This window comes from Lactuca sativa, chromosome 4 (assembly GCF_002870075.4).
Source record: "Lactuca sativa cultivar Salinas chromosome 4, Lsat_Salinas_v11, whole genome shotgun sequence".
NCBI classification, from domain to species: Eukaryota; Viridiplantae; Streptophyta; class Magnoliopsida; order Asterales; family Asteraceae; genus Lactuca; species Lactuca sativa.
In genome coordinates, this window is record NC_056626.2 from 175490781 (window position 1) to 175562869 (window position 72089).

Sequence of the window (72089 nt, forward strand, 5' to 3'; positions counted from 1 at the left end):
GGTCAAGTACATACCAAAATAGTTATGGACTTAGACACTAATTGTAACGCCCGCAAATCTGGGCTAGTCAAATTAGAGGCAATAGGGGTCGAAAACGACTTTTCGACAAAAGATTATTTAGAATAAATAATCTTAACCAAGTTGTAGAGTATGTTACAAGGTTTTCTTACATATAAAGAACGCCGAAAACCGAGTTATAACGAAAAAGTTATGACCCGTTAAAGTTTCGCGATGGAACCGGCACGATACCGGGAAGCGTAAATAGTGAATTTACGATAGAGCGAGATTTAGCCTTAGCGATCTAAACGAAAGTCGTAGAATATGTTAAACTAAGAACATCGATAAATAGAATGCCCAAATCTGACTTCGTATGAGGAAGTTATGATTTTTCTAAGATTTAGCATAGCAGTGCACAGCCCGAAATCTGAATTTTAGATCGGTCGATTTTTAGCCGACGGGATCTAAATGAAAGTTGTAGTACTCGTAAATACCAACGCGTGGATATAAAGAACGTCGATAATGGAGCTCGTATGCGAAAGTTATGGACGAAGCTTAGTCCCTACTTTTCGAGCGCGGCGAATTCGATACAGTTTCGTAAATACGAGATAGAATGAGAATTAGCCAACGAGGTCTAAATGAGAGTTGAAGATCTCATTAATAGGAACTCAACGGTAAAAAGACAGACAAAAATGGAGCTCGTATGCGAAAGTTATGGACGAAGCTTAGAGACTACTTTACTATAAAACTCCTATAAATACAAGGGTGAACTCCTCATATTTTCTTCACACCATAAGCCTCTCTTTCTCTCTCTAACTTCTCTCTAGCCTCCCTAAACCCCTCCCAAGTCTACGGAACCTCCCTAGCACGAGAAGAAAGCCCCGGAGCGCCCGACGGCTCCGAGAAGAAAAGCTTTCGGCTTGGAAACGCTACTCCAGCGAAGCCCGATTTTTAATAAAAACTCGCTGTAAGTGAGCTACGCCTATACTATATTTAATATAGATTTTATTTAATTATAGTAACATTATTAGGACCTTAAAATAATTATTTGGGCTATTATTATGAGTTATATTGAGTGTTATTTAACGCTTATATAATAGTAATAATAGCTAGACTATTAATTAGTCGTGGTTAACGTTAAAAACTAAACCCTAGTGGTATTGATACTAGGTTTTGTCGAGGAAAAATTGTTTTGAGATAACGAAGTGCTGTCTGAGTTCGGAATCACCACCTAATCAGGTGAGTGCATGGTCTCTTTCATCTTACACATAGATATGAAGTAAATGGGGGGCCCCGGTATGTTGGGTCTTTTCGTGAAGGTACGAAGGTAGGAAGGGTGACATATTGTTGGAGCTGTCAACGGAATTGGGACGGATCCATTACGCTTGTATGTATCGCAATTGAAGAGGTGTATAGCGGATGAGTCAGCAGTGGTTCTACTTGAGAACGATTAGGTGGATGCGAGCCTGTGTTACGTCGAGAGGCCAGTGGCCGTCGGAGATCGGAAGATCAAGGTTCTGAGGAACAAGGAGGTACCTCTGGTATTGGTTCAGTAGCGGCCTCGAGAGAGATCGGTAGTGTCTAGGGAAGCCGAATCGTGAGATGCGGGAGCAGCAGCCAGAACTATTTTCAGAGTGAGACTTCGAGGGCGAAGTCTAATTCTAGTGGGGGAGAATTGTAACAGCCCAAAATCTCAAGTATTGTTAAATTGCATTTTGGGGGTGTTTTAAAGGGGAGACTCGGCGAGTTGGAGCCAGACTCGCCGAGTGGGGTCGCAGCTTGGGTCGCGGGTTCGCGACTGGACTCGACGAGTCCAGGTATGGACTCGGCGAGTCGACGCTGTTCAGTGGAAAACCCTAGCCGTTCAGTATTGGGTCGTATATAAGGGTTATTATGGCGTCATTTCACGACTTTGGATCGGTTGGAAAGAACCCTAGGCGACTGGGGCGGCTAGAGCAAGTTTGAAGGTCATTGGTGACCTTGAAGGAATTGTTATGCAAGGAGGAGAAGGGTTTTAGCTAAAGGAACTGCAGGGAGTTCGAGTTCTGAAGTTTGGGGACATGGAAGGTGCATCATTCAGGTAATAATTCGGATTACATTCTCCTGTGATTGATGTGTATATAGATTTAGGGTTTATGGAACCCATTTGGAGTCTAGATGGATTGTTGTGTTGTTATTCAACGTTTATAACCTTGTATTAGGACCCTTAGAGGTCCAGAAGGTCCTATGTTTGTATATTCGGGGAAATATGTATCTCAGGAAGCAGTTTGATCGACTGCATGGCGTGGACTCGCCGAGTCGGATGATCAGACTCGGCGAGTAGCTTGAAGATTTGCTGGGACTCGCCGAGTTGTTCTTCAGACTCGGCGAGTGGAGTCGGGGTGGCCCCGCGATTCTTCCAGGAGTGACTCGTCGAGTCAAAGAGGATACTCGATGAGTAGAAGGGGAATCTTAGAGGATTGAAGGACGACCAGACTCGCCGAGTCGCCAGGGAACTCGCCGAGTCCAGTCGAGCTGACAATGGTTTGTTGATCAGAGTTGACCGATGTGATTTCTTAGGGTCAGTTAACGTGGGAGATAGAAGTATTAATAAGGGATATATGGTGTTACAGGGAGCTTGTAGCTCGGAGGATCAAGTGCAAGAGATTTCAGGAGTTACTATCTTCCAGTGTCCGCGAGGTGAGTCTTCTCACTATACTGTACCCGGAAGGGTTTGACTGTGTGACCGGAAGGTCGGATATGATATGTGATATGTATGCTATATGTGGTAAGTTATTTGTTATGTGTGCTATGTATGTTATGGGCCGGAAGGCGATATGATGTGTGATGGACCGGAAGGTTGGCGTGGGTAAGGCCGGAAGGTTTACCCAGCAGGGACGGAAGTCCCCTGAGACACATGGACCGAAAGGTCCGGGCCGGAAGGCAATATTATGTGGACCGAAGGGTCCGGGCCGGAAGGCAATGTTATGTGGACCGAGAGGTCCGGGCCGGAAGGCGTATGTGCGTAAGGTATATTGGGGAACTCACTAAGCTTCGTGCTTACGTTGTTTATGTTATGTTGTTTCAGGTTCTTACAGTAACGCGGGATGGCAACGGTTCGATTGTATGCTATATGTGGTAAGTTATTTGTTATGTGTGCTATGTATGTTATGGGCCGGAAGGCGATTATATTATGGGCCGGAAGGCGATATGATGTGTGATGGACCGGAAGGTCGGATATGATATGTGATATGTATGCTATATGTGGTAAGTTATTTGTTATGTGTGCTATGTATGTTATGGGCCGGAAGGCGATTATATTATGGGCCGGAAGGCGATATGATGTGTGATGGACCGGAAGGTCGGCGTGGGTAAGGCCGGAAGGTTTACCCAGCAGGGACGGAAGTCCCCTGAGACACATGGACCGAAAGGTCCGGGCCGGAAGGCAATATTATGTGGACCGAAGGGTCCGGGCCGGAAGGCAATGTTATGTGGACCGAGAGGTCCGGGCCGGAAGGCGTATGTGCGTAAGGTATATTGGGGAACTCACTAAGCTTCGTGCTTACGTTGTTTATGTTATGTTGTTTCAGGTTCTTACAGTAACGCGGGATGGCAACGGTTCGATTGTACACACCGAAGAAAGAGTTGTGTTTTGGAGGATCCTGGTCTCCTATTATAACGAAAATGAAACTATGTTTGTAATTCAAATGTGAATAAGATTTTAAACAAGTGTTTTAATATTAAATTGATTATTTAAATGAAAATTTTGTTTTTGGAAATCACGGCGTTACAAATTGGTATCAGAGCCTTGGTTTGAGGGATTCGGACGCGCCTACAGGTGAGTCTGGACTCAAACTGAGGAATTAAGAAAAGGTTTTCAAATAAATAGTTTTCTAAAAGTGAATAAGAGTTCAAAGAGAAAGCAAGAAAGAGTAGTGTGTACAATCAGCCAGAGCCAAACGGTGATTTCCCAAAATACCCTTACTTTTGTATTATGAAATATCTATTATGCACTTTATGAGACATTATCGCATGCTAGAGACAGGCTAGGTATTTCACATCTTAGGACTAGAGTGGCCTGATTTGTGATGCCTTAGTCTAGGGTTTGCTGTTATATGTGCGTTATGCTTTTGGTGTGTATGTGATGAGTGAGGGTATCTAGTTAGAACGCACGAGGGGTAGAGCTACGGAGTACAGTGGTACTTCTGAGGATGAGCCGAGAAGGTGGAGCTATCACAGCTAAGGAGTCCTATGTATGCTTCGATGCTCGAATGCTGCTTGCTTCGTGCTTTGTGGAGTTCTCGATGATGGGAGACAGCTACTAAGCGAGTATGACGATACTCAGGAGGTAGATGTTTGGCATCATCAGGAGCTCTTCAGCAGCTGGTAGCAAAGAAGTGGGAGGACGGCGGAATGGGCTAGAGATTAAACCTAGCCAAGATGAGTGCGCTGGTAGAGTAGAGGATTTCGCTGGAAAGCGAGCACGCGCGATGAGATGGGTGAAAGAGCAGGTTTATCAGCTATTTAGGAACTCTGGGATGGTCCGTGTGGAAAGTATGGGTAGATGTGGCAGGTAGTATGGGCCCGTACTACTGAAAGCAGAGGACCCATACTTGATACAGGGAGCATCCTAAAGGTCCTAAGGAACAGATTGAGGGGTGATGTTATGGTTCGGATACCATACATCGGGGCGGATACAGAGTGATGTTATGGTCCGGGCACCATACATCGGAACAGATTGAGATAGATGTTGTGGTCCGAGTGCTATATATTGGAGCAGATTGAGGAGTGGTGCTATGGTTCAGGTACCATACACTGAAGCATGTTGATGAGGGATGTCATGGGATGATGCTTGTGGCTATCTTGTTATCCGGTTATGACCGATGAGGTAGAGATTGGACGCTATGGGTTTCAGGCCTGTAGACCATGATTGAGTACAGAGAGGCGTTCCTCGAGGGGAAAGTCAAGTGCCTATCAGAGTATTTTGGTAAGAGTCAAAGACAGGGGAGAATTTCAGTTGAGTCGAGCAATCAGACGTCAGAGGAGAGGTCACCTTTTGGGTGGGTAGTGTTATTTATGCTCGTGTGCAAGACGCGAGAGGTCTGGTGTTTCAATTCTGGATTTGGGAGTACACCCTGCAGGTAGTTATCGATAATGACTTCCCTCAGAGCATCAGGTAGCGGGTGTACCGCGAGACCGGGATTTACCGTGAACAGACAGTCAGTTGGGGCTGAGGTAGTCGAGAACCACACCACACCTAATTGAGAATAATAGGTTGGGTTATAGTGGTAGCAGTGAAGAGTTCAGACGAGTTTTGCAGTGCGGGGAGTTGTCGTCTATGTTGAGAGTAAGTCCCTGTTCTTGGGACAAATCCGACGTTGGATACGGATTGATGAGTTGAGATGAAAGGAACGATGATGCTGCAGTGCATTCTACTAGCCAGATATGTTATCGAGCAGTGCAGGTGCTTAGTATTAGATCTGTATGGGATTTGGAACGATTAGAGGCATGCCGTGATGAGAAGTTCTTGGAGAATTAGCTAGAGGTTCAGAGTATAGGGGATTGTTCGATCCCATAAGGGGAGGGACTATCGGGTGTTGCACAGCACTTTGCTGGGGCAGGTACGATTTCGCTGGTGAAAGATAGTCGTGGGTTGATTGTATACTAATTGGTGTTGGTTCGAACCCTAGTGGGGGAGAACCGGGTGCAGTATGTAAGAAAGCAAGAATTGTCAGGAGTAGTAATAAGTGGAGTGTAGAGATGCAGTAGGAAAGCATGAGACCATAGGTGTCGTTGATCGAGTAAAAAGGGGTTACATCGGAGCTTGCGGGTCCGGTGGTGCATGCCGCAAGTGCGGAAAGGAGGGGCACTATGCACGGGATTGTTGGCAGTCAGTGCCAATTCGGGACTTGAGGAGGACAGGATGGAGCGGAGCCCCAGAGGGCTCAGGGTCGTGTTTATCTGCGTACGACAGAGGGAGACGGAGCAGTGCCGGAGGCAGCTGCGGGTATGATGTTTTCATGATGTCTTAGTCGTCTTGCATTGGTTTGGCGTATTGGTTGTGCTGGTATCTGGTATGGTTTTCGATGCGGTATTCGTTGTTTCGCGGGTCTGGCATGGTTATGGATTGGTGCTCCAGGTTTTCGCTTTGGCATACGTTATTCCCTGATGGTTGGGTATGGTTATAATTGGTGTTTTAGTGTCAGTAGTCTTGTGCGGTTTTCGATGTGGTGTTCATCCTTTGGGCAGATTGTGAGTTTGGTTATGGGTTGATGTCGAGGATTCCTTTGGTTATCGTCCGTGAGGGTGGTTAGGGGAGATGCGACACTGGGTTGATTGTCGGGTAGCATCTACAGTCGTGGAGTGGATGATGGAAGGACTAGATTCTTGCGAGTGGGTTGATCAGGGAGGAGGTGTGTTTTGCTGAGGGTTGCTTGCGCTTGTGGGAAGCAGTCAGTGGGTAAATGTTCTTTTTGTGCAGGATGGTTCTGAAAGATCGTTAATGACGATCGGGGGCAGTTAGTCAGTGCTTTAGTGGGGGAGAACTAGAAAATTCTCCGGGAGATTGATGAGTATATGAGGGTGCTTAGCTGTTGGGATTCAGCAGTGTTTGTCAGCGCAGAGTATAGGCCGACGAGAGCGAGTGTCGGGTATGCGGGGCGGGATTCAGACCTAGGGCATTCGATTGTGGAGGCCTGAGAGAAGGTCGGGATCAAACTTGAGTAAGTGACCGGGGTTATGTGATCAGAGTATTGGTATGTTTGAGATACGTGATGGGTTGTACTGCATTAATCCCCCGGGATTATGTCGTGCATGTTTCTAGAGCTGGAACTGGAAGGTTCCAGAGTTAGAACCTGAGGGTTCGCAGAGTTGGGTGTACGGACCCACAGAGATATAGCCTCGAGTGGCTAGTATGTGTTATGAGAGTCGGTCCAGTCATGCTGGAGACTCTGTTGGTATTGCTGGATCAGTGTGAGATTACGGATGGTGTATGTGCAGTGTGGTTACATTGGAAGGTCGGGCCCCGGGATTGGTGATCTTGTTTAGCTGAGGCAGTGATTTTGATGAGTGGAGGGAGTGCATGAGATTCAGAGCCCTGCAATGAGAACCAGAGCATGTGGATAGCGGTTACGCAAAAAGGGTGGTGTCGCTTGGGGCGAGCACCGTGGCACCGGTTGGAGTGGCATTATGGCCAAGAGGGTTCCTTGGAAAAAGGAAAAGAGGAAGGTGTGTAACTCCGAAGGGGTGCAAGTTCACGAAAGTGAAAGCTGCAGAGCAGAGTTATGGTTAGAGTATTTCAAGTATGGTTTCGAGCATCGTGTATGCGGCAGTGAAGTGGGAACCATCCGGGTTGGGATGACTGACGAGACTCAGAAAGGATGCAAGAGAATAGAGAATCTTGAATTCTCAGTGCGATTCTGATCAGGGTATAGGACGGATATTAGTGGTTCGTCTTGGGAGATGTTCGAGGATATCATCAGTGTATCGGGTCTTTCAACCTGCGAGTGTTGGGACTAGTTCAGTATGTGTATGTGATGGCAAGAGAGTACTTGTGAGAGTTGATCTGAGAGGGAGAATGGATCTCTCAGTCGGTCCGGAATGGGCGAAGTGGGCTTTGGATCGGGGATCCGGTGGTTCAGGGTTTCCTAGCCCTTATGGGTTGAGTGATCGTTGAGATTTGGAGCAGAGTGCATTTTGGGTAAATTCCGATTACAGAGAGTGATGAGCAGTTCAGAGTTCGTGCTTTAGTTGACAGAGCAGACTCAGCAGGTTAAAGAGAGTTAGTGATCGTCTAGAGTTAACAGGAAGGTTATGCAGGCAGACACCGTTACGAGCATGAGATTCCGGTCGGCGACTTCGTAATTCTGACGGGGTGTTTGGATTTAGGAAGAGGAGTAAATGGGGGGCCCCGGTATGTTGGGTCTTTTCGTGAAGGTACGAAGGTAGGAAGGGTGACATATTGTTGGAGCTGTCAACGGAATTGGGACGGATCCATTACGCTTGTATGTATCGCAATTGAAGAGGTGTATAGCGGATGAGTCAGCAGTGGTTCTACTTGAGAACGATTAGGTGGATGCGAGCCTGTGTTACGTCGAGAGGCCAGTGGCCGTCGGAGATCGGAAGATCAAGGTTCTGAGGAACAAGGAGGTACCTCTGGTATTGGTTCAGTAGCGGCCTCGAGAGAGATCGGTAGTGTCTAGGGAAGCCGAATCGTGAGATGCGGGAGCAGCAGCCAGAACTATTTTCAGAGTGAGACTTCGAGGGCGAAGTCTAATTCTAGTGGGGGAGAATTGTAACAGCCCAAAATCTCAAGTATTGTTAAATTGCATTTTGGGGGTGTTTTAAAGGGGAGACTCGGCGAGTTGGAGCCAGACTCGCCGAGTGGGGTCGCAGCTTGGGTCGCGGGTTCGCGACTGGACTCGACGAGTCCAGGTATGGACTCGGCGAGTCGACGCTGTTCAGTGGAAAACCCTAGCCGTTCAGTATTTGGGTCGTATATAAGGGTTATTATGGCGTCATTTCACGACTTTGGATCGGTTGGAAAGAACCCTAGGCGACTGGGGCGGCTAGAGCAAGTTTGAAGGTCATTGGTGACCTTGAAGGAATTGTTGTGCAAGGAGGAGAAGGGTTTTAGCTAAAGGAACTGCAGGGAGTTCGAGTTCTGAAGTTTGGGGACATGGAAGGTGCATCATTCAGGTAATAATTCGGATTACATTCTCCTGTGATTGATGTGTATATAGATTTAGGGTTTATGGAACCCATTTGGAGTCTAGATGGATTGTTGTGTTGTTATTCAACGTTTATAACCTTGTATTAGGACCCTTAGAGGTCCAGAAGGTCCTATGTTTGTATATTCGGGGAAATATGTATCTCAGGAAGCAGTTTGATCGACTGCATGGTGTGGACTCGCCGAGTCGGATGATCAGACTCGGCGAGTAGCTTGAAGATTTGCTGGGACTCGCCGAGTTGTTCTTCAGACTCGGCGAGTGGAGTCGGGGTGGCCCCGCGATTCTTCCAGGAGTGACTCGTCGAGTCAAAGAGGATACTCGACGAGTAGAAGGGGAATCTTAGAGGATTGAAGGACGACCAGACTCGCCGAGTCGCCAGGGAACTCGCCGAGTCCAGTCGAGCTGACAATGGTCTGTTGATCAGAGTTGACCGATGTGATTTCTTAGGGTCAGTTAACGTGGGAGATAGAAGTATTAATAAGGGATATATGGTGTTACAGGGAGCTTGTAGCTCGGAGGATCAAGTGCAAGAGATTTCAGGAGTTACTATCTTCCAGTGTCCGCGAGGTGAGTCTTCTCACTATACTGTACCCGGAAGGGTTTGACTGTGTGACCGGAAGGTCGGATATGATATGTGATATGTATGCTATATGTGGTAAGTTATTTGTTATGTGTGCTATGTATGTTATGGGCCGGAAGGCGATTATATTATGGGCCGGAAGGCGATATGATGTGTGATGGACCGGAAGGTCGGCGTGGGTAAGGCCGGAACGTTTACCCAGCAGGGACGGAAGTCCCCTGAGACACATGGACCGAAAGGTCCGGGCCGGAAGGCAATATGATGTGGACCGAAGGGTCCGGGCCGGAAGGCAATGTTATGTGGACCGAGAGGTCCGGGCCGGAAGGCGTATGTGCGTAAGGTATATTGGGGAACTCACTAAGCTTCGTGCTTACGTTGTTTATGTTATGTTGTTTCAGGTTCTTACAGTAACGCGGGATGGCAACGGTTCGATTGTACACACCGAAGAAAGAGTTGTGTTTTGGAGGATCCTGGTCTCCTATTATAACGAAAATGAAACTATGTTTGTAATTCAAATGTGAATAAGATTTTAAACAAGTGTTTTAATATTAAATTGATTATTTAAATGAAAATTTTGTTTTTGGAAATCACGGCGTTACAGTGTCATTGGCAACAATGGACTTCATGTTGTTTCCTTAGGATGATCCTTAGGAATGAATGAATGAGAAATAGTTGATTCTTAGGGTAGATCCTTAAGAATAAAGAAGATAATGGGGATGGGTAATTGGGTTGATTGTTTGATTGTTTAAACATAATAATTATATTATTGTGGGTTGAAAACCCTATGTACTCACCAGGTTTCCCAACCTGACCCACTCAGTTTATTTATATCACAGGTGTTGATATGAAGTGACATTACACTGAGAGATTTAAAGAGATGTAGATCACTAGTGTAAATAATTGTAAGTTCTGTTTATGCTTATGTTTCTGTATTAACGATGACATCCTAAACGTTTTAAAATGAAATAAATACGTTTCTTCGAAAATGTTTTAATAACGTATTTACCATGTTTTTCTGGGAACAAATTCCGCAACATTTTTATAAAATGAAGTACTCTGATTTTTATAAAGCATAAACAACATCGGTCTTTTCTGGCCGTGAAAATGGGGATGTCACACTAATCCAACAATTACATGTTCATGGTGATGCCTTTTGGTCTCTCGAATGCACCAACAGTGTTCATGGATCTCATGAACCAGGTTTACTGACCGATGTTGGATTGGTCAGTTATTGTGTTTATTGATGATATCTTGGACTATTCTAAGACGAATGATCAACATGAGGATCATATGCAAGAGGTTCTGGAGACTTTGAAGAGGGAGAGGCTATATTCCAAATTCTCTAAGTGCAAGTTCTGGTTGCGCAAAGTGCAGTTTCTGGGGCACCTTGTCAAACATAAGGGTATATCGGTTGCTTCGGCCAAGATCGAGGCCATGATGCAGTAGGAGGTTCTGAGGTCTCCATCCGAGATTCAGAGCTTCCTTAGTTTAGCTAGGTATTATTGGAGGTTTATCGAGAATTTCTCAAGGATCGCAGTTTCGCTAACTAGATTGACAAAGAAGTCTGCTACTTTCTATTGGGGGCCTAAGCAGCAGACGACATTCGATACTTTGAGGCAGAAGTTATGTGAGGCACCAATTTTCACCCTGCCAGAGGGGGTGGATGACTTCGTGATATATTGTGATGCATCGATTTCCATTTTGGGGGCAATTTTGATACAGAGGGTTTATGTGATATCTTATGCTTCATGGAAGTTGAAGCCTCATAAAGGCGAATAATCCCACTCATGATTTGGATTTGGGAGTGGTGGTGTTTTCCCTCAAAATTTGATGTCATTACTTGTATGGGGTTTGTTGTATCATCTACACGAACCAAAAAAGTTTGTGTTATTTGATGTTTATCACACTGGGAAGGCCAATGTTGTCGCCAATGCTCTTAGCCACAAGGCGGATGGTACTCCGATCCAAGATGTATGTTTGTGGATGAGGGTGATTACCCCATGCTTGGAGCAGATTCATGAGGCTCAGGGAGAGGCTATGAAAGAGGAGCACTATAAGAGTGAGCGTATTGTAAGCCATGTGTCCTCTTTAGATTATGAAAGCAGGGGTTATTGACCCTTCATCGGAGAGTTTGGGTTCCGTATTTAGGGGGTACACAGCAAATTTTGATGGAGGAGGCACATAAGTCAAGGTTATCTATTCATCCAGGTGCGAAAAATATGTATAAAGATCCCCTACTTTATTATTGATGGACCAACATGAAGCAGGATGTCGTCTGCTATATGGAGTGGTGCTTGACTTGCAGGAAAGTCGAGGTTGAGCATCAGCAACCTAACGGAAAAATGCAGTTGGTGGGTGTTTCCGTTTGGAATTAGGAAGATATTTGTGGTTGTCGAGGCCAACATAAATAATAACCCTAAATATTACACACTAAAATAGTGTATAGTGGTAAAGGGATCGAATTCACAGAGATTGGTTCAATTTATAACTCTATGAAAAATCTCTTTGTAAAAATACTTGTAAAATGACAATAAAAATAAAATGGGGGGTTTTGGTGTTTTGAAATACTTGAAACAAACTAGAATTAACTATGATTTAAATAGAAAAATGCAACAAAAATAAGAGTTTGATGTAAAATCAATAAGGGAGAGATGGTTGACTTAAAGTTTCCTCACTTTGACTTTTGATGAACATATCATTAGAATCCAATGGTGCAATACTTTGATTTAAATCCTTAATTTGGCTATAGTAATCCAAGGAGCTTGAGATTACCTAGACTTTTCTTAATTGTTGAAATGGCTAGAGAAGCTTATAACAATTTCCTTAGTCAAAGTCACTAATTCCAAGTAGCATGTAATTAGTGAAAGTCAACTAGCATTAAGAGCCAAAAAGTCACCAAATCCAAGAGGGGTCAAATGCTTTCACCACCATGTTGGAGGAAATGTTTTTATGATTGTGTGAAGCAAAAACAACACAAAAATCATTTGTTGCTTGCTAATTTGAGGATCCTTTACTTAATCAAGAAATTAGCCAACTAATCACCACAAACACATTTAAACTCATGAACTAAAACATACAAGTAATGATAAGATATTAAAACACAAAACATTCCCATAAAGATTCAAGAACATGTTCATGGATTCTTCAACATTCAACAAAAGTTCAAAGGATTAACCAAAAGTCAACCAAGATTAGTTTAGCCAAGCATGGCTAAACTCAAAGAAACAAAGTTAGAGAAAATTGTACCAAACATTAAGCAAGAATCAAGAGGTAAAAATATGATGTTCTTTAAGTGTTCTTGGCCTTCCAAAGTCTTCAAAACTCTAGAGAGAATCTCCAAAAATCGGATGACCAAGAGTCTCCAAAAGATGGGCACCAACCTTCCTCAAATAGCTCAAAAGAAGAATTTCTGAAACTGCCCCTGCAGGAGGTTGCGCGACCCGCGTGCTGTTGCGCGGGTGGGTTGCGTGGGTGGTCCCTGGATGTAACATCTTTGAGGTTTTGGGCCTCCATAGCTTAGCCCACTTAGCCCAGATCGAATCCAATCACCTCCTAGCCCATTTTCTTCAAGTTTTTCTTCATTTTAAGCCCAATTTGACCTCTCCAAATCCTCCAAAGCTCGTGCACTCTCCCGATTAACAATCTACGCACGCTTGAATAAACTCCCGCATCTTGCAAATTTAAAGTTTATTTCTCTCCAAGCCTTCAAATAACCATCAAGCTCGCTCCATGCATCATCTCCACAATCACCAAGCCTAACATCATTTTTGTCTACCAAATATCATCGCTTCCCATACGTCCCGAACACTCCCGCTCCGCTAGACCCGAAAACCTGCAATTATGCTCATAAGATTCGAAAGTACCCGAAATAGTCATAAAATAACAAAAGGGAAAATATGCATGGAAATTATCTAAATTATGAATGAAATATGCTAAAATAAACTATAAAAAGAAGTAAACAAAACTAACTATCATATATTACGATGGATTTATTACAAAGCTACCATAGATCGCACAAGGCATAGATTCGATTTGGGTCATTGTGAGTCGATTGACCAAGAGTGCACATTTCATTCCTATTCAGGAGAGACTCTCCACAAAGTAGTTGGAGGATGTGTATATCTAGAAGGTTGTGGCACAACATGGGGTTCCAATTTCGGTGATTTTTTATCGGAATGTCCGCTTCACTTCCACGTTATAGAAGAGATTTCATGAGGAGTTGGGTACACGAATGCAGTTTAGCATGAATATTCATCCATAATGGTCAGAGTGATCGGACTATCTAGAATTTGAAGGACAAGATTCAGGCATGTGTGCTGGACTTCGGTGGGAGTTGGGATACATATCTACCTTTGGCCGTGTTTTCTTACAACAATAGTTATCATGCCAGTATTAATCGACCTTGTTTTGATACGCTCTATAGGAGGAAGTGTCGCACCCTGATTTGCTAGGGCGAGGTCGGTCAGCGTGTAATGGGTAGCACATAGGTGGTGCTACGAACTACCGAGTTGATCCAACAGGTGCGCGAGAGGTTGCAGACCATGTAGAGCTGATAGAAAAGTTGTGCTGATAGGTGACAATTAGATTTGGAGTTTCAGGTCGGGGATATGATATTCCTGAAGGTTTCACCTTGGAAAGGTATCATCTGATTCAGGAAGAGGGGAAAGTTGGGACCCATGTATAATCTCGGTCTTACATAAAAGTGCCTGGGACCACATACTAGTCTTCCATGCAAGTATTAAAAAGTCAACTAGCATCCTACATACAAATGCTAGGATTCAGATCTTGGTCTTACATACATTTGCCAAGGACTAGATCCTGGTCTTTCATATAATTAGCATGGGCTAAATCCTGGTCTTTCCGACATATGCCCGGGGCCATATCCTGGTTTTCCATGCAAGTATCACAAGGAAACCTAGCATCTTACATACTATAGTAAGAAAACTCACCTCGCTATCACAGTCGAACAATCACATCTCGAAAGTCCACAGACCGGTGCTACAACCCACCTATCAAAATATCCAAGGTCAAACATTCATCCACAATAAAAAAAACTAGCAATTTGCCCAAAAGTCAACAAAGTCAAAAATTCAATGCTGAAAGTCAACATCAACTAACTTCCACGTTGTGGCTAGTCCATGGCCACATCATGGTAACGAACTCAATCTCGATCCAAAACTCTAGTTACAATCAACTTAGTCACAAATAATCTGATCCCCACATCGTGGCAGATATGTCACCACGTTGTGACAAAACAGTCGCATAACCTTGATCCACCACGTCATGGCACCTAAATAGCCACGTCGTGGGTACTAGCTGAAGACAACTTATTTGAATAAGATCTTAATCCGTTAAGCACTTAGTTTAAACTTTCCATGAGGCTTCTAGGGACCCTAGTGCTTCATAAAAATCTTAACTTTATAGACATGCATGACACATGCATGTCCTCCACTAAACTAGGTCATCATGAACAGAAATGACCTTAAATTCCAAGCAAAATCCACAAATCTCAATCAAAACCTAGATCTGCAAGATATATGGTTCAATGAACCTAGATAAGCCATAAAGTTGCAAACTTTATCTCATTGGACCATTCAAAACTCATTAAAGGATCCAAATAAGTAAAACTACCCCATATCTACTAATAATGAACCAAAAAGGTTGGATCTTGAAACCGACGACCTCAAAGACGGGGAGGAGCTGTTTGCTTGATTCTTGCACAAAAAATTATTCTCTTTCACTCCAAGTCCACCAAGAACACCAAAATGAGCCAAAACATCCAAAGAAGCCTAGGGTTTCGAGTTTAGAAGGTTTGGGGCTGAAGAGGATGCTCTTGTCCTTGGGAGATGGTGCTTAAATATGGGAGAAGCCCTAAAATTATGGGCACAAGCTGAAACTGTTGCCACGTTGTAGCCCTTTTCTTGCCACGTCCAAGGGCTCATCAGAAGGACATACTTATTTAAGCCATGCCACATCGTAGTGTAGAGTTTTTCCCAAAAACTTCATCTTTGATCTTGGTAAGTCTTTAGTTAAAGCATTTTGACAAACAGATGTTACAAAAAAAAGTATGTGGTTCTTTATGATAGTCAAAGTGCTATTCACCTTGCTAAGAATTCTCACAAAAGAACAAATAATATTGATGTGAGGTATCATTGGATTGGAGATGCTATTGAAGATAACTTGTTTGAACTTGAGAAAGTTCATACTGATGATAATGATTCTGATATGTTAACTAAAGCTTTAGTAAGTGAGAAGTTTAAGATATGTTGTTCGGTTGCTGGGATAGAGAACTCTTCATCATAGGCCAAAAAGAGGGAGAATTGTTGGGTTTTTTATGCCCTGAAGTTATATAGGAAGAAAATTTTCACAACCACCAAATAAAGAGTAAGAAGCAAAAGGAGAGTTTCTTTTTTCAATTCCCGTTTTTGAAGATATACCTGCAGCGTTTCATAATTTACTGGAGATCCAATGGTCCGTTTTCTTTGATTTTCGGCTAGCGGCTTCCTAACATCGAGGCCTTCAAATCCAACAGTTGAATTGTCAAGATCAGCTCCAATGGCTCGGGAATCATCGCTTTAGTTTGCTACTGGAAATCATCAACACTTTTTGGTGATCTTCATCCTTTCTCTTTTGCTGATTTGATTCCATATATTTGATGTGATTTAGTTCCAAGTATATGATGGTTATTGTACACCTCTAGTATATCTAGAGAAGAATTTATATTCCTAAAATATTGGTGATAGTGGATTTGAAGAGGTTTTAGTAGTCCAGCAGTTTTACTATCATTTTCTTAGAGGTTTCCACACCAAAATTCTAATGTCTTGTATTGGTTGATAATTACTGTTCTAGACCTGTGTGAGATCGGTATCCTGAGAGATAGGGAGATGCTATGCTAGTGACCTGTTAGGTCGGTATCCTGGTTAGGAGGATGATATGCTACGCGATCTGTTTGATCTGCCTGTTGCCTGTGAATTGCTATATGATTGTATGTATATGTGCACATGGTTGTTTGGACTGGAGTTGGGTTGAGGCAGGTCCAGCTGCGTGCTGTAGGCCAAGATACCCAGGGCGGACCGGTTGTCCCGAAGACCCAGCAAGCGGTCCGGATAGGCTGTAGGCCCCGAAAGGGCGGACCAGACGTGCCGAAGGCTCAAAGAGTGGACCAGATAGACTGAAGGCCCGGCGCGGGCGGACCAGTCATACTGTAGACTCAGAGAGTGGACCAGGTGGATTGAAGGCCCGGGACCGGGCGGACCAATCACACTTTAGACTCGATGGATGTGGATAGACTCAGAGGATAGACCAGGTGGACTGTAGGCCGGTGCGGCAGACCAGTCACACAGTAGTCCCGAAGTGCATGGCTGTTCTGTGATCGGATATGTTATGGCATGTTATGCGTGTATGGTATTTGTGGTTGGTATTTTGGGGATATCTCACTAAGCTTTCAGGCTTACAGTTGTGGTTTCATGTTTTTCAGGTTCTTCAGGAGATCGTGGCAAGGCGAAGGTGTGATCATATCGCTCCTCATGATTTTGTAGTGTGTGATTCTGGGAACACGTTAAAGTTTTGTATTGAAAACCCTTTTTGTAATGAATTAATGGAATCGAGATGTTTTTGAAAAATTTAAAATTGCTTGTATTTTCGGTCGTTACAAGTTGGTATCAGAGCCTTGGTTTGAGTGAATTGGAGAAACATTCGTGTGACTCCAGTCTCAAATCGAGGAGAGTTTTCAAAAGAGTATTTAAAAATGGTTTTCAAAATGAGTAAAGGAGGACGCGGAGGTACGATCAGCCGGAGCCAGTAAGTAACCCCAAAATACCATGCATGTTATTTGTTTTTGAGCCTTGATAGAACAGCATGCTAGTGTTAGGCTAGGGATCTTCAGGATTTCATGATATGTTGCCTGATTTGTGATGCCTGTAGCCTAGGGTCCCTTATGGGAGATTCTTAGTGTTTCTCTAGTGGTGAGGGTTGATCGTTGTTATGCATGTTCTCTAGGGTTTTGTGGTAGTACTTCATACAAATGTGGGTAGGTGTGGAAGGTAGTATGGGCCCGTACTACTGAAAGCACAGGACCCATACGCGTATCAGGGAAACCATGATCTCTAGGGTGGGTTGAGAGGGAGAGTTGGATCCTAGGATGTGGGAAGAGTCTGAGATTTTTTGTGGTGTTTCTTTTCAGTATGGAGATTCCGAGCCATGATGAGAGTGGATCCGGGTCAGGATCGGGAGCTGGAGAGAGAGTTCCGGGCGAATCGGTGCCGCCCGATGTTATCGGTCAGATGAGCACGAGCGAGTTAGACGCGAGGATTCGTGAGATCCTGCGTGACGAGATTGCTGAGTTGTTCCGGGCTGAGTTGCCAGAGTTGTTTGGGTCGATTAAGACCGCCATGGTTGAGTATTTTGATGAGCGTTATGCGGCTCTCACTGAGACGGCTGCCGCGGCGGCTACAGCAGCTGTAGCCGCAGCAGGGGGAGGAGCTAGTCAGGGTTTTCAGTATCGGGACTTCGATAAGACGAAGCCTCCCACATTCGACGGAGTTCAGGACCCGATTGTTGCTATGAGGTGGTTGTCAGACGTGGAGGGGTGTTTCTTCACATGTTCATGCCCCGCTGATCATAGGGTGAGGTGTGCTCTGAACCTGTTGACGCTCAGGGCGAAGGATTGGTGGAGATTGACCACGGGGTCACTTTCGGATGCGCAGAGGGCTGCGGTTTCGTGGGATCAGTTGAGAGAAAGGTTCAGTACTCGTTATGTTCCACAAGTTGAGAGGGAAAGACTGGCTCAGGAGTTCCTTGAGATGAAGCAGGATTCGGAGTCGGTGGTTGAGATTACCAGGATGTTCACTGAGAGGGCGATGTTTTGCCCAGAGTTCGCTTCGGAGTAGGCCCAGATGTCCCGATATCTGAGCATGCTCAAGAGGGATATCAGACAGTTTGTGTATGCACAGAGGTGCGAGACCTTGTTGGAGTTGTAGGAGGCCGCTAGGCGGCGTGAGTTAGAGATTGAGTTGCAGGTGCGTAAGTTGAGGCAGGCTCCGGTGCAGTCGCAACCGGCGCCAAAGCGGTCCAAGACCGTTGATGTTAGAGTGGGGGATTTGAGCAGCCACACTTGTGGGAAGTGTGGGAAGGGTCACACCGGGGTTTGTAGGACCGGTGGTGCATGCTGCAAGTGCGGAAGGGATGGGCACTATGCGAGGGATTGTCGGCAGTCAGTGCCAGTTCGGGATTTGAGGATCTGCTATCATTGTCATCAGGTTGGACATTTGAGGGCCAACTGTCCACAGTTTGCTGCAGGATCGGTGCAGGCTCCAGCACCGGCCACTTTGAGGATCATAGGTGGAGGTCAGGGTGGAGCAGAGCCCCCGAGGGCTCAGGGTCGTGCTTATCAGCTTGTTGCAGAGGAGGTCAGGGCAGTGCCAGAGACAGCTGCGGGTATGTTCCTTTCTTGATGTCTTGTTATCTTGAGATTTTGTGGTGTATTGGTTTGTGCTGGTATCTTTGTGTGGATTTCGATGCGGTATTTATTGTTTTGCGGGTTGTGGTTTGAGTTATGAATTTGTGTTTCGAGTTTTCGTCTTGGTATCCGTTGTTCCCTGAGGGTTTGGTATGATTATAGTTTGGTGTTTTGGTGTTGTCGTTGGTTAGCATTCGTAAGGGTTATTAGTGGAGATGCGGCATTAGGTTGAATGTCGGGTAGCATCTACATTCGTGGAATGGATAATTAGAGATCAGATTCTTTTGAGCGGTTTGATCAGTGAGGAGATGTGTTTTGCTGAGGGTTGTTTATGCTTGTGGGAAGCAGTCAGTGTGTAAGTGTTCTCTTTGTGCTGGGTTGTTCTGGAAGGTCATTGATGGCGACCGGTGGTTGCTGGTCAGTGCTTTAAGTGGGGAAGAATTGGAAAATTCTCCGGGAGATTGATGAGTATTTGAGGGTGCTTAGCTGTTGGGATTCAGCAAGTGTTCTGTCAGCCCAGAGTGTAGGCTGATAGGAGTAAGTGTCGAGCATGTGGGGCAGGATACAGACCTAGGGCATTTGATTGTGGAGGGCCTGGGAGCAGGCCGGGATCAAGTATGTATGATGGAGTTAGAGTTCGGAACCCCTCGAGGGCTAGAACGGTATGCATGGGAGATTTTCTGGGAGGATAGCCCGGAATGTTGAATGCTAGTTGAGCGGTCCGGATAGACTGAGGGCCGGTAGGCGTACCAGTCAGGCCGAAGGCTCGGAGGACGGTCCAGTCAAACTGTAGGCACTGAGAGCGGTCCAGATTGGCTGAAGGTTCTGAGAGAGTGGTCCAGATGGGCTGAAGGCCTGGTGAGGCGGTCCAGTCATGCTGAAGACTCTGCAGGTATTGTTGGATCAGTTTGAGGATATGGATTGTGTTCGTTGCAGTGCGTTTGCATTAGAAGGTTTGGCCCCGGGTAGTGAGCTTGATTAGTGGAGTTAGTGCATGGGCTTGAGAGTCCCTGCGACGAGAGTCAGAGTATGTGTGTTGGATGGATAGCGGATACGCTAAAGGGTGGTGTAGCATTGGGCGAGCACCGTGGCACTTGTTGAAGTGGCTATATGGCCAAGTGGATTCCTTGGAAAAGGAAGTGAGAGAAGTGTGTAACTCCGAGAGGGAGTGCAAGTTCGCAGAAGTGAAAGCGGCAGAGCAGAGTTATGAATAGGGTAATTCGAGTATGGTTATTGAGCAGCGTGTTTGAGGCAGTGGAATAAAAGCTCATCCAGTTTGGGATGTTTGCTGAGATCGCGGAGGGAATTCCGTAGATATAGAGCCAAGAGACTCGGAAGGGATGCAGGGAGAGAGTCTTGGGCTCTCAGTGTGGTTCTGATCAGGGTATTGGGTGTGTATTAGTGGTTCATCCTGGGGGATGTTGGAGGATATCATCAGTGTATCGGGTTTTCCAAACCTGAGGGTGCTAGAGCTAGTTCAGCATGTGTATGCAATTGCAAGAGGAGAACTCGTGGGAGTTGCTCTGAGAAAGAGAAGGAGTCTTTCCGTCGTCACGGAATGGATAGAGTGAGATTCGGATCGGGGATTCGATGGTTCATGGTTTTCTAGCCTTATGAGTCGAGTGATGGTTGTGATTTGGAGCAGTGTTGCATTATGAGTAGTACTCAATGATTAAGTGAAGTTATCAGAGGGTGAATCCGGTGCCCGATTTGAGACGGTGGTCAGGATACCGTGAGAAAGGGAAAGTGCGTTTGAGTTTCGTTTGGGTATGCCTTGAGGGACCTGGTCTGGTTGAGGCCAGGTGGCGCGTTGCGGGTGTATCTTGGAAGTTGAGTTGCTGTAGGCTTCGAGGGCGAAGCCTAATGCAAGTGGGGGAGAATTGTAACATCCCGGAATAGCAAGAGTAGAGTTGAAGGGGCTAAAAGTGTTATTTGGGAAGAAGTGACTCGGAGAGTCCATGGATGGACTCGGCGAGTAGAGTCGCGACTGGGTCGCGTGTTAAGTAGCCGACTCGGCGAGTTAGTGAGATGGACTCGGCGAGTAGGCGCTGAGTGGAGAAAACCCTAATCCTCGGGGTTGAGCCCTATTTAAAGAACATTATACCCTTCCCCCGGCCTCTTTATTCCCCTTTGAAGTCCAGAAACCCTAGAAAGTGCGATCGAAGAAGATTGGAGTGTATTTGGAGCATTTGAGGAGTTTGTTGAAGGAATTTTGTGAGATTGAAGGCTTGGGGCAAGGGGCTTTGCTTGGAATCGAATTTTATAGCAGTTGGGGCGTCCATTGGAGGTAATATCTCGTTCTTGGACTGATTGTATGTTGTTTTTTCATTTTGGGGTTTGTGGGATCTTGTCTATGGATGTAATTGGAAGTCTAGAGGTTAGATCTGAGGTTGCTACCTCAGATCTGGAATGCAGAAGAATCAGAGAGCATGAAAGTCCCTATGTTGGAGTGTTTAGTGAAGCTTGCATGTCCCAAACCCTAGTTATAAGTGAATAAGGCCTAGATCTCTTTGGATTCACGTAAAGTTTGCCACTTTACATGATGGATGAGTTGTATGAGGCTAGATCTATGTTTTGGATCAATCGCATGGCCTGGAATGCTTCTTAATGGATTCAGATCAGTGGTACTCGGCGAGTCACATAGGTGAACTCGACGAGTTGCTTGAAGATGAGCTGGGACTCGACGAGTTGGAAGAACAACTCGGCGAGTCGGATGAAGATAGCCTGGAACTCAGCGAGTTGTATGAACAACTCGGTGAGTAGGTTGATGATAGCCTTAGACTCGGCGAGTCTGTTCTTGGACTCGGCGAGTCTTGTCGAAGAGTCCAATATTTTTCTGGTCGAGTCGAGAATCGGCGAGTCAAGGGATGACTCGGTGAGTTGTATGCGAGTGGACTCAGAGTTGTTGAACTCGACGAGTCTCGGGGTGAATCGGCGAGTTAGGTCGCGGATTGAGTGAAGTTCTGATTATGGGAACTCGGCGAGTCATAGGGTTGACTCGGCGAGTAGGGTCAGTCAGGAGTTGACTTTGACCTTGTCTTTGACCAAGGGTTGACCAGTGGTTTCCAGGGGCATTTTGGTAATTGTTGATTGTTGTTTTGAGTTCAGTGCATTGGCGGTTGTCCAGTGGTGGAGATCGAATCAGTGATCGGGGCAGTTCGGGTTGTCTGTTCAGTCGGCAGTTTCGAGGTGAGTTATCCTCACTATTTCAACAGGGTGTAAGGCACCAAGGTCGGCCCTTATCGGATTGAGATCCGGGTAGTTGTTGTTATGTTGTTGCTACGTTATGTTTGCATCCTGAGAGCTAGGATGGTCTATAGAGACCTATGTGAGATCGGTATCCTGAGAGATAGGGAGATGCTATGCTAGTGACCTGTTAGGTCGGTATCCTGGTTAGGAGGATGATATGCTACGCGATCTGTTTGATCTGCCTGTTGCCTGTGAATTGCTATATGATTGTATGTATATGTGCACATGGTTGTTTGGACTGGAGTTGGGTTGAGGCAGGTCCAGCTGCGTGCTGTAGGCCAAGATACCCAGGGCGGACCGGTTGTCCCGAAGGCCCAGCGAGCGGTCCGGATAGGCTGTAGGCCCCGAAAGGGCGGACCAGACGTGCCGAAGGCTCAGAGAGTGGACCAGATAGACTGAAGGCCCGGCGCGGGCGGACCAGTCATACTGTAGACTCAGAGAGTGGACCAGGTGGATTGAAGGCCCGGGACCGGGCGGACCAATCACACTTTAGACTCGATGGATGTAGATAGACTCAGAGGGTAGACCAGGTGGACTGTAGGCCGGTGCGGCGGACCAGTCACACAGTAGACCCGAAGTGCATGGCTGTTCTGTGATCGGATATGTTATGGCATGTTATGCGTGTATGGTATTTATGGTTGGTATTTTGGGGATATCTCACTAAGCTTTCGGGCTTACAGTTGTGGTTTCATGTTTTTCAGGTTCTTCAGGAGATCGTGGCAAGGCGAAGGCGTGATCGTACCGCTCCTCATGATTTTGTAGTGTGTGATTCTGGGAACACGTTAAATGTTTTGTATTGAAAACCCTTTTTGTAATGAATTAATGGAATCGAGATGTTTTTGAAAAATTTAAAATTGCTTGTATTTTCGGTCGTTACAATTCAAGACCGGAAAATTTTAGGAAAATTGTCAGAGAAGTCTCAATATTTTCGAAAAGGTTTCGTTTTAGTCTCAAATTTTATTTTTTAAACAGAAAAGTCACAATTATTTTGATTTTATACAATAATTTGTAATTTCATGTTACGGAGGAGGGAGTCATTCCCTCCCAACCCACTAAACCTACTGTCACATCATTTTTTTTCTTTTATTTTTTTTCATATTTACCAACCCACAATACACGGAAATCCTATCTTTTTGAACCCACTCAACCGATTCAATTAAAAAAAAAAATACAAAACAATCAAGGTAAAATTTTAATTGACAATAGAGTTGACGCCGGTATCACTCCCGTTTCAACGGGCTGTTTAATCGGTTTCACTAACCCACATCATCATCTCTCTCTACTTTCTCTCTCTCATTTTCTCTTGTACTATCTGTTTTAAAATATGTACCTTAGTTGTTTTGTATTTTTTTTAGTTGTGTGGGTTGAGAAAGATAAGATTTCCGTATGTTGTAGGTTGGAAAAGATGAAAAAATAAACAAAAATTGATGTAACAGTGGTTTCAGTGGGTTCGGAGGGAATGATTCCCTCATCTCTTAAAAGAAAAAAAAAACTTTTGTTAATTTGAGCCAAAATGAAATAATCAATAATTTTATGTTTAAAAAAATTAAGACTAAAATGAAACTTCTCCGAAGATATTTAGACTTTTAAGACAATTTCCTAAAAAAAATTAGTCATTCCATCAATGTTATTTACACTTGTGGGTCTGTGCATGCGGTTTTCAATGACATTCATGTTGGTACCACTCGAGCACCCAAGTCCTTGAATGGAAGGGATCCTGCTTCATATCCAAGGATCGAAGCCCAACTATTCGTTTCTCTATCTAATGGACAAATACGGAAGAGACATGAAAGCATCATAAAGACCTAAACATAAAATTTTTACCATCGAAAACTATTTGTAAAATATGTAATAAATACATGGGACCCATTATAATGGACCTCTAATAAGTACGTGGGACTCTTATAAACGGACTCTTAAATAGTTATATGATGTAATCATAACATATTATCATTATGAAGGTTATATATATCATCCCCGGATAATAATCCATGGAGTCAGAATCAACCACAGGAATACATTGTCTTAGAGGGGCGGATATGTATACTAAAATAAACAAAATGATGAAGATACAACCAGCAGGAGGCTGGCCTAAGTACCATAGTTACTACCTAAAGAAAAAGACATCAAACATACATCAAAGGAACTATATCTATATGAAGCACCAGTATACAAAACGTCAATCTTCTCAAAAAATGGTAGCAGCTGTCACCGGAAAATTCTTCCAAGATGTAAAGTTACCTCAGCAAAAAACCCAGGACGATGGTGTTCTTTTCCCAGCGGTGTTATCCCCAAACCATAACACTGATCCTACTGCAGTTGAACTCCATGATTTTGAAGAAGCGATTAGAGCTCAGAAGGTATGGCTGGAGTCTCTTCTCCAGAAAACCGGTGCTATTCTCTTCCGAGGCTTCCCTGTCGCCTCACCTTCTGACTTCGATCAAGTTGTCAAAGCTTTCTCCTACGTTGAGTTTCCCTACTTCGGTGGCATAGCCCCTCGGACGAAGGTCGTTGGCCGTGTTTACACCGCAAATGAATCTCCTCCCCATATGGGAATTCCTTTCCATCACGAGATGTCTTACGTAAATTTCTCGATTATATGAATCTTGTTTTTCATGATAACAGTTGGCGAACCTAACTGGCTAGCTTAATTGGCACTTTATGTTAATTCAGCATCATTGCGTTCGAGACTACGATTTCATTCAGCTCAAAGCTTTCGCACTTCTTTACTAAACTTTTTAGCAAAAGATTTTTTTTTTTAATTACAACTCAGTGCTCACATGTTCATGCATTTACAGGCTCCTGATTTCCCCACGAAGGTATTTTTCTATTGTGATGAAGAACCAGGAAAAGGGGGAGAAACTCCGATAGTTTTGAGTCATATCATATACGAAAAGATGAAAGAGAAGCACCCTGAATTTGTTGCACAACTAGAGAAGCATGGATTGTCGTATACAGACGTAATCAACGATGAAGACGATCCATCATCTTTCACCGGTCGTAACTGGAAGTCAAAATTCAACACCGATGACAAGAGTATTGCTGAGGAAAGGTATGTTTATTTTCTTCACAAATTACATTACATACAATTAACGTACACCAACTTTATTCAAAAAGATGCATGGCTCAAGAGATTCCTCCATTGACAGGGCAGCAAAGCTTGGGCTAAAGCTGGAATGGATTGGGAATGCTGTTAAACTTACATCAACTCCACTGCCAGCCATCAGGTTTGACAAAGAGAGTCGCCGGAAAACATGGTTCAACACTATTGCAGTTACTTATAGTGACCCTGCGGGCAAAACGTTTAGTAGCGCGGGGGGTAAAACCGTGCAGATCGGTAATGGCGACCCTGTGCCTGATCATGCTGTGGAAGACTACTTCAAGATTGTGGAAGAAGAGTGTGTTACCATACCATGGAAGAAAGGCGATATTCTGCTTATTAATAATTTGATGGTTCTACATGGCCGGAGACCACTACTAAAGCCGCCACGTCGTGTTCTGGCTTCCCTTTGCAAGTGATCAGAAAAGTTGAGTGGTGCCTCTTTGAAGCATTAGCATTTCACTGAAGGCAATGTGTCAAAAAGATGCAGTTTATGATAAAGAGTGATAAATAAACGGAAATGCAAACAATAAAACAAGATTATTTCCCTATACGCATAAGTACTTTTTGTAATATGTAATAACAAGAATGTCTTTTTTTACATGGGTGTTAGGTTTGTGTTTTACATTTAGAGAAATATCAAATGGGTTTGTTTTTAGCATAATGTCACACTTACAAAAACTCTACTGTTTAGTTTGGTCGAATGATAAGAATACGACTCAAAACGGATATAGTTTTTGGTACGAGTAAAAATTTATGGCTCGTGTAGAAATAGAGGCGCACAAATTAATCCTACTAGACATGAATAAAAAGATAGATCTTAGCATCCCAAAAAAAAAAATTACCGGTACCAAAATACAATACAGGCTGAGATACATCTCAAAAAAAAAAAAAGTACCTAACCGAAACCGATGCAAAACAATATATTGTTCTGAAATAGTTTCGAGATGGGTTTAAAAATAACCAGAAATTTTTATATACAAATTATTTTTATGTTAATCACACGTTACCTAATTTTTTCATTTCTTACTTTTATTAAATTTTTAATGCATCATTTTAGATAGATCTTAATATATCATTTATGTTAATCACATTTGTTATGGAAATTTTCAGAAAAATTTCAATATTTTGGTTTGATTTATGAAAAAAATCCAAGTTTTATGAAAGTCTCATTATTTAGGTCGGTTTATGAAAAAAAATCCCACTTTTTTTACTTAAACTATTTTATCTTTTCGCAAAAATTTAAAAGTTTTTGGTTTAAAGTATGAATATGAATAAAAGTCATTAATCCACCTAAAACTAAGGATCGGTCTTCTATAACCAATTTTTGGCAAAAAAAAATGATTTTAGCATCAATTTGAATTCATCATTGTCCATGTACTTCAATTCCAACATTTATAACTATTATAAGATATTCAATTTATGTACATACCATTTTATTACAATCTACTTAAAAGTAGGTTAAATGAAAACGAATTTTTATGTTTTTATAAGAAATTATTAACGGATGACAAAAAAATAAATAAATACAATAGTAGGTTTTGTGAAATTATATGAATTCTAGGGAAAATCATTAGTTTTATCCTTCAATCTTAAACGTCTATGAACAATTCCTTCGTGGATCAATTACTGCAAAAGTCAATAAATTTATATTTCGGAGCTCAAAAGCACCAAGACCGTAAGCAATGCATTGTTTGTTTTTCTATGGATTCACTTCTAATCTTCTATAATCACAACTTCACTTTAAAGATTCATGTGTAAAACAAAAAAAAGACCATATAAACATAACAGTAGGTTTCCCTTTGATTTATTCTTAGATCAATTGTAATAATATGTTCAACACATAATTTAAATATGTTATAATACTTGTAGCATTAATTTTTGTGAGAAAGAGATTATATAGACAATGAAGAGTTCAAAATAATGTTTACGTCATTGTTTGTGGCAAATAATTGGTTATAGAAAACTTTGATCCTTAGATTTATAGAGCTTAATGACGTTTATTTCTGTTCAAAATTTGAACCAAGAAATTTCAAGATTTTTAGTGAAAGGATAAAATAGTTAAAGTAAAAAATAAAATAATACTTTTTCATAAACTGACCCAAATAATAAGATTTTTCTGGATGTAACCGGGTAAAATATAATTTATAATTGATTTTTTTTGTAAACAAAATAAAATTTGTGATTTTTACATAAACTACACCAAAATTTTGAGACTTTCTGGAGATTTCGCTATTTAGTTGTGGAAAACTAGAAACCGAAACAAAAAATGTAAAATGTTGGTATCCAGACTGAAAAGACACACACAATCAATATAAGAAAAATCCTAAATAGCTACACAAAGTTACTACATAATCAAAATTTATAGCTATTCTACTACGGAATATGGTACAAAATGGGTGGTCATAGCTATTTGTTTACAAAAATAGCTACATAATTGCATTTTGTAGCTAAATCTTGGTTAGCTCCAAAAAGTCGCTATGGAATCAAAATTTATAGCTATTCTTCTACAAAATATGCTACGTAATTAGTGGTTGTAGACCAAGGAGCTTATAGTCAAGCAATATCAAAAGTTGATGGATATGTGCCCCTCAACCAAAGGTTGAGCGTTCAAGTATCGCTATTTTGATATGGAAATGGCAACATATATACATTGCATTGCATCATTAAATACTGAAAAACATAAGCATGCAGCTCAGTGAGTTCCCAAAATACCTCATACCATACATATCAAACATTCAACGGGCCATGCCCCAAAACCATCAGGGCCAACCCAGCTTCGGGTTCCGCTCGGAACATATCTGTTTGTACCATGTGATGGGCCACGTCCAACTAACTCATCAGGCCTTGCCCAACATACATACATCACATACACACATGCAAGGTTACACAGACAACTAGCATACATATAACCATATTCCGTTGGTGGAAATTGGTGTCTTCGACCCGCTAAACACTGGGAGGTGACTCACCACAAACTACTGAAAAAATAGATAAATACTCGGGCTGCTAATCCGGGAAATCTCTGCACTAAATATAATCAAATAACATCCTACCTAAAAATTAAGGCATAGACTATATCCAAGAGTCTAAGTCTTTAATCCCCAATCCTAGGCTAAAAGACCATTTTACCCTTCCCTTTTTGGGCCTAATAATAGAGTCCCAAACCCAATCATACTAAAGCCTAATAGTGGCCCAATTCCTAAAGGGCACCGAAAGCCCCATAGGGGCCCAAATAGAAAAGTCCTGAAAGACTATCAATGTCCCAGATTCAGAAAACTAGTCGCCCAACAAGGCCTAAGACCCAACATCGTGTCTCACATCATTGCCAATCCTTAGTCACGTAGTGAGAGTCACTTGTTCTGATTCAATGACTTGCTCTTGACTCAAACAACTTAGCATGGGACGAGTCACGACCTCATGTCTCACGTCGTGAGAACGATCTGAAGCCTAAACCAACGTTTCAACGTTCTTAATCCGTTCAACCTTCAATTTCAACACTTACAAAAGCTTAAAGGGACCCTAATGGTTTGTAAAAACGCTTGCTTTATAAACATGCATGCACCATGCATGTCCCTACACCATTTTTGGTCAGAAGTAGAAATATACTCTCAAATTCTCATGTGAGCCTCTAATACTTCACCAACTTCCAGATCTGAAAGATATATCACTCAAAAGACCATTTGAATCCTTAAAGTTGCTAACTTTCTGGATCGTCTTCACTCCCACTAGCTACAACTTAATGAAATGGGCCTATAATCCTAGATCTAGCCATGAAAAAAGATAAAGTTTGAGTCTTGGCACTTACAAAGGGTCCAACAAAGAAAGAGCTGATGATAATGATGCTTCCTTGCAACGTCCACCATAATGATACTTCTTTCTCTTCTTTTCCTCTTATTCAAGTAAGCAAAACACCAAGAATGATCAAGGATTTCAAGAGGGTCGAAATCAAGGTTTCCAGGAGTCATACAGGGTGAAAGAGGCTGGGGATGTGCAACCCTAACCTCTCATTCCTTAAATTCCTGAAATATTAAGGTTTTGAGTCATTTGTTTGTCCTCACGTTGTGAGACTTATGCCTCACATCGTGAGACTAAAAAAATGCGGTCAACTGCTCAAGTAATACTCACGACGACCACCATATCTCACGGCGTGACCCACTCCAAAAGCTATAAATTCGAGGAATTATATACCTTAAGGTTGTGGATGTAACACCATAAATTTTCAAATAAAATTTTCATTTAAAATTGCATAGTTCTCATAACACATTTCATAAAATCTCATTTATTTAATTTACTAATCACAACTCCATAACTGTTTGATTGAAATCCAGGATCTTTAAAACATAACTCCTTCACTGGTGTGTACAATCAAGTCAGTGCCTTCCCACGATCTTGAGAAAAACCTGAAACACATAACATATAACACGGTAAGCACAAAGCTTAGTGAGTTCCCCAAAATACCACACACACACAGCTTATTAGCCAATCGAGGCTATAGCACTGCAAGACCCCCTGGTAAATGTGTCTCAGTGGGATCCTCCGGTCCCACGGTTTCTTGGACCCTCCGGTCCGATCTGTAAAGCTCCACATAACATAAATCATAAAAACATAATGCACAACATACAACGTAAGGAAGGATAATATGATACTCAATGTAAGCATATAAGACCCTCCGGTCACACATAAGTACTACTCTAGGTAAAGTATAGTGGGAAGACTCACCTTGCTAGCAGCAAGCACATTTTCCTCGAACTCGAATCTCGAACTAGCCACTGCCTAACACATAGGGTAAACATCTCTAACTAATACTCGATTCTCGACTCTACCTAACCGAAAGTTATTCTTTTCTCTCTAATTCTCGGATTGGGTAAAAGACCATTTTACCGAGGTCTCCATTACTAATGTTGACCAACTCTAAAGTCAATAGAAGTCAAACTCAAGTCAACAGTCCATGTTTGACCCGACTCGTCGAGTGCACTCTTGTGACTCGTCGAGTCCCCTTGTTTCCTTAGAAGTCTCAAGAAAGTCTAGCTCAACTCGTCGAGTTGACCCCCAACTTGTCGATTTATCGCACAATTAGACCCATCGGGACCAACCCTCACCAACTCGTTGAGTCAGGCCATGGACTCGGCGAGTCCCTTCAGACTTATATCTCATTCAGGCGTTTACAAGGCAGAGAACCTTCCCAAACTCTAGATCTACACTCCTAAGTCTCATCAATCACGTAAAGTCACGGGCTTTACATTCATGCATGGCATTTTGAGCTTAAAATGCCAAAACACACCCCAAATAGGGTTTTTCACTCAAGATCACTATGATGGTTGGATAAAGCAGGGAGTTTTGGACTCTAAGGACCTCACATGGTCCAGATCTGAAGTTCAACCCTCACAATGAGCATGAAACACTCAAGGCCCTCTTATTTGGGTGGAAAAACCCTAGATTCACAAAATCATGAGATCTATACAAAATGATGAGAAAGGTGCAAGCTTTATACCTTTCCTAGAAGCTTTGAAGTGAAACAACCTCAGATCTAGCAACACCCTCATGTCCCTCGGCTTGGAAATCTTCTCTTCTCTTCACAAGATGCACCAAGCAATCATAAATAGCAAGGCTCTCTCTCTCTCTCTCTCTATATATATATATATATATATATATATATATATATATAAGCTCAAAGGTTGTTTAGGGTTTGCTCTCAAGGGAAGGTAGCCACAAATGAGGCTATAAGTTCCTTTAAATAAGCTCCAACCCCAGGAAATTAGGGTTTCTCTGCCCAACACCTACTCGGTGAGTCAGCTCTCTGACTCGTCGAGTCCACTCATTTATTCCACATGGCCAACCCGACCCGACTCGGCGAGTCGGACTCACAATTCATCGAGTCACTCCATACATATCAAGGTTAACCACACACATTAATGCATCTAAAGGTCCGGATGTTACAATTCTCCCCCACTTGAATAAGATTTCGCCCTCGAAATCTCTTCTCAACGTCACATAGATCGAACCCAACAACCCGAAAAGTACCACCGAAGGATCTCATACCACACCATTATTTTCCTTCATAGACACCTAAAACCAAATTGGAACTCCCAAACCCGGAAGAGGACATACTATCCTACCGCTACGATATCCCTTATGACTCACCAGAATCTGAAAACTCTAGTGGCCTGTCTCACTGCTAGGTCACCCTCTCAAGCTATCACCATGTTATTCGCTCCTCGAATAATGGACCCTGAAAACTCATTTCCCCTCTATTCTCTCGTAGCAATTGATAGAGACAAGTCAAAGCCCAATAACTTTTCACCGATCACTCACACTAGACATACTAAGCACTCCATATCATACTCCCAGGAGTGAAAGGGTCACATTACACCAGGGAACCATCCAATGTACTGCAATCGAAATCCCATCCGAACAAAGAACTCTCAGCACCCCGCCCTCAAACACAAGAAAATGATCATGCTTGCTCAAAAGCATCCTATAACATCTAATAATCATAAGCCTCAGCTCCTTCTCAGATTTCCCTTTCAACACTGAGCACCAGGTCAACTCTCACCCCCACAGTTGAACCTCCGAAGGTTTCCCTTTGCATGTCCCAAAAAAATCTCACTGACTTCTTTCACACAACAACTCTCTCATCCCAGTGTGACACACAAGTCACAAAGTTCGCTTTACCTTAAGCGAATACGAAAATTGTCTCACCCTCGACCTCTGTCGTCTACTTCCTAGTCCTATGCATCCCGCAGTCCTTACCATACAAGCGAACTGACCCACCCAGGTCAAAGACATCAGATGACACACAATACCCCTCAAAATGAAGCCCATCTCTGAATCCAAAATCTCATTCACCTACTCAATACACCACCAAAACCAAGCTCAAACTCAAGAGTTTGGTCCAACATAGAGTTGGGACTGCTCGTCCCAATGAGGCACTCAATCCATGACCCATGACCTGCAACCCACGCGTACATTACTCCTCCAATTCCTCTCGATTGCGATAACCACAACTTAACTTAGAATATGACGATCCCCGATAGGCATGGAGACCACAGTCTCGCCCCTGATCCGACCACCAGGTTCCCGAAACTCAAAGAATAAGGCTACCATGCCTAAAACACTTCTGCGCCATGCTCTGACATAGCGAATACTACTGCTCCCATAGTACCATAACATTCCCTCACACTATCTTGTGAAGGTTACGGCTCCCCGCAGGCTTACGACACTCTCTCACTAACTCATGAATACTACGGCTCCTCGTAGTATCACAACACTCTCTCGCTGACTAGTGAACACTACAGCTCCCGGTAGTATAACAACACTCTCTCTCACTGACTTGCCATGGGCTCACTCCATGGTTTTCCCCAGATAATCCGAAGTGATTAATCCAACTCGGATCCACTCACTCTCTTATCCCCTTTAATCTCATCCCCGAATCATCACCCCACTGAGTTCACTATCGAATACTCCACGACTAACATAGATAGGTACATACACCCACCCTGGTTAAGCATCACCACTCCTGGCGACAACCGTCATAACCAACACTTTTATTGTTGCAATTTACACTCTAGAATACCTTTGCTTGACGACTGTTAGCTGAAGGGTCCCCACTGGGACCGTCGTCACTTGGTACTCCACTTTCCATCTCTTGACTCAAGTCTCAAAATAATCTTAAATTTTTAGGGCCTCATACTCAAATACCTCGGTACGCCATCACAGAACCTCACAATGCATTGTCTTAACCACTTATCCATAATCCATGGAATCACACTCGGATACCGCAATGTATCCTACCAAAATCTCACAATATCTCGACTCCACCACCGATCTTCGTCTCGCACAATTCGCAACTTCGAAATACTCTGACCCTCAACTTGGAACACAGAGGAGTCACTAATGACTCGGAACATATTGATGGAAATCTAAAACTCCTTCCTCTATTGCTCAAAACCTGTGCAGGAATACTCATACCGATCCTGAAGTTGGTTGCTACAAACAACTGCTATCCTTCCCGAATTGCAGATAACCATCCTTACATCGAACTGATACTTTGCCAAGCGACTCCAAACCTGAACAATCCATCCGCCTTGAAACCAAACATTTGCAATCTGGAAAAGTTATTGACCTTAATAGATTTCCCTGGTCGGCGGCCACCTGTCAAGGATACATCCATCATTTCATGAACATGTATATCATGCATTACCCCGCTCTGCACTTCGCCTTGATCACTAATAACCATGGTCTCACGCATTCGTACTGCAGGTCTCGATATCCAGTTCTCTAACCGTTGCTGAGTAAATATTTGTTCCTTCAATAAAATACCTGGATCTTCCCCTATTCAGGGTTCGAACCATCATCGCAGGCATACCGACAATCTACTCCTTAGACTGTTTCACCAGGTATATTACACTTGACCCCTGAAATGAACCGCGCAATCATTCAATGATCTTCCCGATGGAATCCAAGCAACTCCAAATATCTCACATTTCAGACAAAACCTCAGAATCCTCCCAAATGTGACTACTTATAGTCATCTTGAATGCCTTATACCAACACACCGTCGGATACTCCGACTGTCCTGACACAGTACTGACTCTCAATCTGGAAGTAATGCGCAATAACACACCTCGTTTCTAATTCCTCAAGTATTCTCCCAACGTCATTCCAATCTCATAATGACACACTACCAGACATCTCAACTGTCACGTAGTCATCACAACTCTCAATTTGAAAATTAATGAACCATCATACTCCTCATTTTTGACTTTCCAACCATCGTCCGATCATGAGAATTCTCATGAGATCAGAGACCTCACTCCCATACTCAATATTCATCACAGACAATGAGTGCCACCGCCCCAATATACTCATGTGGTTCACCTGACATTACTGCTAACATATGCCCTACTATCCTCAAATATGGTATATCCTTGTCCTTGACCATCTCAGTCCCCAATCATGACCCTCTCATGCTATAATATTACCTTGCGGTAGACATACTACCCAGATACCCAGTTGAAAGATCGTAACCAATGCTACCCCACAGGGTTTAACCCCAAGCTCAGAAACCGGAAGCTCAATATCTCTTCTGCTTCTCATAGAAAATAGCACAACTCTGGTCACAAAAAGTGACAGCTACACTATCGGCCGCATACTCAACTCAGGCCGTAATCCTCCATAAAGCACCATCTCCACTCATCCCTGAGTCTTGCGACTCCAACTGCCATCTCACCAAAAATCCCTCAGAAATTAACTCAATTTCTTCTTGCGGTATGCTCCATTGAAACTCGTTCAACATGCCCCATGGCCCCACACTCTATCACATCTGATTTCAACCTAATCAACAACTGGATAACTGGTAAAACCAGAAGCACTAGTCGCCTCAAATCATGGTACTCAAACCCTGCGACCATCTCTTGATCTGGTATGAATCATGGTACCCAAACCATGTTATCTCTTCTCAATCTACTACTTAAAACCTCTAGAATTCTCCCTGTTTTGAGTATGGGTCCTCTGCTTTCAGTGGTACGAGCCTATACTACCTGCCACATCTACCCATACTTTCCACATGGATCGTTCCAGATTTTCTAAATAGTTGCTCAACCTCCTCAATCACCAATCCCATCATGCGTGTTCGCTCCACAGCGAAACACTCTCCTCTATTAGCGTACTCGTCTAACTAAGCTCACTCACTAGGCTCTTCCTAGGTTCTCACACTTCTCTGCCATTAGCTGCTGAAGAAATCCTTATGATTCCAACCATTTACCTCCTAAATATCATCATATTCACTTAGTAGCTAACTCCCATCATCGAGAGTTCCACAAAGCACGGAGCAAGCAGGATTCAGGCATCAAATAATCGTGACCAGCACGTAAAACCACTCTAGGTTACAACTCTATTTGCTTTGTTCACACTCAATAGGTGTCACCGAACTCAAGCAACTCTATCTCACGTGGGTATCTAACTACTCTCTCAGTAGGCTCCTCCAGTTCTCATCTAGGTATCTCTCCTAAATCATTCCTCTACTTGTAACACCCCGTTTATTTATTAGATAAATAAGTAAATTAATGAACAAATAGTAGCCGTAAATTGAAAGATTTTATGGAGTGAGGGACTAAAAAGGGTATTATGGTTGAAGTTTGATCCTTGGGCCTGAATTGAAAGGAAATTAGAATGGTAAGGGCTAAAAGGGTAAAATATGGATTAGTTTTGAAGGAAAAGGGGAAGGAGGGAACAAATATGTCAATACGGCAAATTTTCTTATGGGATCGGTTTATATAAGATCCGTTACCCCCGCAAACCCCAAACCTAATCTGGGTAGCCTCCATCTCATGCTGCAGCCACCACCATCAAGCTCGACCGCCACCATCTCAACTGACCTTCGATACCTCCCCCTTTACCAGAACGCTACAGTTAGAAGAATAAACCAGTGGTTGTCGCATCACCATCTCTTTTGTGGTGGGCGGTTGCTGCAAAATCGAGCAGCCATCGAGTCACTACTGTCGTTGCTATCACTCCCGGTGAGAAGAGAGGTCGGGTAAGGGAATCAGAGCTGGGTGTTGCAGGATGCCGTTACTGCTTTCGTTTCACAGAAAAGAAGTACCTCCTGCAACTCTTTCCCTTTTTCCTTCATGTGCAAAATGACGACGACCACCCAGCTGCCACTTGTTGTCGCCGTTGTGCGTTCCATAGCTCATTCCGTCACCCTCCTTCGTCGTTTTCCTCCTCTAAGACCGAAGTTGGTGTGTGTCCGTATCTTAGCCCCTGTCGCCGTATGTGTGCGTGTTCAGGCTTTAGCATGATTGTGTGTTTGTGTTTCGGCTAGCTGGGAGCTGATGAGAACCACCATGGCAGCCAACCATGGTGGCTGCTGCCATTTTCGTTTCTGTCATCCCCGACCACCGCTAGCCGCCGATGGGGGGTGGCTGTTTATGTTTAGTTCTCATAGGTGTGTGTTCAATATGGTGTAATTATGTATGTGTAGTGGCATGATGTTGTAGGGGCGATGCTAGACCAGAAAATCCATGAACAAACCCACCACCACCACTATGAGGTGGTGGCTGCCACCATCTGCCGCCGCCGGCCACCATAGGGTGGTTATGTGTGTGCATGTGTGTTATTATTAGTGTGTGTGTGTATTATCTAGTTGTACATTTTAATGGTGCTAAAATAATAATAGAAATCTCAAACCACCACCGTAGGGTGGTGGCTGCCGTATCCTGCCGCCACCGACTGCCGTGTCGGGTGGTGGTGTGCTTACCTTGTTGAGTTTGATTTGTTTGGGGTGTTTGAAACCCTAATGGGACCAATGAAGCTTAATGAAACTAAAAGCCCAAACAGATGACTAATGGGCCTAGTGAAACCTTAATGGGCCTAATGAACCTTAATTGATCAAAAGATATATCAATTGGGCCTATTGGGCTAAAATGGGGGTGAAAACCCTAATTAGGGTTTAGAAAACCCTAATATTTGATTTATGGGCTTGGAATTATCGAGATCCACATTTAAGCCATTGGAATGGAATTGTATATTAAGCCTAATGACACCATATGACTTATGTAGTAGAGTGATGGACTTAATGGATTAAGTCCTTAATGGGTTAAGTGAGAAACACTTAACCCTAGTTGTCATTTTATGTGAAACCCTAATTTTGGGAATTTGATCAAGACCACACTTGAATTATTCGCTAAACTTAATATATTAATTAATAACTATTTGAAATTAACCTAATGCTATGTGGGACTTAATTGATTAAGTCCTTAATGGGTTAAGTAGGGACACTTAACCCTAATCATCATTTCTTGTAAGAAACACTAATTTTTAAGTGGGCCTTGAGTTGGGCCTTTCCATTGGGCTTTGGAAATTGGATTATTAATGGGCCATTCAAGAATAATCTTATAGACTAGAATATGTTGATGCGCTTAGGGTAAGGCCCATATGAAGGTTTGGGCCCAATTTGGAAAATTAGGCCATAGATGGGGGCCTTCATGATTATGCGATATTGGGCCATTAGAATGTCGAATGTTGGACTGGACTAAATGGTTGGGCCTTATGGTAAGACCTTATAAAGGTTTGGGCTCAATTCGGAAAATTAGGCCATGTGTTGGGCTTTGACCCATAGCTGACTTTTAGGCCTTTGGTTTGGGCCTTAGGCTTGAATCAAGCCAAGATAAGGGTAATGCAGTCTTTTACTCCAACATGGATTTATGGACATGTGTTGGGACCTAATTATTAATTGGGTGATGTTTTGATATTGACAGTTCGGGAATCTGTCAACCAGCAGCTGGGATTGTGTCTACGGGACTTCAGCAGTGTGAGGTGAGTTACCTTCCAGTAGCGGTGGGTCTACGGCTACAATGCCAGCCCACCAGTAGAAGTTGTATGTTAGATGATTGTCTTTGTGATATTCATCTAGGTTTGCTGCTACCTGATATCTTTTATGTTCTAGCATGATATGATGTTATGTGATAGTGATGGTAGGGCGTGAAATAGTCACCGGTTACCGGTGGATAGGACCGAAGGGGTAGTTTAGTACCCAGCCATGCTAGCCATATTATGATATATGTGATATGATATTATGCAGTAGTAGTAGGGGGTGAAATAGTCCCCGGTTACCGGTCGATAGGATCGAAGGGGGTAGGCCAATACCTAGATATGCTAGGCAGTATGTGATTTATGTTTATATGCTAGGTTTTTATGTGGTAGTGGTAGGGGTGAAATAGTACCCAGTTACCAGTTGAAAGATATCGAAGGGGAGGCCATCTCCCGATCACCGGTAGAGAGGACCGAAGGGGTAGACCATAACCTAGATATGCTAGTCAAGGTCACCGGTCGAGAGGACCGAAGGGGTAGGTCGAGCACCCAAATATGCCTGGCAGTATGTATATCATGTGTTTGTATGATTTGTGGTACGATGGGGGAAATCACTAAGCTTCGTGCTTATGGTTTTCAGTTTTGATTTCAGGTACTTCGTTTTCAAAGGAAAGGAGCCGGCTTGACCGCAGCGCATCACACTATGGTTTTCCGCACATGAGATCTTTGGGATTACACTCTTATATTGTTTTATGATAACATGTTTTAATTATTTCTACTTTGGTTTTGACATGACATGATATTATGGATGTTTTATTATAATGTTGGTTTTATAATAACGTATTTAAAAATGAAATTTTTGGCCTGTATTTTCGGGATGTTACACTACTCAAAGCTCTACATCTGAAATATTCCTGCTGGATACTCTTACTCCACACATACTCAAAGCACATTATAGATAGCAAAATCCCTAGGCTAAGGCATGACAATAGAGAGAGTAGAATGATTTATTAATTTATTACTTGGTTTCTAAATTAATTAGAAAAAAATAAATGATATATATATATATATATATATATATATATATATATATATATATATATATATATATTAAAAATGTCTCACCTTAGGAACAGTAAAGTTCCTAAGGAGTTGGAAAAAGTGGTCCCTTATGTATGAGTGTGTTTTCAATTCATTCTCATTTGTTATTTGTTTTTGTAAGGGGTCAATTTATGCCATTATATAGTTTCTTTGTTTACACGTGTTCTTTTTAATTTGGTTCACCGTTTTTTTGGCCAATCATCTTTGGATTTCTGTTACATCTCTGATAGAAACACCGCCTCAAATGCTTGGATACCTTTACTCCTCTCAAAGGACTCTTTCGTCTTCCCCTTCTTGCAACAGTCTCAAAAAACGCCATCAATCAACAAACCCCTTCCAGGATTGCTTCCAAAATTGCACGACTATCTGATTTGGTGACATTCAATGTCAAAGGAACTCGTTCCCACCTCCAATTGCTTCGCTTTACTCTACCGACATCGACCTAGGTGCAGAGGAAGACCAACAAACGGAGTCATTTGACCATACGATGTATCACTTCGATATCACTTACATGTGTTTCTTGTGTGACAGATGCAGAAGCGACAGGTACGTAAGCAAGGCGGAGGGTTGAGTGGCCCCAGTACTCCGGCGACGAGAGAGGCCGCCCTTTTGGAAGCACTGATGGCAACTTAATGGCGATCGTTCACCACTACCACTAATCTCATTCCTCCATTGTTCCTTACAGTGTTCGCTTTTTTCTCTCCCAATGAATTTTGTTCCTTACAAGCATCCCTTTTGATCCTCCAACTTTTATCTCTCCGTCAATTCCACACTATCTGGGTTTATTTCCGGATCCGACTTCATTTTTTTGTTCATTTCTGAGTTCTTCGGGTTTATCCTTCCGCCTTGTCGTCGGGTGAGGGTTTACCGATTAATTTCACCGTCCGTTTTCATTTCGATTTTCTCCATAGGGGTAACGTTTCACTTAAGGATTTATTTTACCTTTCTTGAAATCGCAATCGGAACTTCAACGACTATTGGTCACCAGATATATAATAATCTACTTCTGTTCTGATGGGTCTATTTGTGTTTTTTTTCTTGATTGGTTTTGATTTCTCTCTGTTTGAATAGCTTTTAGACCGTCAACAAGAACAACTGAAGTCTCTACCGGTGGAGCTTTGTGAATCATGAAGAGACGACGTCGAAGTTATCAACGTTTCTCAATTCATGTGGCTAAAAACCCTGAAGGTAGCTTCAGTTGAGGACACGATTCATATAAGAGCATCATCTTCCTTTTTATGACTTTCAAATTCTAGTTATTATCCTTATGGCACAATATTTGTTCTTAAGTCTGCTTTTTTTAGGGCTGTTTGAATCTCCGATTGTGAATGACTTTATTTGAAGATCACCGAGCTTAGGATTGCATTTTTTTGATAGGGTGATACAGGTATTGGATCAGTTTGGAATCGTATGCTAAGTTTGATTAGATGTTGAAACATTTGCCCTCCAACTGTTTGTTAAAAGTTTTTACTGAATTCTCATATTTTTTATGTGGTCTGTAACCGATACTAATCATCTATTGGTTTATGAGATTTGATCAAACAAAGAAATCAAAGAATGAAACATTGGTTTTTGTTTTTGAATCCCAGGTACACCTTTGGCAAACATTACTTTTTGGAGCGAGCTTCTGACTGACACTATTATGGTTAGTAGTATAATATTGTATATCAAAGTTGATTAATTGTGTGTATACTAGATTTGTGATTTTCTTTTTGGTTATTCACTTATTTGTATAAATAAGATTTAAGGGCCTTACGAGGCTAAGTGTATTCTTTCATGGAAATTGAAATGATGATAAATAAGTTGTCTTTCACTAGGTTTAATCGGGAAGAATCAATCTTACACTGGGGATCGTATTGTCGGTCTTGATTTTGTGCTATGTGCGATAAATGGTCTGGTATGATTAAAGTGATGATCATCAATGAGCAGGTAACAATTTAGTTTTTTTTTTTTTTTTTTTTTTTTTTTTTTTTTTTTTTTGGAGAAAATCAACATACGGTTTTGTGGAATACTTTCCACGGGTATAGTTTTAGTATATATACTTATTGCATTATAATTTTGGATTTTAAATGTTTTAACCTTTTTAATTCTTTTTTCAAACGTATAATCAGAGGCTAAGTGTATTCTTTCATCACAATTCTAACATTTTCAATTATTATTCTTAAAAAATTTTCTTGGGAGCTTGATATGTTTAAGTAGTTTGAGTTGTCTTGACCGTTGGAGATATTTTAATATAGTTTTTTTTTTTTTACTTTCACTGTTGAAGTACTATCTTCATATTTTTATCAATATGGTCATAACGTGAGGATCTTTTTAATTATAAAAATTTATTATTATTATGTTTCTTTTAGAGTGACTTGAGCAGGTGAGACAACTTGAGAGAATTTGTTTTGTTGAGCTTAACAATCACTCAATAAAGTCTTACCAAGTTAAAGTTGTTTGAAGAAGTTTGCCTTTTTTTTCAAATCAATATTTTCATAGAAAATATTCACAGGGAAATGAATGTCTCTATTTGATATTCAGAAAGTCATTGAAGCTTTATTTAAATTTTCTCAATCATAGTTTCTTGGAAACATTTTTTTATTGATGGACCTGTAGAGATAGGTATAATCATAAGATTTACATACCCATAGTTACAATTAGATAGATATTTATCTATTAGTTTATGTTCTTTGACATTACATCTTTTGAAAAAATTTGATTCCCGCTTTTAGAATATTAGCCTGTATATGTTAATGGGTTACAATTTCTAGTGAAGATTAATTAATTTTGTATATATATTCATAAAAAGAACCTCCTTGAGTCATTAGGCGTAACACGTATTATGGTAATTATGATATACAAAAGCCGAAAATACCCTTTTTCTCTTGATACTTCTCCAATCTTTTGAGATCCATGTTACCAAATACCCTTTTCTATAGTTGCTTTATTTTTAATTGAAGATCATAAATGAACTTTATAAGCAACGTTCTTTGATTCACAATGCTCTACTTAACTGCTTATGCTTTCCGATGTCAGGTTATCAATTATCTACTTGATCCAATAGGGCAAAATCTGCATGAGAAGATTGACAGGTTTCTCCATTAACTTGACATAATTACATATTGCATCATCATCATGTTATTGGTATTATATCATGTTATAGGGGCAATATTGTAACACCCCGATTCTCAGGTATGGCTTAAATAAGATTTATTGGGTTAAGCTCTACTCGACGAGTTGGTTGACCTACTCGTCGAGTAGCAGCGGGGTGGGATCGCGTGTTAAGTGACCTACTCGACGAGTCCATGCTGGGACTCGGCGAGTAGGAGTTGGCAGTGGAAACCCTAAATCCCGGGGTTTGCACCTCTATTTAAAGGAGCCTTAGCCTCCTTTGGCCTCTTTACAGTCTTTGAGAGCCCCTTAAAACCCTAATTCATGTGTGTGTTCCTTGGTGTGGTGTTTGAAGCTTGGAAAAGAGGATATTGGAGGAAGAAAGCTAAGAGTGCAAAGGAAATTGAAGCAAGGAAGGAGTGCGAAGCAGGATTTACGTCAGCTAGCATCCTTTGGAGGTATCAAAGTGCCATTCTTACTTCCCTTTTTCCCTTTTGTTGAGTTTCTAGGGAGTTTTTTTTATGGATTTTTAAGTTGGTATGATGAGCTATGGGCTAGATCTGAAGTTGTAACTTCAGATCTAGGCCCTCCTTCGATTCTAGAAGCATAAAGTCACAGTCTTGGTTGTGATTAGGGTCCCTCTTGAGCATGAAGTTCCACTATAAACTTAGAATAGACATTTAGAGCCTTTATAGTCATGCATGCACGTAAAGTTTGCAACTTTACGTGATAAGCATGCCCTAGAAGCTTGGATCTATGTGTTGGAGCTGTTGCGTGGCTCAAAATATGTCTGTATGGAGGAAAAGGACTGAATGGACTAGGCGAGTCGCATGAAGATGGCTGTGAACTCGACGAGTTGGATGAACAACTCAGCAAGTCCGATGAAGATCGCCATAAGACTTGACAAGTTGAAGAACAACTCGGCGAGTTAGATGAGTTTTCTCTGGGATATGTATGAGCGTGTATCTGTCGAGTTGCAAGGAGGGAACTCGACGGGTGACCTTAAGTTTGATCGAGAATCAAAGGAAATCGACGAGTCACTTCGATGACTCGGCGAGTTGGAATGTACTTCAAGGAAATCGGCGAGTAGCCAAGGGTACTCGGCGAGTTAAGGTCAACATGGACTGTTGACCTTGACTGAGGACTTTGACTTTGACCAGGGGTTGACTAGTGGGTTATGGAGTACCTTATAAGGGTAAGGACTTATGAGTATAATGTACTATGATGATAGGTGGTGGAACCTGTGTCAAGTGATCCGAGAGTTGGATTTTACCTTTCGTGTCGACATCTGTGAGGTGAGTTGTCCCCATTATATCGATAGGGTCTACGGCACCTCGGCCGGCCCTTTAGTTGTTATTGTTATGGTATGCTACATGTGGTTATGATCTGTTAGATCGGAATAAGGGTAGACGATATGTTATGCTCTTATGATCCGTAGGGATTGGTATGTTAGTGACGTGCTAGGTCAGTACTCTAGTTACAGGAGAATTCTATGATTGATGATCAGTGTGACAGATATGTTTGATGTTTGTATATGCTTGTATATGACAGCATGCACACATGGTTATTTGCTGGTGGTTGGGTTGAGGCGGTCCTGCTTTGTGTTGAAGGCCAATATACCCTATGAGCGGTCCGGGGAGACTGTAGGCTCACATGGGGGGACCAGTCATGCCGAAGGCTCGCGATAGATTCAGACAGACTATAGGCCCGGTAGGGCGGTCCAGTCAGGTCAATGGCCCAGTATGCATGATGATTGAATGATTATTACTGATATGGTATTGTCAGTGTGGTATTGGTATTTTGGGGGTAGCTCACTAAGCCCTCGGGCTTACAGTTTTCAGTTTATTGTTTCAAGTACTTCAGGAGATCATGGAAAGGTGAAGGCGTGACCGTGCCGCTCCTCATCCTTATGTTATGATTTTTGGGACACTCTGATGGAACAGTTATTTGATATTTTGATATGTTAAAACATCATGCTAGTGCTAGGATAGGGATCTTTAGGAATCGCATGATAGCTTTGCCTGGTTATATGATGCCTATTAGCCTAGGGTATCTTGTATATGGAATTGACATCATAACTGTAGATGTTTGGTGTATGCATCACGACTGTGTATAATCAAGATCTTATAGCCTGAGAATGTCCGATTCGACCTTAGTGTAGGATTAGATATTCTAAAGTCTATGGGGTCCAGCGTTATGTGCAGCTAGCGTGCATCGTCGCTGCAGGGGATGATGGAAGTTTCATGGATGTGTGAGTTGTGATAAGTGGTGAGACTAGATGCGAGATATTTGGTATTCCCCTAGAAGTGAGGGTTGGGGCGCATTTCTATGTTGATGATATTGTTAGGGCGTTGTGGTGATACTTGAGACAAATATGGGTAAGTGTGGAAGGTAGTATGGGCCCGTACTACTGAAAGCACAGGACCCATATGCGTAGCAAGCAAATCATACCCCTTGGGGTTTTTGGGGTTTTGGTTTCCCGACAATATATTAGTTATCTGATGACTTGTATATATATTCCTGTATGGTGGTGACGAGACATGTTGCCTCGGGATCCGGATCAGGATCAGGATCAGGATCAGGATCGGGGTCGGGAGGTGGAGGGTTGGAGGTGCCGGTAGCACCTGAGCCCGTGGTTCAGATAGGGACCGAGGAGTTGGATGCTAGGATCAGAGAGATTATACACGACGAGATTGCTGCTGCGTTTCAAGCGTAACTGCCAGAGATGTTTGGGTCGATTAAGACCGCGATGGTTGAGTATTTTGATGAGCGATATGCAGCTCTAGCAGAGACAGCTGCCGCTGCAGCCGCTTCAGCTATAACTGTGGCAGGGGTTGGAGGAAGAGCCGACATTGTTTTCCAATACCGGGATTTCGATAATACGAAGCCCCCAACGTTTGATGGTACACATGATGCGATTAGGGCTATGAGGTGGTTATCTGACGTGGAGGGCTGTTTCTTCACATGCTCATGTCCTGCTGACCAAAAGGTCAGGTGTGCCCTGAACCTGCTGAGGCTTGGGGCAAAGGACTCATGGAGGCTGACGACTGGGTTGTATACTAATGATCAGCGGGCTGTTGTTACTTGGGAGCATTTCAGAGATATGTTCCGCACCCGCTACGTTCCACTCGTTGAGCGGGGGCGGCTTGCGCAGGAGTTTTTGACATTGAGGCAGGATGGGGAGTCTGTGATGGAGATTACCCGTATGTTCACGGAGAGGGCTATGTTCTGCCCAGAGTTTGCTTTAGAGCAGTCTCATATGACTCGTTATCTGAGTATGCTCAAGACTGATATTCGACAGTTTGTGTCTACACATCGATGTGATACCCTCCTGGACCTTCAGGAAGCCATGCGGTGGCGTGAGTTAGAGATAGAGCTGCTGCTGAAGGAGCAGCGTCGAGCACCGACACAATTTCAGCCGGCGCTTAAGCGGTCTAAGACCGCTGATACACGGTCTGAAGGTCATCAGAGCCGCACTTGTGGAAAGTGTGGCAAGGCTCATTCGGGGGTTTGTCGAGTAGGAGGTGGGTGCCACAAATATGGCAAGGAGGGGCACTATGCCAGGGACTGCCGTCAGTCCGCCCATCCAGCAGATATGAGGATTTTTTACCATTGTCTTGAGGTTGGTCATGTAAAGACCAACTATCCGCAACTCGCCGCCAAGCCAACGCAAGATTCCGTGCCAGCTGCTATGAGGATTGGAGATGGGAGGCCAGTCATGGTGGAACATCCGAAGGCTTAGGGTCACGCCTTCCAACTCACGGCCGAGGAGGCCAATTCAGCATCGGATGTGGTTGCTGGTACGTTTTCTATTCTCTGTCTCAGTTATTGTATTCGTGTTATGCTTAATGATTGTACCTGTGATTAGGTACGTTTTTAGTGAATTCTTTGCCCACTTTGGTATTATTTGACTCGGGGGCGAGTCGATCGTTTGTATCTCAGACCTTCTCTATGTCACACCCCAAAACCGAGAACGGCGGAATACGTTCTGGGTGGAGGACGTCATGTATAGTATCATAACAATTGCATAATAGTAAAAACAAGCGACAACAATCATTGTATTAGTATAGTAAATTTAATTACAAGCGTGTTCTGTATAGTTTTGATAGACACCAAAAGTATAACAAAATAAAAGATGGGTCTTGTATACGCTCCATCTTCTCAAAAGTTGCACCAGTACCTGTCTATCTTTGACCTGAGGATACAAGTTATTTTTAAAACGAGTATCAGCATAAAGCTGGTGAGTTCATAAGAATTTAGTGTCGATGCTTGTATAATAGTGTTTACAATTATGAAATATGAAAGTTGTAATTAATATTTAAGAATAGTAGAAATCCCTAGAAAATCCTATACTTTCCAAAATTGGGTATTTGTAAGTTAAATCTTTCGAGTGTGTAAAAGTATTTCCATTGAAACCTTCAATTAATAAAATATGGTAATAAATTTCATTCAAGTAACGTAAATAAGGAAAAGTATTGCCGGTTGGGTGTAGTAGTGCTGCAAACTTCAATTAGTAATATATGTTTATTTACTTTGGGAAGTTAGCTTAGACTTTAAGTCTTAGTGTGTTAATTTGAATATGGATGTGATTTCTCATGTAACCAAACTGAATGATAATAGCAGTTCCGATGACCTTCCCGGTCATACGTAGTGTAGCGATGTAGTGCCAACCCTAGGCCTAGTCGGCTCGGACTGTAGTTAACAGTCGGGATGTAATAGCGTCCGTCCTGTATAGATCTATACATGTAGTGTTGCTTTCCTTCCGGGAAGCTCTGGTTACATGGTATTTGCGCCATAGAGTGCCGTATAGAGGAATTGTGTGTTATGTTCTGGATTAGTGTATTCTCTGGTATTATAGTATAGTAACTTTTAGTATAGTGTATAGAGTATTCTCTTTATCATGCATTAATTTGTAGTAGTAGTATTTATAGTGGGTATCCTAGTATTAGAGGTAACGAGTAGTAGTCTCAACTATACCTATTATAGTTAAATAGTGTGTGGGAATTGCAAGCCTTTGTTTCACAAAGGTATTGATTAAGATGAAGACTTTCATATCTAACACAAATATATATGATATATAACTAAGAATTCAACGACAGTTGGACGAATAACAGTATACCCTAAGACCACAATCAAACAAGAACAGGAAATAAGGCGAGTTATCGGTCCTAAGTCCTTCAAGTCTTACTTATATAAATATATTGGTGTAGATATAGTTTAAAAGAAAAGTAATTTAAAAGTAGTTTGAAAATAATTTGATGACAATTTAACATAGAAAATGCGTTTAATGGTTATATAAAACAGTTTTATTGACAAATAGCTAAAAGTATAGAAAATCCTTTTTGGGTTGCAAGTTATAAATCACATATGATTTGATACTAAAACTTGTTGCATTTAACTTTTATCCCCCCCTAAAACATGTAAAAACATTTAAAAAGGTTAATTAAGGGGTATGAACTCACCTGAAGCGAGTGGATCGGATAGGAGTCTCGGTTGAGTGTTTGGTGTCAAGTGAGGACTTGAACACACTTTATAAACCTAGTGACATATGAAGACATATGTTTTCATATAATTAGTGGATGAAACACTAATTTAACACATATAGACATCCTAATGTGAAGGAAAACGCTTTGGTTAAGTGTTAGGAGGCTACTGGGTTGCAATGAAAGAGTATAAGAACTCACCATGGAGTTTACTCTTCTAAAACTCACCTTGAGTGAGTTTACGGCTGAGGGACCATTTCCTCCATGAGTTTACGGCCGTAAAATCATGGAAGGAGTGGTTTTGAGTGCTTAAAGGGTTCATACACTACTAGGGGTAGTTATAGGGCTTAATCTGAGGCTTAAGGGGTGTTTAGGGTTAAAGGAGGGTACTCCCTTGGAGTTTGCGGTCCTAGGACCACTCCTTGGGAGTTTACGGCCATAAACCCCATGGTTTGCGGTAGTAAACTCTTGGACAGCCCTTAAACTTCGTTTTTGAGGTCCTTTGCTCATTCCTAACAATTTCTAAGTGAAGGTATAAGGCCAAAATGGGGTTTAAGGCTTGATTTGCATGGGTTGAGGGAGTTTATAGCCTAAGAATGTTCTTGGGCCGTAAACCCTCATTCAAGCCCCTAAACTTGGTGTTTAATGTCTAAAATACTTCAAGGCTAAGTTCTAAGCTAATTTCTAAGCCTAAGGAGGAGATTTGGGGCATATTTGGCTCACGTTTAGGGGTTTACGGCCTAAGAGTGTTCTTTGGCCATAAACTCCTTATCCTTGGCCTTCTTGGATGATTTTCAAGCCATATCAACATGCAATGATATTTAGAACAAGCTAGGATGAGAGAACTTACGATTTGGAAGCGGAAACTTGCGTTTTTGGAGAAAATCGGCCTTAAGGAGAGAGAGTAGAGAGAGAGTGTGTCTAGGGTGGTAAAAGGTCCAAAAGAATGTCCACTCACCCTTATATAGGGCTTGAGTGTTGTACCCGGTATACAACTACCTGATACTTATGTTAAACGAGGTTTAAAGTTTTACCCGATTAAACAGTCGTAACCCGGCTTACGTTGTAAACTAGATTTTTCCCAAACAAAATTAAAGATATTACACGTGTTTTATTTATTTCAATAAATATGAATATAAAATAAAACATTATTTTATTTGTTTAACCCCAAAAATTTATTGGAATAATAATAATAATAATAATTTTATTAACGGAAAGTGGGTAACAACAATGGAATAAATTTCGGGTTGTCACATCATCCCCCCGTTAGAGGAAATTTCGTCCCGAAATTTAGAATTTAGGTAACTGAATTATTACAATACAACTAAGCAAAGAGATGGGCATACTTGAGTTTCATTTGATCCTCGCGCTCCCAAGTGAACTCCGGTCCTCGTTTGGCGTTCCAGCGAACCTTCACAATTGGGATGCGGCTTTATTTCGTTCGTTTGACTTCTCGGTCCATAATCTCGGCAGGCTCTTCCTCGAAGTTGAGGCCCTTGTTGACCTTGATCTTGTCGAGTGGGATTACGAGAGTCTCGTCAGATTGGCAGTTCTTCAGGTTTGAGACATGGAAGGTAGGATGTATGTTACTGAGCTCGCGGGGTAGGTTGAGTTTGTTAGCTAAGAGGCCGACTCTTGCGAGAATCTCGAAAGGCCCTATGTACCTTGGGTTCAGCTTTCCATGCTTTCCAAAGTGTATTGTGCCCTTCCAGGGTGAGACTTTCAAAAGGACTTGGTCTCCCACCTGGAATTCCAAAGGTTTTCTTCGTTTATCTACGTAGCTTTTCTGTCGATCCCTAGCGGCTTTTAATCGTTCGCGAATTTGTACAATCTTCTCAGTCGTTTCTCGAATGACATCCGAACCCGTGAGAGTGCTGTCAGGAAATCATCCTTTAGCTAACTGAGTGTCACCCACCTCAGCCCAGCACAGAGGGGATCTGCACTTCCGGCCGTAGAGGGCTTCGAACGGGTCTGCCTTGATGCTCGTGTGATAACTGTTATTGTAAGAAAACTCTACAAGGGGTAAGTGGGTATCCCATTCCATACCAAAGTCGATCACACAGGCCCGCAACATGTCCTCCAGGGTTTGGATAGTCCTTTCACTTTGCCCATCGGTCTGCGGATGGTAGGCTGTACTCATGTCCAACCTCGTCGCTAAGGCGCTTTTTAGCGATTGCCAAAACCTCGAAGTGAACCTACTATCTCTATTGGAGATTATATATATAGGGACACCATGCAGTCGTACGATTTCCTTAATGTATGTTCTTGTGAGTTTCTCCATCTTATCTGTCTCTTTGATGGGTAGGAAGTGCGCAGACTTGGTCAATCTGTCCACGATGACCCATATGGTATCAAGCCCACATGTTGTCTAGGTAGCTTGGTTATGAAATCCATAGTGATCCACTTCCACTTCCACTCCGGTATCTCCGGTTGCTGGAGAAGACCTGATGTCTTCTGGTATTCGACCTTGACCTTCGCGCAAGTAAGACATTTACTCACGAAGGTAGCAATCTCTGCTTTCACGTTAGGCCACCAGTATAACTTTTTGAGATCCAGATACATCTTATCTGAACCTGGGTGAACGGAATATCGAGTGTTGTGTGCTTCCTTCATGACCAAGTCCCTGAAACCACCGTGACACGGCGTCCAGATTCGGTTCATGAGGTATAGGGCTCCGTCACCCTTGACCTCCAAGTTCTTATCCATTCCACGTAAGTATTCTCCCGCCACATTCTCAGGCTTCTAAGCCTCGAGCTGAGCTTCCTTAATTTGTGTGGATAGATGCGAATGGATAGTCATTGTTAACGACTTGACTCTTCGACCATAATAATTTTTCCTACTTAGGGCGTCTGCTACTACATTGGCTTTTCTCGGGTGATAACGAATCTCGTAGTCATAATCGTTGAGTAGCTCGACCCACCGTCGTTGTCTCATATTGAGCTCCTTCTGGTTCAGTATGTGTTGGAGGCTTTTGTGGTCAGTGTATATTGTGCTCTTCATTCCATACAGGTAATGTCTCCAGATCTTTAGAGCGAATACAGCTGCCCCTAACTCGAGGTCGTGAGTGGTGTAGTTAACCTCATGTGTCTTTAGCTGCCTTGAGGCATAGGCGATGACCTTACCTCGTTGCATCAAGACACAACCGAGCCCTTGGTTCGATGCATCGCAATATACTACAAAATCTTCTGTCCCTTCGGGAAGGGATAGTACCGGTGCAGTGCATAGGGTTCGCTTCAAGGTCTGGAATGCCTTCTCTTGTTTCTCTTCCCAGAAAAATGTCACACCTTTCTGTGTCAATGTGGTGAGATGTTTCGCAATCCGAGAGAAGTTCTGAATGAATCTGTGGTAGTAGCCAGCGAGGCCTAGAAATTGACGGATTTCTGTGGGCGTCTTCGGTGCTGACCAGTTCTCGATAGCTTTTATCTTGGATGGGTCCACGTGGATTCCTTCCTCACTAACCACGTGTCCTAAGAATTCAACTCTTCGGATCCAAAATTCGTACTTAGAGAACTTCGTGTATAACTTCTCTGATCATAGGGTTTCTAGGACCCGTCGTAGATGATCACTATGTTCTTCCTCACTCCGAGAGTAGACAAGTATGTCATCAATAAAGACGATGACGAACTGATCTAAGTAAGGACGACACACCCTATTCCTCAAGTCCATGAACACCACAGGTGCGTTAGTCAATCCGAAGGGCCTCACTACGAACTCGTAGTGTCTGTAACGAGTTCGGAAGGTTGTTTTTGGAACATCCTCCTCAAGCACTCATAGCTGGTGATACCCGGACCTAAGATCAATCTTGGAAAAATAACTCGCTCCTTGCAGTTGGTCGAAAAGGTCGTCTATATGGGGAAGAGGGTAGCGATTTTTGACCGTGAGTTTGTTGAGCTCCCTGTAATCGATGCACATACAGAATGATCTGTCCTCCTTCTTCACGAAAAAGAACGGAGCTCCCTAGGGTGAGAAGCTCGGTCTTATAAAGCCCTTGCTGAGCAGCTCGTTAAGTTGACCGGACAGTTCTTGCATCTCTGTAGGCGGCAAACGATAGGGCGATTTAGCTACAGGGGTAGCTCCTGGGACTAGGTCGATTCTGAACTCAACCTGACGTTTGGGAGGTAAACTTGGGAGCTGCTCTGGAAAGACGTCGGGGAAATCGCATACAACAAGGATGTCTTTGAGATCTCTCGTTTTCTGGCTCGTGTCGACGACGTGTGCATGGAATGAGCGATATTCCTTACGCAAGTACTTATGGTCTTGAATACTTGAGATGATACGAAGGCTCGTACTGGGTTTGTCTCCATAGATAAACAGGGTTTCGCTATTTGGTAGATTTAGGTGGATGGCTTTGTCGAAGCATAGGATATCAGCGCGATGGAGACTCAACCAGTCCATGCCAACAATGAAATTGAAACTCGTGATCGAAACTGGTATGACATCGATTGGGAATGAATGATCATCTAACGTGAGGGTACAACCTATGTAAATTTCGTTAGAGCTTTCTTTCTTTCCGTTAGCCATTTCTACTAAAAATGTTTCTTTTAGTGGTTGTGGGGATTGCTTAAGTAAGTGTTTAAAGTTTTGGTTTATGAAGCTTCTTTCTGAACCACTATCGAATAAGACACAAGCATAAGAGTTGTTGAGAAGGAACGTACCCGTGACTACTGCGGGGTCCGTCACTGCTTCATTGTGGCCAATAGCGAGTAGTCTTCCTGTTCCTCCCGTATTCCCGGCCTTCGGACAGTTTTTCTTGAAATGACCTACCTCTCCACAGCCATAGTAGGCCTGGCTCACTCTTGAGCTGGGGACTTGAGAGATAGGTTTGGGTTGGGATCTGCAAAACCGAACGGTATGGCCCTTCCGATCGCATTTGGTGCAGTGCAATACACTGCAGGGGCCGTTGTGATGGAAGGGGCACTTGGGACACTTGGGCAGGTTTTCGACATAGGTTTTTGCTGGTACCAGGGTAGCAGGAGTGGTGACAGCATGGACAGCCATGATTTGTTGGTCTTTGGAGGAGGTTTGAGTTTTCTTTCCCTTCTTCTGATCCCAATGCTTCCTCATTTTGTCAGTTGATTTGGGTGGTGCAGTGGCAGTTGTGGTTGCTGTTGCTGGAGTGGAAGTTGTTTCATGATCGATCAACCTGTGGGCCAACTCCTTGGCGCTGTCAAAGGTTGCAAGATGTGAAGATAGAACGTTTCCTTGATACGGGGGAACTAAACCCCAGATGTATCGTTCGATTTTCTTGCTCTCAGAAGGGATCATGTTAGGGAACATAGCTACCAGGTCGCAGAACCTGGCCGTATAAGCCACTATGTCTGTCCCCTTCATCTTGAGGTTCCAGAGTTCCTCTTCAAGCTTCTGTACCTCATCTCTAGGGAAGTACTCCTTTCTCAGTAGGTCCTTTAGTGTGTCCCAGCCCATGGCATTGGCTGTTACTAAAGAGAGTGAATTGACATGACCATTCCACCATGTCAACGCCCTTTCAGTGAAGGTGGCAGCAGCGAACTTGATTTTGCTTTCTTCGGGGCATGAGCACATTTCGAAAACAGCTTCGGCTCTTTCGATCCATTGGGACAGAGCAAGAATTCCTCCGGTCCCATTGAAAAATGTTGGTTTACAGTTCATGAAACCTTTATAAGTACACCCCTATACACGTGGATGGATTTCACTATGTCTGGAGTTGGTGCCCATTCTGGCTCCACTAACATCGCCAGAATTCATTTGGGCCATGGCTGCTGTGACAGCCGCGGTCACAGCTGTCTGAAACAGCACCGGATCGAACTGCGGAGGAGGAGGTGGTGGAGGTGGAGTTTGAGTCACTGGTCTGCCTCTGTTCGGCCGCTTGCGAGGAGGCATCTTTTACTGAAAGTTCATAGAGATGTTGACAATAGTAATAGTCTATTGCAAGTATGACAAGAGGGTTTTATCAACATAGCTCAATAATCAGAGAGAGGGTCATTGCAATAGAGTAGTTAACTGCCAATTTTTACTGGTATTAATGATGTAATATAAGTTCGGGAATAGTGACCTAACAGTAGGTCTTACATCAAACCATAAGGGAAAATGTTGGCAGTCTAGAGGCCTAAATTAGAGTACTTTCAAAGTTAGGAATGTTTACAGACAAGTGCTTTACCAAGCCTAGAAAGGAAAAACACTAGTCCTAAAACAAACGAGTGAGATGTTTTGACATCTTCTACGGGCGACGGGTACCCATTGGGCAAACCCTCAGATCAGCTAGTTGGCACATAACCTCCTGAAGATGTCGTTCATGAGCCCTCTGACGTGCTCAGAGTTCCGTAACTTCGGCTCGGGATGCAGCTAGTTGTTGCTACAAAGCCTCATTGGTCCTCCTCGTCCTATCCATAGCTTCTTCCAGTTGGCGAATGTGAACAGTGTTGAGGTTAGAGTTGGCATCAACTTCCACAACTCCGCCAATAGCTGCCTGACCTTGCTCGATGTTCCTAGAAATCCTTTGGACCATGATGGGCAAAACTCGGTCCGCTGATCCTCCTTTGGTTATGTTGTAAAAGCTTCGGTCTCCTTTGAAAGGTAAGGGCTAACCCTACTCATCGCTCCATCGGTTCAAGGTTATTGCCCACATGGGAGTGGGACCTTGAAATTTTGGATGGGGGTTGGGGTTTTGAGCTACAAGGGGTAGGTTGTTGACTTCTGGCTCCGAGTCGGAGTCATCCGAGAAGCCTTCAACACCGTGATCATCCAATAGGATCGGGTGATCATCTTCTGATTCCTATTCGAGACATCCTCCATTGCCTTGGTTCGGATAATACGGATCGCCGGGAAGGTGGAAGCCAGCCATGCTATCTACGCAAGAAAGGGGGAAGGAAAGGTTAATAGACGTACTAATCTAGGATACTTATAAGATGATCGTTATTAGTCGACCCAATACTTGCATAATGCATACCAATTACATGTAACCGAAGCAAGATAGTCCTTCGAATAAGCGACCCTAACTCCAGATCCCCAATCAAACAAGAACAGGAAATGAAGCAAAGGTCATAGATTCTAAGTCTATAGCGCCCTAGTCACATCTAACCGTGGTGTATCCATTTAGCAACTATTGCCCTACTAGTAACGACCCTTTTAGTTATCACATATGTAGTTAGTAGAAGGCAGAATACTCCTATAGTATTCTTGTTCTAACATTCTTGTGGTAGTGTTGGTAAGTTTTAGACTTGTTGCAAGACCACAATCACTCTTAGGCACATGCTATTCACTCCTGGAAAAATGTAGTTGATCAGGCTACATTCACCCAGATTTGACTATATGTCTCTAAGTCCAATTGTGCTGTTCAACAATCATAATACTTTTGTTCTGTTCTAGTATGGTACTGACTCTTTATGTTTGTGAATGTATATATATATATATATATATATATATATATATATATACTTAATTAAATATTTCAGTATTTAAAAGTATATATTCTTGGTCAGAGTGTTTTAGTCCCGAAGTGCTTATAGTTCGTATATCTTTTATGGGTTGATATACTTGATTCACTATAAAGAATGCTCTGATACCAATCTGTCACACCCCAAAACCGAGAACGGCGAAATACGTTCTGGGGTGGAGGACGTCATGTATAATATCATAACAATTGCATAATAGTAAAAACAAGCGACAACAACCATATGATTTGATACTAAAACTTGTGGCATTTAACTTGTATCCCCCCCTAAAACATGTAAAAATATTTAAAAAGGTTAATTAAGGGGTATGAACTCACCTGAAGCGAGTGGATCGGATAGGAGTCTCGGTTGAGTGTTTGGTGTCAAGTGAGTACTAGAACACACTTTATAAACCAAGTGACATATGAAGACATATGTTTTCATATAATTAGTGGATGAAACACTAATTTAACACAAATAAACATCCTAATGTGAAGGAAAACGCTTTGGTTAAGTGTTAAGAGGCTATTGGGTTGCAATGAAAGAGTATAAGACCTCACCATGGAGTTTACTCTTCTAAAACTCACGTTGAGTGAGTTTATGGCTGAGAGACCATTTCCTCCATGAGTTTACGGTCGTAAACTCATGGAAGGAGTTGGTATGAGTGCTTAATGGGTTCATACACTACTAAGGGTAGTTCTAGGGCTTAATCCGAGGCTTAAGGGGTGTTTAGGGTTAAAGGAGGGTACTCCCTTGGAGTTTGCGGTCCTTGGAACACTCCTTGGGAGTTTACGGCCGTAAACCCCATGGTTTATGGTAGTAAACTCTTGGACAGCCCTTAAACTTCGTTTTTGAGGTCCTTTGCTCATTCCTAACAATTTCTAAGTGAAGGTATAAGGCCAAAATGGGGTTTAAAGCTTGATTTGCATGGGTTGAGGGAGTTTACGGCATAAGAATGTTCTTGGGCCGTAAACCCTCATTCAAGCCCCTAAACTTGGTGTTTAATGTCTAAAATACTTCAAGGCTAAGTTCTAAGCTAATTTCTAAGCCTAAGGAGGAGATTTGGGGCATATTTGGCTCACTTTTAGGGGTTTACGGCCTAAGAGTATTCTTAGGCCGTAAAATCCTTATCCTTGGACTTCTTGGATTATTTTCAAGCCATATCAACATGCAATGATTTTTAGAACTAGCTAGGATGAGAGAACTTACGATTTGGAAGCGGAAACTTGCGGGTTTTGGAGAAAATCGGCCTTGATGAGAGAGAGTAGAGAGAGAAAGTGTGTCTAGGTTGGTAAAAGGTCCAAAAGAATGTCCACTCACCCTTATATAGGGCTTGAGTGTTGTACCCGGTATACAACTACCTGATACTTATGTTAAACGAGGTTTAAAGTTTTGCCCGATTAAACGGTCGTAACACGGCTTACGTTGTAAACTAGATTTTTCCCAAACAAAATTAAAGATATTACACGTGTTTTATTTATTTCAATAAATATGAATATAAAATAAAACATTATTTTATTTGTTTAACCCCAAAAATTTATTGGAATAATAATAATAATAAAAATTATTTTATTAGCGGAAAGTGGGTTACAACGATGGAATAAATTTCGGGTTGTCACACTCTAGAGGGTTCAGTGTGCCGATAGATGATCTTGAGTGTCTGTTGTGAGTTTCGATCACCAACGAGCACGGGGTCTCTTCTTCTTCGGTCTTCCGGGGATGCGAGTTGGAGATTTTTGGGGTGTCCTTCCCGATAGATTTGATTCCTATTCCCGTGAGGGTTGTATGCGTGATTATAGGGATGGATTGGCTTAACCGTTTTGGCGCCATGATCGAATGTGAGGGGCAGCGGGTGGTGGTTCGAACCCCAAGTAGGGGAGAACATGTAGTATATGGCGAGGGAACCAGGTTAGGATCAGGGTTTTGTTCCGTTACCAGGGCTCGGCAGGATATTCAACACGGGTGTGTCGTTTTTTGGCATATGTTGTGGATACGCGGGTTAGAGAGCAACTCTCAGTTTCTGAGGTCCTGGTGGTGAGGGAGTCTGCTGATGAGTTTCCTAAGGAGTTACCTGGAGTGCCTCCGGAGAGGCAGGTTGAGTTCAGGATTGACCTAGTGCCAGGTGCGGCCCCTATCGCTAAGGCGCTGTACCGACTGGCAACGCCAGAGATGCTGGAGTTGTTATCTCAGTTGCAGGAACTGCTGGGTAAGCAGTTTATTCATCCGAGAAGTTCACATTGGGGGGCACCGATCCTTTTCAACAGGAAGAAGGAGGGTTCGCACAGGATGTGCATTGACTATAGGGAGCTGAACAAGTTAACAGTGAAGAACCGTTATCTGCTTCCAAGGATAGAGCGATCTTTTCGATCAGCTGCAGGGTGCATCTTGGTTTTCCAAGATTAATTTGAGATCAGGATATCACCAGGCCAGGGTGAGGGAGGAAGACGTGGAGAAGACCATGTTTCAGAATTGTTATGGTCATTTCGAGTTCGTGGTGATGCCATTTTGACTCACCAACGCGCCAACAGTGTTCATGGATCTGATGAACCGGGTATGCAGACCGATGCTTAATCGCTCGGTCATTGTGTTTATAGATGATATCTTGGTGTACTCCAAGACTCGAGAGCTGTATTAGGAGTATCTCAGGGAGCTGTTGGAAGTTCTGAGGCGAGAACGGTTGTATGCCAAGTTCTTGAAATGCGAGTTTTGGTTACGGGAGGTCCAGTTCCTCGGACACCTCGTCAACTAGGAGCGGATTCTGGTCGATCCGGCCAAGGTGGAGGCGGTTATGCAGTGGGAGACCCCGAAATCTCCCTCTGACATCAGGAGTTTCTTGGGTTTAGCAGGCTATTATTGGAGATTCATTCGTGATTTCTCCAAGATTTCTGTACCCCTCACTCGTCTAACGAGGAAGGGGGTGGATTTTCGGTGGGGCCCTGAGTAGCAGAGGGCGTTTGAGACCCTCCGGCAGTGTTTATGCGAGGCGCCGGTGTTTACACTCCCTGAGGGAGTGGAGGATTTTGTGGTATTTTGTGATGAATCCATCACTGGCTTAGGGACAGTCCTCATGCAGAGAGGACGGATGGTAGCCTACGCATCGCGGCAGCTGAAGCCGCATGAGACGAGGTACTCCACGCACGATCTTGAGTTGGGAGCAGTGGTTTTCGCTCTCAAGATTTGGAGGCACTATTTGTATGGGGTCCGTTGCACTATATACACGGATCACAAGAGTTTGAGACACATCATGGATCAGCCGAACCTGAACATGAGGCAGCGCAGTTGGCTGGATGTGGTCAAAGACTATTATTGCGAGATCCTTTACCATCCTACTAAAGCGAATGTGGTTACGGATGCTCTGAGCTGCAAGTAAGCTGGGTCCTAGACCCCAGCCACGTGTATGAGGATAGCGGTGGATTCCCCACTGGTGGGTTTGATCAGGGATGCTCAGATTGAGGGCATGAGACCAGAGAACTGGAAGTTGGAGAGGATTAAGGGCGAAAGCGCCCGGTTTTTTCAGGATAGTCGCGGATTGTTGACCCGTTACGGTCGGGTTTGGGTTCCGATGTCCGGAGGGGTCCGACATACAGTGATGGAGGAGGCTCATAAGTCTCATTTTTCGATTCACCCGGGAGCCACCAAGATGTACCATGATTTGAGTTCGAGTTATTGGTGGCCTGACATGAAGCAAGATATAGCTTGGTTTGTTGAGAGGTGCTTGATCTGTAAGACGGTCAAGGCCGAGCATCAGAGGCTGCATGGTAAGTTGCAGTCTCTGGAGACTCCCATGTGGAAATAGGAATGGATCATGATGGATTTCATCATGAAGTTGCGGAAGACAGCAAGGGGGTTCGATGCTATATGGGTCATCGTGGATCGAATGACCATGAGTGCCCATTTGCTAGCCATATGGGAGAGTTCGTCGGCAGAGAAATTGGCCGACCTGTACGTCAGAGACGTTGTCTCTCGTCATGGAGTTCCGGTTTCTATCATTTTCGATCGAGATGTCAGGTTTACTTTCCGTTTTAGGCAGAAGTTTCATGAGGAACTGGGTACACGACTACATTTTAGTACGACGTTCCATCCGCAGACTGATGGGCAGAGTGAGCGGACCATTTAGACCCTCGAGGATATGTTGAGGGCGTGCTTTATTGATTTCGGTGGGAGTTGGGATTCCCACCTACCGCTTGCACAGTTCGCCTACAACAACAACTATCATTCCAGTATTGGTGCCCCGCCATTCGAGCTGTTGTATGGACGGAAGTGTAGGACCGTGGTCTGCTGGGGCGAGGTTGGACACAGAGTGATGGGTCGGACAGAGGTAGTTCTGCAAACTACCGAGATGATACAACAAATTAGACAGCGACTGCAGACCACTCAGAGTCGGCAGAAAAGTTATGCCGACCAACGCCGATCTGAGCTGGAATTTCAAGTGGTTGACATGGTCCTCCTGAAGGTCTCACCCTGCAAGAAGGGTGTGATCCACTTCAGGAAGAGGGGAAAATTGGGTCCCTGTTACATTGGTCCATTCAGGATTATTGCCAGGGTTCGTAGGGTGGCTTACAGGCTAGAGCTTTCGGAGGTGCTTAGTCGGATCCACAGAACATTTCATGTTTCATAAATGTGAAAATGCATTATGGACCAGGAGGCAGTGGTATCGTTGGATGACATTCAGGTCGACGAGCGCCTGAACTATGTGGAGGGGCCTGTGGCTATTTTGGAAAGGAAGAAGAAGATTCTGTGGAACAAGGAAATACCTTTAGTAAAGGTACAGTGGGAACATCCGAAGGGATCTGAGTGGACATGGGAGCCGGAGGCGGAGATGCGCGAGCATTACCCGACATTGTTTACTCCAGCGGACTTCGAGGACGAAGTCTAGTTCAAGTGGGGGAGAGTTGTAGTGCCCCGATTCTCAAGTATTGCGTAAATAAGATTTATTGGGTTAAGCTCTACTCGACGAGTTGGTTGACCTACTCGTCGAGTAGCAGCGGGGCGAGATTGCGTGTTAAGTGACCTACTTGATGAGTCCATGCTGGGACTTGGCGAGTAGGAGCTGGCAGTGGAAACCCTAAATCCTAGGGTTTGCACCTCTATTTAAAGGAGCCTTATCCTCCTTTGGCCTCTGTATAGTCTTTTATAGCCTTTTAAAACCCTATGTTTTTGTGTGTGTGTGCCTTAGTGTGGTGTTTGAAGCTTGGAAAAGAGGATATTGGAGGAAGAAAGCTAAGAGTGCAAAGGAAATTGAAGCAAGAAAGGAGTGGGAAGCAGGATTTACCTCAGCTAGCATCCTTTGGAGGTATCAAAGTGCCATTCTTACTTCCCTTTTTCCCTTTTGTTGAGTTTCTAGGGCTTGTTATGGATTTTTCAAGTTGGTATGATGAGCTATGGGATAGATATGAAGTTATAACTTCAGATCTGGACCCTCCTTGGATTCTAGAAGAACAAAGTCACATTCTTCGTTGTGATTAAGGTCCCTCTTGAGCATGAAGTTCCCTTAAGAACATAGCATAGACATTTAGAGTCTTTATAGTCATGCATGCACGTAAAGTTTGCAACTTTACGTGATAAGCATGCCCTAGAAGCTTGGATCTATGAGTTGGAGCCGTTGCATGGCTCAAAATATGTATGTATGGAGGAAAAGGACTGAATAGACTCGGAGAGTCGCAAAGTGACTTGACGAGTCACATGAAGATGGCCATGAACTCGACGAGTTGGATGAACAACTCGGCGAGTCCGATGAAGATCGCCATAAGACTCGACGAGTTGAAGAACAAATTGGCGAGTCGAATGAGTTTTCTCTGGGATATGTATGAGCGTGTATCCGTCGAGTTTCAAGGAGGGAACTCGACGGGTGACCTTGAGTTTGATCGAGAATCAAAGGAACTCGACGAGTCACTCCGATGACTCGGCGAATTGGAACGTACTTCAGGGAACTCGGCGAGTAGCCAAGGGTACTCGGTGAGTTAAGGTCAACATGAACTGTTGACCTTGACTGAGGACTTTGACTTTGACCAGGGGTTGACTAATGGGTTATGGAGTACCTTATAAGGTTAAGGACTTATGAGTATAATGTACTATGATGATGGGTGGTGCAACCTGTGTCAAGTGATCCGAGAGTTGGGGTTTACCTTTCGTGTCGACATCTATGAGGTGAGTTATCCCCATTATATCGATAGGGTCTACGGCACCAAGGCCGGCCCTTTAGTTGTTATTGTTATGGTATGCTACATGTGGTTATGATCTGTTAGATCGGAATAAGGTTAGACAGTATGTTATGCTCTTATGATCCGTAGGGATTGGTATGTTAGTGACGTGCTAGGTCGGTACTCTAGTTATAGGAGAATTCTATGATTGATTATCAGTGTGACAGATATGTTTGATGTTTGTATATGCCTGTATATGATAGTATGCGCACATGGTTATTTGCTGGTGGTTGGGTTGAGGCGGTCCTACTTTGTGCTGACGGCCAATATACCCTATGAGCTGTCCGAGGAGACTGTAGGCCCACATGGTGGACCCGTCATGCCGAAGGCTTAGGATAGATTCATACAGATTATAGGCCTGATAGGGCGGTAGGCCCGGTAGGGCGATCCATTCAGGCCGATGGCCAAGTATGCATGATGATTGATTGATTATTACTGATATGGCATTGTCAGTGTGGTATTTAGTAAACAATGCTATTTGGTTTTTATTTATGATTGTAAAAGTTTAAATTTGGCGTAAAATTTATGGATGTTTCAAATACTGGAATATATTATATAAATAAAATAAATATTATATGTATTCATCTTAGTAAATCACATCATTTAAAAGATTTTGTTAATACATTAAAAGTTATATGGTTGTGTGTTTGGCGCCCTACTCACTTTTTGGACTACGCATATTAACTGTTTGATAAAATCTCTTAACAAACAAATACAACTTAAAGTGTTTTTGGTAAAAATCATAGCTTTTTAAGTGAATTCACAACAACTGGTATCAATCCTCAACTACAGACACCAAGTTGGCTGCTGTTGTTGGAAACTTCAGAAGTATTTTGTATAATTACCTCATTCATGGGTACATAAACGAGTTAATGGTTTATGGTTGTTTGTAAGTAGGACCATGGTGTTGTTGGGCGGTAGTTCTAGGGCACCTCTGACTTTGGAGAATAATTTTTTTTAGTTTGTAATTAATTTTGGGATGAAAGGAATTAATTGAAACTACAGGGACTAAAGGTGACATTGTTCAACAGTAGAGCATTGGGCATTCTGGAACCTCCCTAAAGGGGGGATACGAATTCTAGGGTGTTCCTAGGACTTCCTTGGGCTCTAACGGTGTCTTGGATGCCTTAGGGTGGAAGTTAAGGGATTAGGATTATCTTGGATACACCTGCCTTATTCAATACCTTCCTAACACATATGTAAACCCTGCTAAAGGTTAAATTTCGGCTAACCCTTGATTCTAAGTTCCTTAGGCCAAAATTTTGATCTACCCTTCTCTTTAAAGTATTCCTTGGTTGCTTGGTTTCTTTGTGAACTATTAGAGGCGTGACACTTGTGGCACTTGCTGCCAAAGCAAGCTTTTCAGATTGTTATTACAATACAACAATCAAGGTATGTATTTTAATCTTTATCATGTGAATTTCTATTATGATGCATAAAACCTAGGGTTTCTTCTTCGTTGTTTAAGTTTGCATGTTCAGTTAGAGAGAACCTATATCCAAAACAATTAGGGTTTCATGCACAGATAGGATTGTATGTTTTGCTCAAAACCTAGTAGTGGTATCAGGGCTTGGTTTTAGTTTTCTATTGAATATGATGCAATTATGAATTGTTCAAAGGAGAAGGGAACATAATCGACATTCTGTTCAATGAACTCGTCGAGTTTGGTCCACCAAGTCATCGAGTTGGTGCGTCAAATCGGATTTCAGATTTTCTTGCCTAACTTGATTTACTAGGTTTATATTTGGTAGTTATATTTTAATAATTCTTCCAGAATCTGTTTTAGGTAATATAAAATAATTCAATAAAAGCCTAAATGTTAGGAGATAATTATAGATTAGATAATGATGATTTATTTGATTGTAATTGTCCTTATAGATATGTTTAATGATTTAATTAATTGATTAATTAAATGATAATTATTATATCCATAATTGGCTACCAGATAATTATTAATTGCATTAAATAAATAATATTTTTTGGTTGTTTGAAATTTTAAAATTAAAATTTAGCTTTGGAAATTTAAAATGAGAAACCTTGAAATATATCATTTTGGATTTTATAAATCCATAGGTGGTTTAAATTTAAATAAATTAAAAGTTTAAACCCTTAGTATTATCATATGCTTAAAATACACCATATACTATATGTAAGATTAAGAGTTTAATATATATATATATATATATATATATATATATATATATGTGTGTGTGTGTGTGTGTGTATAGAAGAAAAGTCAGTCTTACCATTAGTAAACCTCATTCATGAAGCTAGTCTATAATGGGAGTTTAAGGAAGTAGCCTATAAAGTGACCACCATTAGGTATCCACTCTTACGCACTGCTCTCTTGACTAGGGGAGGGTCGTTAGCTGAACGGGTTTGATAGGACTCTAAACTCTCATTAAAAGTATAATGAATTATAAAGTAACTAAACCATTTTCTAAAAATCTCATTCTTAGTTACTTAAGGAAAAATATGAATTTGATGCTAACCCATGAAATTGCACATTGCACCTTATTGGTCGTTAGTGGAGCGTGTGTGGTTAACCGACACACTAATTTGGACTAATATTATTGGCAATGGGTATCTCGTAATTTATCATTGATTAATAGAGCGTGTGTGGTTAACTGCCTCATTAATTGGGTGATAAATGACATCGAGAGTACCAAGCTAACTTGCATGGCTATTCACATCTCGTTTGTGATCCTCAGCATCGAGTAAACGAAGTGAGAGCATAATCAAGATTAAACATGCCATTGAATAGTTCAACGAATCTTCAAATATCTAGGAGTTTCATTAGATTGAAACTGGTAAATGCTTACCTACCTAAAATAGATTCGAATTTGATTATGACATCCCTCTTCATCTAAAATATGGATCCTAGCCTTAATTTGAATTGTTGGGTTAAGTTCAAACATCAATGATCTTCCTCGTCCTTCCGGAAATGTTTTTCCTTCTAATGATGATCTTCCACATGTTGATCAAGGTGAATAATGTTCCCTTATTCAAGCAATGGTGGAACTGGAAATCATGCTTCTCCAACTCTTCCTCTACCTCCTCCAGTGATTCTCCCTAACCAACGTTTTCTTCAACTTGAAAAGTTCAAAGTTACTCAAGACCTAATGGCATGTAAACATGATGATGGAGATTCTGTCTGTGTACATGTTTTGAAAATGAAGTTCCACAATGACAGATTGGGAGTGTAAGGTGTCGTTTTCCCAAGGGAGCTGGCCATCGATTCCTGAGTCATATAGTTAGTTCATTAAGAACTCTATATGACTAACAACGACGTGACCCTAATTGATCTAACATATATGTTGATTTGTGTTGAAGTACAAATGATTAAGAGCACAAGTCAATAAAATATGGTTGAGAATTATGTCTCCCAAATTTCCATGGATAATGGCAACATTGGTAGTCCAGAAAAGGTTTCTCTTCCAAACAGAAAGGGATCAGCCAAGGTCAAACCTTTTGAACATATGGTAAAGAGAAAGGCTAATTATGAGATAGTCCCATGTGCTATTCCTGAGGTGTCCATATATTTCTATTGCTAATTGAAGGGACATTGATGCAAAGCTGCCCAAACTACCTGAAAGATCATAGAGATAGTGAAGTCAAGATGTGTGACTCTACTTCAGGTACATCCACTATCTAATTCTATTAAGTTCCTATTCATAGAGTCTTAATACATGATGTGATGATCACATTTTTATGTTGTGCAGGATCTAAGATAAAAAAGGAAGCTTAAGAAGAATGAGTTCAATCTGATGGTGAGAGATGGATTTCGATCGTATGGTTCGAGGATCAGATTTTTGAGCTGCTGCTTAGGAGTTATGATAAATTAATAGATTTCTTAGGAAATGTATAGAAACATAGTTTTTATATTTGCATTGTAAGGAAAAATATTTTTCTACGTTTTAGCAATAAAGTAAATTTTTGTTACTTTATATTTCCTTGTAATGGCATTTATGAAAATTGGTGATGATATTTCTATTATTAGCAATGTTAAATATGGATTTGATACTTAGTTATGTCGTTTGTGGAAATGTCATAATCAACCAAGTGAAAAGAAATTCTCATCACCCAAGTTTTAGTTGGATAGAAACTTCGAGTCATACAATTTGAATCGTGTAGTGTATGAGAACCTTGATCATTAGAAGATCATGATTAATTCGTTGATCACATGTTTAAGTCAATCAAGTGAACGACTAATGGATCTAGTACATATTGATTTGGACTATTCAGATCCACCACAAAGGACATAAGTCTATTCATCATGATTTACTAAAGATTCAGTAAATATGGTCATGCTTTTAAGATTAAGTGTAATTCTGATTCTTTAAAAAGTTTCAAAGATTGACAGAATGAATATGGAGAATCTATTAGTCAAAAAGATAAAGGGTCTCCAATCTGAAAGGAAAAAAGAGTAGTTTAGTATCATGTCTTATGATCATCTTCATGATTGTGGAACCATGTCACAATTTATCCTCTAAAGACATCTTAGTGCAATTGTTTTGACTAAGAAGATGAATCTGATATTGTTGAAACGATTTGATCAAGAGATGAGTCGTACTTCGTTTCCAATCAAGTTTTCAAGTCACACTCTACTAACTTCAAAGCATATCATGAACCATATTTCAAACTAAGTAGGTTTATAACACGTCATGGTATATGGAGTTGAAAAGCTTTCTTACTCTAGCACATTTGAAATTGATAGTTGTGATGTTTTTGTTAAAACAAAGATAAACTAACACCAATTAATAGAAATGTTATCTTGACAAGAATCCACACTAACTTTTTGTAACACCCTAAATCAGGTACGTCTTGAAACCCTAAAGAATTAGATTATTGGGCATGCTGTATTCTATGAATTATGGGCTACTTTATCTATTATGGGCCATGGATATATTAGTTGAGCTTAATGGGACCAAGAGGCCCATTAGTAATTGTGGACTCGGATTTTGGGCCAAATAGCAAGGGAAGGATAATTGGGCCTTATGGATGGGTTTGGAGTTTGGGTTTTCCTTTGTCCGATCTAAGGTCCTAACATTGGCTATTATTATTATTCAGCTCGAAAGATTTCGGACTGTTAAGAGAGCAACTTTTGTATTCAACAATCAGATGTGAGTTTTCTCACCATACCCATAGGTCTAAGGCAACAAGGCCAACCCATTATGTGTCCATGGTATACGTGTTAGCCATTATGTGATTTTATATGATGTGTAAATATGTGTTTTGTATGAAGACCCGGGGGGGGGGGGGGGGGGGGGAGCCCATGACATTGGATGTAAGACCATGTGGGGTAGCCTATGGCCGTCCTAGGTAAAGACCATATGGGGTAGCCAATGGCATTAGATGTAAGACCATGTGAGGGAGCCCATGGTCGTCCTAGGTAAAGACCATGTGGGGTAGCCCATGGCAGTTCTAGGTGAATACCATGGCATTGGATGTAAGACCATGTGGGGTAGCCCATGGCAGTCCTAGGTAAAGACCATGTGGGGTAGCCCATGACACTATTACATGTTTTATGTATGCTTGGCTTATGTGATATGTGTGTAGCTTTAATTAGCCAACATGATATGTGTATATGTAGTGTGTGGTATGCTTAGGGGAACTCACTAAGAGTTTCGCTTATAGTTTGTTGATTTTTTCAGGTATATCTGAGCCCAAGGGCAAGGGCATGTCGTGATGGCGTGGCGTGCAATCTATCTCTCTCTTTCACTGTTAGGGTTTGGGGACACTCTGATGATTTGATTAAGTTGTATTGAATTGTTTATTTGAAAACAATTATGTTGGGATTTCATGGTTTATGCAATTATGTTTTATTAATTAAAAGTGAAAATTTTCTTTAACAATTTGGGTCGTTACGAGTTGGTATCAGAGCCTTCGTTTGAGGGATTCAGGCACACTCTCGGGTGTTTCAGGACTCCAACTAAGGAAATGGTAAAATTGTTTTCAAAAGTAACTTAAAAGGGTTTTTCAAAAGGAAGTGAAAGATGACAGTGTAACGCGTGTGATCAGCCGAGCCAAGTAATTAGTTCCCCAATATGTTAGCCATGTTATACTGATATTTGAGCCTTGTTGATTTTATGGAACTTGCTATGTGTATGCTTTTAAAATTGTATACGGTTAGGAGCTTATAGCCTCAGAATGATTGATTTGGCCTTATTTCATGTTCCTTGTTTGGTTGTGGTTCTAGGGTTGAGTCTCTTATTCGAAAGCCTATGTGATCTTTTTCTGTGTACAATGTGCATGCATAAGGGAAACCTGTCATGATTGGTTTGATTGATATGAGTAGAGTGAATCCTAGGACAGCCTGAGGCTAATGTACCCGGTAATTATAGGATATGGTTTGATTGTGGGACGAATTGAAGTTATCAGGTAGAGTAGTGGGGAAAGGTACATGTAGGTGTGGAAGGTAGTATCAGGCTCGTACTACTGGAAGCACATGACCTGTACTCGAAGCACTGTTATATCTGACGACTTCAAGGAGGACCGATGTGGGAAGATCCGTTATATGGAATTCTTGATCATTATAATTTATGATATTTCAGTACAGCATGGTGGTGACACGTTTTGGAGCAGGAGGATCAGGATTGGGGTCTGGGTCTGGATCCGGGGCAGATCAGGAGACACTACTGATGTCATCGATGAGAGGCTGCACGAGCTCATTACAGCCGAGGTTACCAGGGGCATCCTTGACGCGAACCCAGTCATTTTTGGGATGGTCAAAGAGCGCATTATGGAGATTATGGAAGAGAGACTCAGATCTTTTAGGGATGAGTTGGCGGCGGCTCAGGTTGGGACCCAAAATCCCTCATTCCGGGAGATCAAGGCGTGTAGGGCGTCGGAGTTCTTCGGGGTCAGGGACCCCATTGTCATCCGACACTGGGTAGCAGACATCGAGAATGCCCAACGCACGAGTTCTTACTCGAATGCGGCGGAGGTTGGGTTTGCTTCATGTATGTTGAGATACAGGGCCCCTGATTGGTGGGGCGAGGTTACTAGCCAGGTGAGGCCAGCCGGAGTGGCTGAGATGACATGGGCCGAGTTTTTTCGGAGGTTTGATTTGTAGTTTGCACCGCCTATTGAGGTGCAATGACTAGTGAGGGAGTTTCATGACTTGCAGCAGACCACCGAGACTGTGGCAGAGATCACCGACAAGTTTTGGGAACGAGCTTTGTTGATCCCACATTATGCTACCGATGAGGAGATGAGGTGGACCCGTTATCATTCCATGTTGAGGGATGATATTCGAAAGTTTGTGAGCTTTACGGGGTGCAAGACCCTGAATGAGATGGTGGAGAAGGCCCGTGAGAGGGAGATGGAGTTGGATACCCGCACGAAGCGGAAGACTGAGCAAGCGCAGGCAGTAGGGAGTAAGGCTAAGAAGCCTAAGACCTCTGATTCTTTGGGTAGGGTCCAGCAGGTCTGGGGATGGTGTGCCAAGTGCGGGAGGTTTCATGGTAGGGCATGTCGGACAACTGGGATATCATGATGTTACTCTTGTGGTCAGCAGGGCCACGTGAGCATGGATTGCCCTAAGAAGGGCCTGATATGTTTCCACTGCAACCAAACAAGCCATAAAAATGCCGACTGTCCTAGGTTGCAGGGAGGGGGAAGAGTAGTGATGGCACCTACGCCCGCCACACTGAGGATCACTGATGGCTGTCGTGCTAAGGCGGAAGCCCCAACGGTGAAGAGCCGTGCGTTTCAGCTATCTACCGAGGAGGCTCGGGCCGCGCCAGACGTTGTGGCTGATACGTGTTTACTATCCTCTACTTTTATTATTTTGTATGACTTATGTGTAATTTCGTTTGTATAGGGACCTTTTTGGTCAATGGTATGACTGCTCATGTCTTGTTTGATTCGGGTGCTACCTGGTCATTTTTCTCTCTTGCGCTTAGCAAGAAGTTTGGGGATGCGCCGGGAACCTTGCATTCCCCACTCGAGGTAGAGATTGCTGATGAACACACCATTAGTACGGCGAGGGTATTGGGGCTGTGTTCTAAATGTGTTGGGCGAGAGGTTCCGTGTGGATCTATTTTCGATACCTTTGCGAGGATTGAAAGTGATTGTCGGAATGTACTGGTTAGAGGCCAATGGGGCCTTGATTGATTGCAAGCACCAGTTGGTCAGGTTTTGAACCCCAAGTAGGGGAGAACTGGTTATTCGTGGTGAGAGGGCCTCGCAGGGAACGACCCTCTGTTCGGCTGCGAGGGCTAGGAGGTTTTTACAGCAGGGTTGCTCAGGATTTCTAACTTATGTTTTGGATACGAGAATGGAGGCTGTGACAGAAGTGGACAACATGCCAGTTGTATAGGATTTTCGGGATGTGTTCCCTGAAGAGTTATGAGGAGTGCCTCCAGAGAGGCAAGTGGAGTTTTGCATTGACCTGGTGTCAAGTGCCGCCCCAATAGTAAAGGCACTATATCGGTTGGCACCACCTGAGATGCAGGAGTTATCTGTAACGCCCTGATTCTTAGGTATTGCTTAAATAAGATTTATTGGGTTAAGCTCTACTCGACGAGTCGGTTGACCTACTCGTCGAGTAGTAGAGTGGTGGGATCACGTGTTAAGTGACCTACTTGACGAGTCCATGCTAGACTCGGCGAGTAGAAGCTACCAGTGGAAACCCTAAATCCCAGGGTTTACACCTCTATTTAAAGGAGCGTTAGCATCCTTTGGCCTCTTTACAGTCTTTGAGAGCCCCTTAAAACCCTAATTCGTGTGTGTGTGCCTTGGTGTGGTGTTTGAAGCTTGGAAAAGAGGATCTTGGAGGAAGAAAGCTAAGAGTGCAAAGGAAATTGAAGCAAGGAAGGAGTGGGAAGCAGGATTTACATCAGCTAGCATCCTTTGGAGGTATCAAAGTGCCATTCTTACTTCCTTTTTCCCTTTAGTTGAGTTTCTAGGGTTTTTTTATGGATTTTTAAGTTGGTATGATGAGCTATGGGCTAGATCTTAAGTTGTAACTTCAGATCTGGACCCTCCTTGGATTCTAGAAGCATAAAGTCACAGTCTTGGTTGTGATTAAGGTCCCTCTTGATCATGAAGTTCCATTAAGAACTTAGAATAGACATTTAGAGCCTTTATAGTCATGCATGCACGTAAAGTTTGCAACTTTACATGATAAGCATGCTCTAGAACCTTGGATCTATGTGTTGGAGCCGTTGCATGGCTTAAAATATGGCTGTATGGAGGAAAAGGACTGAATGGACTCGGCGAGTCGCAAAGTGACTTGGCGAGTCACATGAACATGGCGGTGAACTAGACGAGTTGGATAACAACTCGGCGAGTTCGATGAAGATCACCATAAGACTCGACGAGTTGAAGAACAACTAGGCGAGTTGGATGAGTTTCCTCTGGGATATGTATGAGTGTGTATCCGTCGAGTTGCAAGGAGGGAACTCGACGGGTAAACTTAAGTTTGATCGAGAATCAAATGAAATCGACGAGTCACTCCGATGACTCGGCGAGTTGGAATGTAATTCAAGGAACTCGGCGAGTAGCTAAGGGTACTCGGCGAGTTAAGGTCAACATGGACTGTTGACCTTGACTGAGGACTTTAACTTTGACCAGGGGTTGACTAGTGGGTTATGGAGTACCTTATAAGGGTAAGGACTTATGATTATAATGTACTATGATGATAGGTGGTGGAACCTGTGTCAAGTGATCCGAGAGTTGGAGTTTACCTTTCGTGTCGACATCTATGAGGTGAGTTATCCCCATTATATCGATAGGGTCTACGGCACCAAGGCCGGCCCTTTAGTTGTTATTGTTATGGTATGCTACATGTGGTTATGATCTGTTAGATCGGAATAAGGTTAGACAGTATGTTATGCTCTTATGATCCGTAGGGATTGGTATGTTAGTGACGTGCTAGGTCGGTACTCTAGTTACAGGAGAATTCTATGATTGATTATCAGTGTGACAGATATGTTTGATGTTTGTATATGCCTGTATATGATAGTATGCGCACATGGTTATTTGCTGGTGGTTGGGTTGAGGCGGTCCTGCTTTGTGCTGACGGCCAATATACCCTATGAGCTGTCCGAGGAGACTGTAGGCCCACATGGTGGACCCGTCATGCCGAAGGCTTAGGATAGATTCATACAGACTTTAGGCCTGATAGGGCGGTCCAGTCAGGCCGATGGCCCAGTATGCATGATGATTGATTGATTATTACTGATATGGAATTGTCAGTGTGGTATTGGTATTATGTGGGTAGCTCACTAAGCCCTCGGGCTTATAGTTTTCAGTTTATTGTTTCAGGTACTTGAGGAGATCATGGAAAGGAGAAGGCATGACCGTACCGCTCCTCATCCTTGTGGTATGATTTTTGGGAGACTCTAATGGAAAATGATTTGAAAACATTTTGTAAACAATGCTATTTGGTTTTTATTTATGATTGAAGAACTTTAAATTTGGCGTAAAATTTATAGATGTTACAAGTTGGTATCAGAGCCTTGGTTTGAGTGAACTGGAGGAACACTCGTGTGAATCCAGTTTCAAATCAAGAGATTTTTCGGAACATAAGTTTTAAAATGGTTTTCAAAATAAGGATGGAGGATGCAGAGGGTACGATTAGCCGGAGCCTGTAAGTGAACCCCAAAATACCATACAGTAATTTGATATTCTGATATGTTAGAAAAGTATGCTAGTGCTAGGCTAGGGATCGTCAGCAATCACATGATAGACTTGTCTGATTATATGATGCCTATTAGCCTAGGGTTTCTTGTATATGGAATTGACATCATAACTGTAGATGTTTGGTGTATGCGTCACGGCTGTGTATAATCAAGATCTTATAGCCTGAGAATGTCTTATTCGACCTTAGTGTAGGATTAGATATTCGAAAGTCTATGGGGTCCAGCATTACGTGCAGGTAGCATGCACCATCGCTGCAGGGGATGATGGAAGTTTCATGGATGTGTGAGTTGTGATAAGTGGTGAGACTAGATGCGAGATATTTGGTATTCCCCTAGAAGTGAGGGTTGGGCGCATTTCTATGTTGATGATATTGTTAGGGCGTGTGGTGATACATGAGACAAATATGGGTAGGTGTGACAGGTAGTATGGGCCCGTACTACTGAAAGCACATGACCCATATGAGTAGCAGGGAAATCACAACCCATGGGGTTTTTGGGGTTTTGGTCTCCCGACATTATGTTATTTATCTGATGACTTGTATATATATTCCAGTATGGTGTTGACGAGACGTGTTGCATCGGGATCCGGATCAGGATCAGGATCAGGATTGGGGTTAGGAGACGGAGGGTTGGAAGTGCCGGTAGCACCTGAGCCCGTGGTTCAGACAGGGACCAAGGAGTTGGACGCCAGGATCAAGGAGATCATGCACGACAAAATTGCTGCTGCGTTCCGAGCGTAGCTGCCAGAGAT

At 42.7% G+C, this 72089-nt stretch overlaps 1 protein-coding gene and 1 long non-coding RNA gene across 2 annotated transcripts; both read left to right on the top strand.

Annotated features, from left to right (window-relative positions):
- Window positions 1-23993: 23993 nt before the first annotated feature.
- LOC111877087 (clavaminate synthase-like protein At3g21360) lies at window positions 23994-25911 on the top strand. Its single transcript, XM_023873626.2, has 3 exons — window positions 23994-24573; window positions 24790-25043; window positions 25141-25911. Exons 1-3 carry the CDS (start codon window positions 24031-24033, stop codon window positions 25508-25510), a joined length of 1167 nt encoding a protein of 388 aa, XP_023729394.1. The 5' UTR covers window positions 23994-24030; the 3' UTR covers window positions 25511-25911.
- A 9496-nt stretch (window positions 25912-35407) lies between these two features.
- On the top strand, window positions 35408-38259 carry LOC128133883 (uncharacterized). The gene is made up of 3 exons (XR_008232186.1): window positions 35408-36039; window positions 37352-37409; window positions 38056-38259. It is a non-coding gene; the product is annotated as an uncharacterized LOC128133883 (long non-coding RNA).
- The last annotated feature ends 33830 nt before the right edge of the window (window positions 38260-72089 follow it).

Excerpts from the sequence above, each read along its gene's own strand:
- LOC111877087 (XM_023873626.2), top strand. The coding sequence starts at position 24,031 with ATGTATACTAAAATAAACAAAATGATGAAGATACAACCAGCAGGAGGC. Across the intron at positions 24,574-24,789 it reads TCCATCACGAGATGTCTTAC|GCTCCTGATTTCCCCACGAA; the intron begins GTAAATTTCTCG and ends ATGCATTTACAG. Across the intron at positions 25,044-25,140 it reads AAGAGTATTGCTGAGGAAAG|GGCAGCAAAGCTTGGGCTAA; the intron begins GTATGTTTATTT and ends CTCCATTGACAG.